The sequence below is a fragment of a genome, unplaced genomic scaffold, assembly GCF_019419815.1.
Source record: "Pyrus x bretschneideri cultivar Hongxiangsu unplaced genomic scaffold, Pyrus_bretschneideri_v1 Contig127, whole genome shotgun sequence".
Classification (NCBI taxonomy): Eukaryota; Viridiplantae; Streptophyta; class Magnoliopsida; order Rosales; family Rosaceae; genus Pyrus; species Pyrus x bretschneideri.
The window spans coordinates 107,734-179,822 of record NW_025999421.1 but is presented as its reverse complement, the minus strand read 5'-3'; the positions used below and the strand labels follow the sequence as shown (position 1 = coordinate 179,822).

The following is a 72,089-nucleotide window of genomic DNA, read 5'->3' as shown; positions in this document are numbered from 1 at the left end:
GATCAAAAGGAGTTCATTCTAAGTCATGCTTCACTATCCTTTAAGAACAAGGGGTTAACAAAGAAAATAAGCTTGAAAAGGCTCAAAAGGGGTAATCCTACAATACATGTGAAAAGGGATAGGCTTTTTGGCTTTGGCTTGACTAACAACTTCATCTTATTGTATGTTATGCAATCAATATCATGCTTTGAATGAAACGGATATAAGTTCTAGCATTTAGTTCTATCATGGTACAATTGCATTCTAAGTAGCAACCAAGCAAGGAATAATGAGATCATGCAACAACTTTAGAAAACAAAGAATCACAGAAAATAACTCTCCAAAGAAGGTAATGGCTCGAGTCTCACAGGGTCGTAGCGTTTGTTTGAGTTCCTTCCTTCAAGCATGTTACAAAAACGAATTTTTCTTTTATGATTGCATGTGAAGTCATATATTATAACCATAACCAAGCATATACCAAGAGTAAATCAAACTTTTCTCTATGTTTATAACTCTTTTTAACAGTCATGCAATTACAAACCAAATCCTTATCATTGTGTTGGAAGGTACCCTAAGACACAAACACACAAAAACGACTCAAAACACTCTTTTTAGGCTTTTCAAAACATATTTTTCAAATTTTTATGTGATTTTCGGAGTTATAAAAACAAAACATACTAAAACACTCTTAAACAACTTAAAAACACCTTAAAACAGTAAGGAACAACATTTGAAGTAATGGGTGATAAAATCCCACGTATTTGTATTAACAACATTAGTTACCCCCCCACACTTAAATCAAACATTGTCCTCAATGTTTTAAGCATAGATTCACACAAAACATAAGTAAACACACAAAAAGCACTTAAACATATTAAACATGGCAGAATGTAATTAACAAAGAGAAGAGTTTAGAGATGCAAATCTGGTTATAGAGTGTAAATTCCATCTTCTCCTTGGTAATTGCATTGAGGCTTTGATCTTTGTGATTCCACAGGCTTACTCTTGAACTGCGCTGCTCCCATCGTTGATTTTCCTTTGTGCTACTCTTGAACTGGGCAGCAGGCTTCTTTTGGTCTCCCCCGAAGGTCTGAGCTTACTCTTTTTGTCTGTTTCTTTGTTCAATCTCTCCAATTCGTATTGAAGAGGGTTAGATGATACTCAGCATATGCAGTTGTTGCTTGTCTCCACATGCTTCAATGTATCATTTTCACTTGCCTTACTCGCTCCCCTTTGCAGAAGTGGTCCCTTCTCTAGAAGTGTGTCAACCGTTGAAGATGACTACTCGAGAGCAACTCTAGGTAAGCAATCAGGAATGGATTCCAGGCAGTCGGTTCCAGAACAGAAGACTGACTCCAAGTGCCTCTGATTGCTTTCGTTTACTTTGCCATGCGAGTAATAACAAGGACAAAGAAAAGGACAGGGAAAGAGCATGATATGAGATACTTTTGCTTTAGACCTTGATGATATGAGATACCTTTGCTTTTGAAGAAACGGCGAATGAAGCATCACATGTATTTGTTGTGGTTGTCTCCACATGCTTCGATCGACCGTTTCCTTCTGCCTCATTTGTACTCCAGGTTTCTGGTATCTTCTTTGGGGGAGAAAAAATTGAGTATTTCAGGAGGCTTTGCTGGGAGTGCGCCCTCAGAGGTGAGAAAGAGTTGGGCATTTTCTTCATGTTTGCCTTGCCATAAGAGATGAAGGTCGACATATATAGAGATAATATCAAGTGGTGGTACTGTTATTTTACCCTTGTCGACAAACGTTTTGATCCCGCAAATCCGGCTTTTTGAAATAGTGACGCCCCTTCGATTTCTGAACGACGCCCCTTCGCTTTCTGAACGACACGTGGTAGTGAAGATGCGGCTCCTTTTGACAAAGCTGCACGCGTTTTCTGAAAAGCGGAGAAAGCGTCGCCGGACTTTGCGCTTGTCGGCTAAAGATGTGTAGTTGCGATGATGGCCTCCACGTGTTTTCTGAAAAGAAGAAATCTTTTGACAAAGTTGAACACGTTTTCTGAAAAGCCGAGAAAGCGTCGCCAAAATTACGCCGAAAATTCCGGCTTTTTGAATCGGTGGACGCGTCGCCTTGGCTTTTTATAGAGCTATCGATCACCACAACAAACACAATCTGAAGATTTCCCATTCTTGAAAATCGACTCCGGCCCTTTGAAATTTAACTTCTTCCACCCCTTCTCTTTGAACACTTTTGAAAAAATGGCAAACTCATCGAACCTTAGCTTAGAATTGAGTCTCAGCAGTGATGCGGGCGCGCCGCGTCAAGGTAACGTATGGCGCCCTTCTTTCTTATCTTCTAACGGTCCTCTTACAGGTGAAGACTCCGTGATGCAGGACGCCACAACAGCTACAATAGTAGCTAGGAACCTCCTTACTCCAAAAGATAGTAGGCTGCTGTCAGGACGGTCCGATGAGTTGGCCGTTCAAGAGTCCCTCGCACTTAGTGTTCAGTGTGCGAGCTCTGTGTCCAACATGGGCCAACGCTTGCTTGCCCGCTCCCGTCAGGTGGAATCATTGATGGCGGAGGTGGAAAGTCTTAAGCAAGAGATCAAACTGCTTAAGTACGAGAATAGAAGTTTGCATGTGCTTGCAAATAACTATTTGTTGGGCATGAAGAGGAAGCTAGATGAGCTGCAAGAATCCAATGGTCGAATGCAAAGTGACCGTCAAAGTGACCGTCAAAGGCTTGCGGCTTTCTTCTAGAGGCACATTTTTCCTGGCTCATCAAGTGTTCCACCAAGTGTTGAGGCCTCGAATGATCCATTTTCAACGTCTCCCGCTCCGATGCCTCCTGCTCAGATGCCTCCCGCCTCTAGAGTGGTGCCACGTAGTGGGGCTTCAAGCAAACGACCTTTGTGAAAGTCACAGCCTATTATTTGTTTAGCAGTGCCTATCAATAAATCAAACATTTTCTCAATGTTCCAATCATATTCTCACACAATTAACAAACAAATAAACAAAATAACAACTAAACAACCTAACATGGTAGAAACGAAAAAGCAACAAAGAGAAGAATTTTAGGAATCTGGAATTGGAGTGCTTTCTAAGTCTTCCTTTGTTGAATGCATGGGTTGCCTCCCAAGTAGCGCTTTCTTTTACGTCTTGCAGCCGGACGGTACCTCCGTTTAAGCTTGACTAGGTTCCACGGCATGGAGGGGTACCTCCTCCACGACATGCTCCTCAAACGTCTCGTAATAGGGCTTCAATCGATGCCCATTCACTTTGAATTCTTGCTGCGTCCTTGAACTTTTGATTTGCACTGCACCATGAGGGAAAACATTAGTGACAATAAAAGGACCAACCCATTTGGAACGCAACTTACCCGGAAACAATCGAAGGCGAGAATTGAACAACAACACTTTCTACCCAATAGAGAACGTCTTGGCACGAATCATCTTGTCATGGAATGCCTTCGTTTTCTCCTTGTAAATCCTGGCATTCTTATATGCTTCATTTCGGATTTCATCAAGCTCACACAATTGAAGCTTCCTATGTAAACCTGCGGCATCAAGGTCCATATTGAACGTTTTGACGGCCCAATGTGCACGATGCTCTAATTCGACGGGGAGATGGCATGGCTTCCCATAGATGAGCCGAAAAGGTGACATCCCAATGGGGGTTTTGTAGGCAGTGCGATACGCCCACAATGCATCGTTTAAGCGCAAACTCCAATCCTTTCTTGTAGGCCCCACGGTCTTCTCAAGAATCTGCTTGATTTCCCTATTTGAAACCTCGGCTTGCCCGCTCGTTTGAGGATGATAAGGTGTGGCCACCTTATGCATGACATTGTATTTCTTGAGCAACACCTCGATGGTTCGATTGCAAAAATGGGAACCTCCATCACTGATTAGCACTCGTGGCATTCCAAACCTTGCAAAAATGTTAGTTTTCACAAAATCTGCAACAACTTGAGAATCATTAGTTCGGGTGGCTTTTGCTTCTACCCATTTCGACACATAGTCCACAGCAAGCAATATATAAAGAAACCCATGTGACGAAGGAAAGGGACCCATAAAATCAATACCCCAAACGTCAAAGATTTCAACACTAAAAATGGGGGTTTGCGGCGTTTGTTGTTTAGGACCAATATTGCCCGTTCTTTGGCATCTATCACAAGACATGCAAAATGTTCTAGCATCCCTAAAGATGGTAGGCCAATAGAAACCACATTCTAACACCTTAAGTGCTGTTCTTTGAGTGCCAAAGTGTCCCCCACAAGCATAAGTGTGACAAAAAGTTAGAATAGCATTAAACTCAGAATCGTGCACACACCTACGTATAACTTGGTCAGGGCAATATTTCCATAAATATGGGTCATCCCACACATAAAACCGTGCATCATGCCTAAGTTTATCACGTTGGTGCCTAGTGAACTCACTTGGAATACGTTTTGACACCAAAAAATTAACAATATCGGCATACCAAGGTGCACTAACCTTAATGGACAGCAATTGTTCATCGGGGAATGTCTCGGCAATGGGTAGGGCCTCTTCATTGTGCACCATTCGGCTTAGGTGATCAGCCACCACATTTTCACTTCCCTTCTTGTCCCGAATCTCTATGTCGAACTCTTGAAGTAGCAACATCCATCGAATTAGCCGTGGCTTGGCCTCCTTTTTAGTGAGCAAGTACTTCAGAGCTGCATGATCAGTGAAAACAATTACTTTAGTACCAATTAGATATGATCGAAATTTATCTAAAGCAAAGACAACGGCAAGAAGTTCTTTTTCCGTAGTGGAGTAGTTCAATTGTGCATCGTTCAATGTCCGTGAAGCGTAGTAGATGACATGCGGCCTCTTGTCCTTTCTTTGTCCTAAAACTGCTCCTAAAGCATAGTCGGACGCATCACACATGAGCTCGAAAGGTAGACTCCAATCCGGTGGAACAATGATGGGTGCCGTGGTCAACAACTCCTTAAGTTGGTTGAATGATGTCGTGCACTCCTTGGTGAATTCAAACGTCACGTCTTTTTGTAGGAGACGGCAAAGAGGTTGTGCAACCTTCGAGAAATCCTTGATAAACCTACGATAGAATCCTGCATGGCCAAGAAAAGAACGAACCTCTCTAACCGAAGTTGGAGAGGGTAAGTGGCGCACAAGATGTATTTTCGATTTATCCACTTCAATTCCTCTTTCAGAAACAATATGCCCTAGAACTATGCCTTGTCTAACCATAAAGTGACATTTTTCCCAATTAAGCACAAGGTTAGTTTCTACACATCGTTTCAAAATTATTGTGAGATTTATAAAGAGTTGTCATTTAGTATTTTTATACCTGGGTTATTGTTTACGAATTCTTCAGGTGATGGTGGTGGTGGTGGTGGAGCTAGTTGTATAGGTGCATCATTTGGAGGAGGTGGTGTGCGATCCCTCACCATTTTCACCCTCTTTCCTCATTGTATTGGAGCTGATAATGCAGATAGTTAAACAAAAAATACATTACTTTGGCAAGATTTGTGACAACTTTACTAAGATGAATATTTATAAAGAGTTGTCATTTAGTATTTTCATACCTGGGTTATTGTTTACTAGTTCTTCAGGTGATTGTGATGGTGATAGGGGTCGTGGTGGTGGTGGTGGAGCTAGTGGTACAGGTGCATCATTTGGAGGAGGTGGTGTGCAATCTATCACCCTCTTCACCCTCTTTCCTCTTTGTGTTAAAGCTGCCATCTAAATAAAGAAAAGATAAGAGTTAGAACATAATAACATCACAATATAATCTTACATTATAAGCATAGCATACAAACCTTTTTATTTTAGAAAATTAAAATTAACGTATCATGCATGAATCTCACCAAAATCATTAATTATAATCCCTATATGTATCAGTTGTTTCACCATCTTCATTGTTTTGAAATAACAAGTCCTCATCCTCCTCTTCCTCTTTCTCCTCTTCTTTCTCCCTTTCCTCCTCCTTATCTGTCTCCGCCTCCGCCTCATCCATTTGTTGCCCCATTACACCAAGCATTCTTTGAATCTTTTCGTCAACATCAACTGATTCTGGATCAATGTCCTCTCTGCATAATGATATAGTACCTTCATCATTGTCATCTTGAACCGGCCATATTGAATTATCACTTTCATGCTCATACTCATCATCATCTTTGTCATTTTCGTCATCATTATCAGCATCATCTTTCTCAAGAACATCCCAAACATGCCTATGTTGAATCTTCAGCACAACTTTCCAAGGATGACCTAACTTTAAATCATCAATATAAAATACGTGTTGTGCTTGTGTAGCTAACACATATGGGTCACTATCATACCACCAATTGTTTACATTCACCGATGTAAGATGAAAATCCTGAATGATCTTTTTTCCTTTGGTATCCGTATTGTACCAATGACATTTGAAAAGAATGACCTTAAAAACTCTTGTAAATTGAACTTTAATGACATTAACTACGTTGCCATAAAAGTTACATGGTTCACCATTATGTGATCCATATGTCATTACCCCACTATTCTGTGTTGTGCGGTTTTGATCAACAAGTGTGACCAAATATCGTATGCCGTTCACAATACACCCTGTGTATTGGATAGTGCGGATGTGAAAATTAACTTGACACACAAATTAAACCCTATTGATGACAACTGTAGTATATATGTAAGTAGGGATCGTTCTTAACCGGAGATTAACTAGGGATGCTAATTAACACAAATAAGACTTAAAAACACTAAACTAGACTCTATAGACTCAAAACTAACTTAAAACACTCAAAACAACAACAAACAATAAAAAAGACTCAATTCTAGACCTAACAAGTGATTTCGACGAAAATAAGACTTAACTTGACTCAAAAGACTAAAAGAAAACAAAATTTGACTCAAATAACAAGACTAAATGAAAGGGGGATTGTTTTTGACGAATTTAAAACTTAAAACAGAAACTTTGCATAAAACACTTTATGAAAATGAATTTGGTGAATTAAAAAGGGTGAAAGGCTAGTTACAGGGTCCTTCTCCACACGTGACATATGCATATAAACCAATTTCCAGTTATTATTCCTTTAGACTATGAATGACAATGCCCCAAACTAACCGTGAAAAGCACAAATTAACTTTCAGATTTTCCTTAACTCATTGAATTGGACGGGATACGCATCACAACCAATTATCCTTATCAAGTTCCCTAACTATGAAAAGCATGATAGAAAAACATATCAAAGGTCATTAAGTTCTTTGAAAACCATAAGCATTGACAAGGCATTCATAACTATGAAAAGCATGATATTCATACCAAGGATTTATTTAACACAATCATGACTAGTGACTTCCACTACTTGTGAATATAAGTTCATAACGATTAGGTGAAATTCCCTTATACTCTAGCATCAAATTCATGCATGCAAATTAAGGGTCGACCCTCAACCAACATACATAAACAAGTTTTGATAACTCAGATAAGCAAATCACATTTAAGACTCAAGAAACAATAACTGGATGTAATCAATTCATATAAAACATATAATCATGGCTTCGAATTCACCTTCAGCTATAAAGAAATTAGTTCCACATGTTCATCATAATTGAAAACCAAATTAACATAAACATTGAACTAAAACTAAGGATAGAAAGAACCCAGAAACGCTCCACACTTCAGTGGCATGCACGACACTCCCTTGGATGATGGTAAGCACGGCACAAGTCCTCATCTCCTTCCTTCCTTGTTGCGGCACTAGGGTGAATTAGGGTGTTTGATGGCTGAATGTATGAATGAATGAATGAGTGAATCGATGGTTGATTTTTGCAGCTTAAGCATGTATGCATGCTAGGGTTCCACTACAAAGCCTTGGAGAACAAGGATATGGCACGGCATAAGCTGAATAGGAATAGAATTATGCAACTAAAACCCAAGTGGAATGGATTAAAACAATCAGAAACTAAGGGGAACTAGGATAGAAGGGTGCGGCAAACATTAAAGCTTCTAGAAGGGATGTTTTAGAACATATTTTTGGACCTAAAGGGACAAGGACACACGGCATAGGTGTAGGACAGGGATGAGGGCTTCTACAAACCAGATATTTATGTATTTAAATGCTTAATTATCCCTTCAAAATAGTTGAAATTAAGGCACAAACTGATTTGGATAAGATAAGATAGGATAAGATAAGGTTTGTTTGGATAATGTTTTGGATAAGATAGGATAAGGTTCCTTCTTTGTAGTTGATTCCTTATCTTCAAAACTTCCATTTTTGCTTCTCCCACTCTTTAGCACATTCCTAGACACCTTTGGTCTTCAAATTCGTCCATCCATCTTGCTCCATATGCAAGCTATCCAATTAATGCCCAAAACTGCTCTAAAAGGCTCAAAATTGCCTTTTCTTGCCAACTTTGTCATTAGGACCTACAAACACACGAAAATAGCTTAAAACACTATAATAAGTAGTAATTAGCTAACTAAATGCAAGGAAACAACATAGCTAAGTAGCATAAATATGCTCCTATCAAGTGCGTCGATCAGGACCTTGGGCTAATGAAAATATTTCTTCACTGACCAATCTAGGTTCTTGAAAATATAATGACCTGACTTGCTGCCTAAACCAGTTTGGAAACAACTGTTTATGTCTCTGTTCTACATTATCATGATTCTCTCTTTCCAAAAGTTGGATATGCTCACTACATGAATATAAAAAATATTAGTTAAAATAATGGAATTACAAATATCATAAGTGAATCTTGAAGTATTAAAATCACATACTTTCTGAAGTCTTCAATTTCATCACAATTGTCTAAGATATACCAATAAGCCATTTCTATATCTTTCCTCGAAAGTTCAACCATTACATGACCTCTAATTAGACGTGCTTTTTGAGCAAAAACAGAAAGGAGTGCATTGGTATCATCACCATCGTTGTTTCTTTATGGTCAGGTGAATTCCGTCTCAACATCACATAGATACATGGAGCAAAATGTTGAAGATTCGTATGTTATGTGGGCTTCCACGATAGAGCCTTCATGTCAAGCTTTGTTACAAACAAATTTCTTGTACGTGCCTAACAATCTAAAAGTTAAAGTATTGTTACTATGTAGAAAAACAAACTAAATTAAACTAAAGCAAACATGATGACACATTACCTTTCTACAAGATATATTCAGCGACATCCAACTGGTCCTGCTAATTTAGCTTCTCGTGGCAAATGCACAGTTAAATGAACCATGGGAACGAAGAAAGCAGGCAGGAAGATTTTTTCTAGTTTGCACAATATGAGCACAATGTCTTCTTCCAACTTATCAAGATCAGCAACAGTAACCGTCTTTGCACATATTTGTTGAAAGAAATTTGACAACTCAACAATTGGTTCATATATCTGCCTTTTCAAATGTTTCTGAATACCCACGGGAAGTACACGTTGCATCAGCACATGACAATCTTGACTCTTTAAACCCAGAACTTTTCCTTCATTTACACGCACATTTCATGAAATACTAGATGCATAACCATCAGGAAATTTAATTGATTGCAACCATTGCAAAAAATCTTTACACTCGGAAGGCTTGAATACATACTGAGTTGGTGGCTTATCCAATTTATTATTTTCATTCAATTCCAATTCCAAACTTTCCCTGATATTCATGTCTTTTAAATCCATCTTCGCCTTGAGTGTGTCCTTTGATTTCTCCGTGTTCAACAATGTCTCAATCAAAATATCAAATATGTTCTTTTCAATGTGCATGACATTAAGATTATGCCTAATCTTGAATTTCGACCAATATTCCAACTCGAAAAAAGTACTCTTCCTTGTCCTATTTAATTTTTTAGCATTCCGCTTCCTCTTCTTGTCTTTATTATCACGATGCTTACCAAATGTGCGAGGAACAATATAATCTAATTGATCAAGTATGTCCTCGCCTGAGAAATCTCTCGGATGATTTCTCATCTCTCGACAACCATTAAAGAGTGCAGTATTCTTCCGCCATGAATGATTCATTGGTAAATAGCGATGGTGTCCAATATGACAATACTTACTTCTCAGCTTGGTGTACAATCCATCCTTATTACATATTGGACATGCCAACTTATCGTGAGTGCTCCAACCTGATAAATTTCTATAAGCAGGAAAATCATTGATGGTCCATATCACAGTTGCATGCAAATTAAAAGTATATGCAGCCATCTTATTATAAGTTTGAACGCTACTTTCCCATAATTCCTTAAGCTCATCTATTAATGGACGTAAATATACATTAATCTCATTTCCAGGTGCATTGGGTCTAGGAATTAACAAGGTGAGAAAAGAGAATGGTTTTTTCATACATTTCCATGGGGGCAAATTATACGGAAACAAAACAACTGGCCACATACTATAAGGCTTGCTCATATCCGAAAAAGGATTAAACCCATCAGTTGCAAGGCCCAATCTAACATTTCGTGGGTCTCGAGCAAAATCAGGGTATATTTTGTCAAACTTTTTCCAAGCAATAGTGTCTGCTGGATGCCTCATTGTGTTCACATCATTGACTCTTTTATCCTTGTGCCACTTCATGTCTTTGCTCGTATGTCTTGACATGAATAACCTTTGCAACCTTGGTTTAAGTGGAAAATACTGCAATACTTTTCTCGGAACTTTCTTTCTTTGCTCACAAGCACTAGCCTTATACCTTGGCTCATTACACACTGGACATCTATCTCAATATTTTTTTTGCACTCATAGAATGATTTAGGAACGTGGTTAGGTTGGGGACACATCTTCTTCATCATTACTAACATCTTATCAACTACCCTGTCAGTCGTATGGTTGTCAATGTTGTTATGAATTAATTCCCCAACGTAAGTCAAAACTGTATATTCATTGCATCCAGGGTATAGCTCCATTTGAGCTTCATGAAGCAACTTTTCATAGTTATTAAAATCTACCTTATGAGCATTAGTCACCTCACTACTCCACAATGTATCTTGATTATCATTATCATCCAATATTTGAAATGCATCCTCAATCATATTGACCATGTTGCTATTAGGATTACTAGTCTGCTCGTCATTCGTAAATCCTGAAGTTTGTCCTTGCACTTGATAGATCCTCTCACCATGATATATCCATGTATCAGAATTCATATCCATACCGGAATTCAACAAATAAAGATGAACATCTTCAACAGAATGAAAAAAATCTGTTATGGCAAACTTTACAAGGACATGATATCTGATTATTCTGGTTCACATGATGACGAGCAACGTTAATGAATGAATTGACCCCTTCTCTATATTCCAAACTAAGGAAATTCCAATTACAAATCCATTGTCTGTCCATGATGTCCAACTGTATTTTAACACAATATTAACTTACTAAGACTTATTTTTCAAACACTATATGTTTTAGATTAAAATAATTTCGAGTAGCTAGATATGGAATTTACATAAACGAGGAAAAGATATATTAATTTCAACAAGATAGGATACATGTCTTTCGTAGGATGTGTGTGTGCATACATAAAAGGCATATGATATTATTAAAGTGACAGAATTAATAAAATTTGTATCCTAAAATTCCAAATATTGTATGCATTGAAAAATAAATAAAAAGTATATAGATTGGTACCTGATTGTTCTATTCTCCAAAGTATTGTAAAATGTATCTTATCATCCGTGCTGATTCCCTGAAAACACACAGCAAAACACACCACATATAGGTCAAGGGTTTGTTTTGTTGCTAATGAGAGAGTGAGAATTAAAATACTCTGATGCTAAAAACAAATATGCAAAACTACACTCCTGCACATTGGAAACTTTAACAAAACTTAGAGTATTTCAATTTAAGTGGATCTGCCAACCCTAAATTTAGTAGAGTTCTAAAATTGTATTATAATTCTTTTGAGCTGGGTTTTCGTTAGTAGGAAATATAGTTGGAGGACGTTGCAATAAAAATTTTGCCTTCTCAGTCATAGTAATTGATGCATACTTCGCCAAAGCCTTCCACAATGGCTGAATGCATACAAGAATTTCTCACATCAAATCGTCGATGCAATTGAGAATCAAGTTCCTTTGTGACAAAGATGTAAGGAAAATGAATGATTTTTTATGCAAGCATTTGTTAAAAAAATACAACACCAGCCTAAAGAACCCAAAGAATAAGGTCCATCTTATTATAGAAGTCTTGGTGTTCTTGGAGAATCATGCATGCATGGGAATTTGCTAGAGAATTCTAGCAAGCAAGGTCGGTGCATCATGCACAGGGGCGAATCTATTAAGGGACCAGGGTGGTCCCAGGACCACCTGAAGCTCGAAAAAATGGCTGTAAGGATCTTCAAGGACCACCCATGTTAGTGATGGTGCACAAGTGATGCTGCGCCAGTAATGTTGTACAAGTGATGCTGCACCAGTGATGCTGTACAAGTGATGCTGCACTAGTGATGCTGCACAATGTGCTTGAAATGATTGTTGATGATAATACCAATGATAGTGTGGCCGAAGCAAATAGGTTATTGAAAGACATACAATCTTTTGAGTTTGTGTTTCTCATATTTTTGATGAAATCTATATTGGGAATCACGTATCATTTATCACAAGCATTACAAAAGGATGATCAAGAGATTGTGAATGCAATGGCTTTAGTTAACAAATGTAAAGAACATGGAAGCTCACATATAATCATTTCCTGCACTAAATACATGCTTTACTTCATGTATCATTGAAATCATATATAGCATAAATGTATGTAGCTTGATAACTAACTTGGAAGCTCACAAATCCATGACAGATAAACTATTATATAAAATTAAAAGCAACACGATGGATAGACAAGAAAATAGCTATAGAAAATGTAGGGAAAATTGGGGATATGTCATAAACTTATCAAGGGTATTATGTCAAAATAGATTTTCTTTTTAAAATGAATCAGTTGGTAGATCAACTGATATCACACAGCCCTTTCAGCTTTCGTATGAAAACGACCAACACAAATATGTAGTGCATAAAACCAAATGGATTAAGATTTCCGTCAATATACATTTTAGCTTCTATAAATTGCCATAGTTCATTCAAACAAAAGTTTATGTGCATAACCTAAAACAAAATTAAGATGAGGTAAGACCTTACCCACTTACAGCCACCAAGTTAGATGCAAGTATCTGGGTGTTGAGGAGAGTGAGGCAAATCAGAGTGCAATGGGGAAAAAAAAGGGTGCGGTCTGTAGGAGATGAAGGGGAGATGGGTGGTCGTCGATGATGGCAACCACTGGAGTACAAAAGAGGGAGATTAAGGGGTGGGGTGAAAAGGGACGAAAGTGAGAGTGGGTACTCTCTGTTTAGAAAACCAAAGGAATATGAAGGTGGACTCTGTGGAAGAACTTCAATTATTTTATTTTAAGTTTTCATATTTGGCTTTTATGAATAATTTTTTATATATAATTAGTGAGGCATCTTTAGCCTAACATTTGAGTATGTCATATTATTTAACATTATGTGATGCATTCTACAATTCGTCACCAATAAACTTTCATTTGGGCGGTAAAATTTCCTGCCCATTTATATGTAGCGAATTTGAAAGTTATATGTGACGCATACAATCTAAAAATTCAAGCTGGTCTCGCGAAAAATTTTATGTGACGCTTTCTAAAATCTCCTTACTTATTCTCATTATATATGACGAATTTCTAGGCACCACCATAAATTCCGTCACATATTCCCTGTTTTCTTGTAGTGTATGTTTCCTGCCGCAAGGACCATTCCTTTTCCTCCCTGAAATTTGAATGAAAAGTGTCCCTTTTTGTGACATCCCACATCGCCCAGGGGCGTGATCCTTAAATATATATTCTCATCCTTACCTAGCACGAGGCCTTTTGGGAGCTCACTGGCTTCGGGTTCCGTAGGAACTCCGAAGTTAAGCGAGAAGAGGGCTAGAGCAATCCCATGATGGGTGACCCACTGGGAAGTTGCTCGTGAGTTCCCAAAAACAAAACCGTGAGGGAATGGTAAGCCCAAAGTGGACAATATCGTGCTACGGTGGTGGAGCGGGCCGGGATGTGGTGGGGGCCTGAGCCGGGATGTGACAATTTGGTATCAGAGCCTAACCCTGGCCGTGATGTGCCGACGAGTACGTCAGGCCCCTAAGGGGGGGTGGATTGTGATGCGAACTAAATAAGCACACAAATTAAAACCCTCTTGTGACAATTGTAGTATATGAATAAGTAGGGATCGTTCTTAACCGGGGATTAGGAGGGATTGCAAAATCACTTGGAAACTGACTCAAAAACGTAAAACAAAGGTTAAAACACTAAACTAGACTCAAAGAATGCAAAACTAAACAATAAAACACTAAAACAAAACAAAAGACTCAAAACAGCCCCAAAACACTCAAAACTGCCTTAAAAACACTTTCTGGGCAGTTTTGAGCACTTTGACTAATTTGGACGAATTTGGGTAATAAATTGAATCAAAACACTTAGAAACACAAACTAAGACACTTTCTAACTAAATTAGACACTAAAGTAAAGGGGGATTGAGTTTTTGACGAAACTAAATAAAATGCACAGATTGTAATTAAGGGCAGATTGTAAAGATGAATTGGATGAAAATATGGATGGAATGCTAGCTAGAAGGTTCTTCTCCACACATGTCACACTTGCATACAAGATGATTTTCAGTTGGTCTTTCGATGAATTATGAAACTCAACACTCCGGGTTAATTAGGTCCGCTTAAATTAACCTTCAGATTTCCCTAGAATCATTGAATTGGATGAATATGCATCGCAAACAAATTATTCCTAACAAGTTCTCTATATGAACAGCATGATAAAGATACAAGTTAGAATCATTACGTTCTTTGGAAATCATAAGTCACGAGGCATTCGTTACTATGATGAGCATGAAACTAGTGCCAAGAATTCATTTAACGCGATTGTTTATAAGCAACCTCCACTACTTGTGAATATAAGTTCATAACTATTAGGTGAAATTCACTTATATTCTAGCGTCATATTCATGCATGAAAATTAAGCGTGCACTCTCAATAAACATACACAAATAAGTTATCAATCAAGCAGTTAAACAAATTGAATCCACAATACATGAAATTCCAACCAAAGGTAATCAAATCATATTGCAAGCATAAACATGGTTTCGAATCACCCCCTAGCTAAATAGGGGTTTAGCCTCTCATGTTCACAGAAAGAGAAATAAAATTGAATTTAAACATAAAGATTAAAAGATCGATTACACCTAGAACGCCCAACGAATCCACTTGAATTTCTGCGCGTCTAAGTCCCTATTTCTTCTTCTCCTTGCTGCGGCAAAGAGGTTGTGGGTGGTTTTTGGATGATTTTCTGATTTGGGAATGGGTCTAGGGAAGTGTGGTGGTGCGGCAAGGTGGTAGGAAAGTGTATGGAGGTGTGGAAGGTGGCTGGAAGGGTTGGTAGTGCTGCGGCAATGGTAGGGAGTGGCTGCAATGGAAGGGGAATGCACGAATTGAATGGAGAGAATCAATGGGTGGCTGCGGCTGTTAGGTTTTGTGGTTGATGGGAGTGACGGCTTAGGGAGAAATTAGGGTGAATAGCTGAATGATATGAATGATCAGTCAATGAATGAGAGAAAGCTAGGGTTTTAGAACTAAAAGGTGCGGCTGAGATGGATTTTGGATGAATGAAGGGCTACGGATTCAAGGGAATTATGGAAGGGTGCGGCTAGGATGTAAAAATGTGTAGGGTTTCAGAAAATAAACCCTAATTTATTTTGGTTAATTAAAATTAAGTTAAAAGCTTCTAGAATTAGGAAATAAAATCAGAAATTAAAAGGGATGGCTGCAAGGTGCGGCTAGGGTTAGGTTAGGAGAGGGAAATAGGGTTTAAGTGAATGACATTGGACCTAAATACCCCCCCTTGCACGGCAAGGGAAGGAAAGACAGGGATTGGGCACGGCAAAGGGTTTTAAGGGCCCTAGGGCCTTCGTTTTGTGTCCTAAAGTGCCTACAAGGCCTTCAAAGTGGCTAGAAAATACGGACGTTTAAGATTAGGAAAGGTTACCAAAACGGGAAAATTAGGGTTAACTTTCCTACTTCAAGTAGGAATCCTTGTTTGAGTAGGAATCCTCGTTTTGGTAGGAATTCATCGTTTCTTCAAGTCTTCAACTCATTCATTCCTCTTTTGCTCCAAAAGGCTCCAATTTGCATCTTCTTGCACACTTTGGCCTTATAATCTGAAAATGCACAAAAGTGACTTTAAACACTAAAATAGCTAAGGAAACACAACATAAATGCACGAGAACAAGCTAATTAAGTCGCATGAATATGCTCCTATCAGATTGTGACATCCCACATCGCCCAAGTTAGTGATCCTCAAATGTATATTCTCATTTCTACCTAGCACGAGGCCTTTTGGGAGCTCAGTGGCTTCGGGTTCCGTAGGAACTTCGAAGTTAAGCGAGAAGGGGGCTAGAGCAATCCCATGATGGGTGACCCACTGGGAAGTTGCTCGTGAGTTCCCAAAAACAAAACCGTCAGGGAATGGTAAGCCCAAAGTGGACAATATCGTGCTACGGTGGTGGAGCGGGCCTGGGAAGTGATCCGGCCTGGGCCGGGATGTGACAAATTTGGTATCAGAGCCTATCCCTAGCAGGAAATGTACCGACGAGGACGTCGGGCCCCTAAGGGGTGTGGATTGTGACATCCCACATCGCCCAGGGGAGTGATCCTTAAATGTATATTCCCATCCCTACCTAGCACGGGGCCTTTTGGGAGCTCACTGGCTTCGGGTTCCGTAGGAACTCCGAAGTTAAGCGAGAAGGGGGCTAAAGCAATCCCATGATGGGTGACCCACTGCGAAGTTGCTCGTGAGTTCCCAAAAACAAAACTGTGAGGGAATGGTAAGCCCAAAGCGGACAATATCGTGCTACGGTGGTGGAGCGAGCCCGGGATGTGACAATTTGGTATCAGAGCCTAACCCTGGTCGTGGTGTGCCGACGAGGACGTCGGGCCCCTAAGGGGGGTGGATTGTGACATCCCACATCACCCAGGGGAGTGATCCTTATATGTATATTCCCATCTCTACTTAGCACGAGGCCTTTTGGGAGCTCACTGGCTTCGGATTCCGTAGGAACTCCGAAGTTAAGCGAAAAGGGGGCTAGAGCAATCCCATGATGGGTGACCCACTGGGAAGTTGTTCGTGAGTTCCCAAAAACAAAACCGTGAGGGAATGGTTAGCCCAAAGCGGACAATATCGTGCTACGGTAGTGGAGTCGGGCCCGGGAAGTAGTTCCGCCCCGGGCCGGGATATGACAATTTGGTATCAGAGCCTAACCCTGGCCGTGGTGTGCCGACGAGGACATCGGGCCCCTAAGGGGGGTGGATTGTAACATCCCACATCGCCCAGGGGAGTGATCCTTAAATATATATTCTCATCCTTACCTAGCACGAGGTCTTTTGGGAGCTCACTGGCTTCGGGTTCCGTAGGAACTCCGAAGTTAAGCGAGAAAAGGGCTAGAGCAATCCCATGATGGGTGACCCACTGGGAAGTTGCTAGTGAGTTCCCAAAAACAAAACCGTGAGGGAATGGTAAGCCCAAAGCGGACAATATTGTGCTACGGTGGTGGAGCGGGCCCGGGAAGTGATCCGCCCCGGGCCAGGATGTGACACTTTTCCTTGTTGATTTGGAGTCCTGATTCCCCTCATTTTCAGCCCTTTTCCATGCCTTCCCTTCTCCTTATAAATACGTTGTGCCGTAGCAATCATAAATTACCCATCTCTCACCACAATTCGCACCACACATCCATCGTACACAGAAATCTCTCTAGTGCAGCAGCCTTGCAAGGAGAAAGGAGAGGAGACCCTTGGAGCCGTGCCCTGCCATTCAAGGTTGGATTGTTGGAACATTCTTAGGTGTATTCTATCTTTTGTTTTCAATGTTTAATTTAAGTTATCTTTGTTTAAGTGTGAACATGAGGAACTAAACTCGTTTTAGCTAGAGGTGGATTCAAAACCATGAACATATATGTGATATGAATTGATTTACTCTGGTTATTGTTTCATAAAACATGAATGCGATTTACTTATCTGTTTGATTGATAACTTATTGTTGTATGCTAATTAAGGATGCATACTTAGTTTGCATGCATGAATTTGATGCTAAAATATAAGGGAATTTTACCTAATCGTTATGAACTTATATTTATAAGTAGTGGAAGTCACTAGTCATGATTGTGTTAAGTAAATCCATGGCAGGAGTATCATGTAGTTCATAGTTACGAATGTCATGTCAATGCTTATGATTTTCATAGAACTTAATGATCTTTGATATGTATCTCTATCATGCAGTTCATATAGGGAACTTTATAAGAATAATTTGATTGCGTCGCTGAGTCCAATTCAATGAAATTAGGAAAATCTGAGAGTTAATATGTGCAGTTCACAATTAATTTGGGGCATTGTCATTCATGGTTTATAGGAATAATAACTGGAAATCGATTTGTACGCATATGTGTCATGTGCAGACATGAACCCTCTAGCTAGCCATTCACCCATTAAAACACCCAATTTTGTCCAAAGTTGTTTAGAGTCTTTAAATCTGTTTGCTTTTACTTTAAATTCATCAAAAACCATTTCCCCCTTTATATTTCGTGTCTTTTAGTTAGAATCTGTTCAAACTAGTTTGTTTTTAGTGTTTTGAGTCAAGTTAAGTTAGATTTTTGTCCAAAGTCACCCTTACACGATGTTTGGGTGATGAAATTTAAGATTACTAAGGAATTTAAAAATGACGGAAATTGAAATGACAAGATTTTATTTTCTAGAATTTATAAATTTTCTTGTTTGGTTAACTAAAAGAACAATGGAATTGAATATGAAATTTGTTATTTTTAAACTCTCAATCATAGAAATTGAGAAATGACACCTATTTACATGGAATTTGAACTTGGGATTTGGAGCTCCCAATTTCCAAGTTTTTTTTCCACGCGGAAGTTCTAAATTTCTATGTTTATGAATCCAAACAAGAGAATTGGTGCCTGTCAATTTATAAATTCTAACTTTTACCAAAACTCCATGTTTATTTTCCTCATCCAAACATAGTGGTTTCTGTTTTGAGTCAATTTGCTTGTTTTTGTGCTATTTTGAGTCATTGTAGTTTGTTTTGAGATATTAGAGTCTAGTTTTCTGTTTTTGAGTTTAGTTTAGTGTAATTGAGTCTAATTTAAGTAGATTAGCAGTCCTTCATAATCCTCGGCCTAGAACGATTCCTACTTTCACATACTACAACTATCAAAAATAGGATTTAATTTGTGTGTTAGTTTATATCACATCATAAATTATGGCCCATGCCCCTCGATTATAACCATTAATAACCGACCCACGTTAACCACTACAGGACAAAAATCACGGAACAAACCATTTTGCATAATCATTTTCAGATTTATAGTTTTTTTTTTTTTTATTTTATTTTTTATTTTGTTTACGAAAAACACTTTAGGATTTTGTGAATAAAAACAAAAACAGTTTCGCATGCATTATTAGTTTCGGGAAAATCAATTTCAGTGTTTCAGATGCTCAGTTTCGCTTTTTTAGTTTATGTGTAAACTGATTCTTCAACTACATCTAGTTATAAAATGATTATGCATCTACATTTATGCATCTATGTTTTTGTGTGTAAAATATTATTCATCTATACTTTGTCTGTAAAGTGATTCTGAATATATTTTTTAGCGTTTCTAAGATCATTTTATGTCAAAGTGATTCTGCACATACCTGTGTGTGTACAATGATTCTACACCTACCTGTTATGTGTATATTGATTCTCCACCTACCTCTTATATGTAAGTTGATTTTGCTACTACATATATGCGTAAATTGATATTGCTACTACCTTTTATGTGTAAACTGAATGATTCTGCTATAACTGATACTGCATACTAATTTTGCTATAACTAATGTTGCATATTGGTGCTGCATACCGATTATGCTATAACTAATGATGCATACTGATTATGCCATAACTGATGTTGCATATTGATTATGCTATAACTGATTATGCATAAGCTCATCATGTGTAAAACTAATTCCTAATTGTCCATTCACCAATTATATGGGAGAACAATAAAACGAACAAATGAGAGTTCAAAACAAAAATCTTCATACCTCTTCTAAATCACGAACACTACACCCTGCTTGTGTTGGACACAGAGAAGATGCATGTTCATTTTCACAACACCACTAGAAAAAATCTTTGAGAAGATGAAATGAACATCCACAACGAAAATGCAAATAAAGTAGCAAGTAAAAATTTACTCATACCATGAACAAATGCAAATAAAAGAAAATAAATTCAATATCACTTATATTTTCAGCGATTCGCTAGTACATTTTTCAACCTACACTTAATGTGTGGGTAAAAATAGCTGAACAATGCATAACAGTAGAGATAGATTTTTCCATTTACCATTGAATGAAAGGGGAAATCAACAAATGACTAGATTCAAAAAAGCCCTGCAAATGCAACTTTTGGGATGGATGAAGATAAACAATGTCCAATATAGCTTGGCTCGTAAGTATAATTGTGTCTTTGGATTGTTTTAATAGGATTAATTGTAGACATCAAAAATTCGGTGAAATAAATGTTGACCAATGCATTAAAATTACAACCTCCATTCATTTCACCAACATCATACACTTACTTCACCTACAACCTCTACTCATTTCACCTACATTGACACACCCCGACCCAGAAAGTCCACTTGGACCCTGAATCGAGCTATGCTGGCCAACACCTGGAAGGTGACGAAGCCATAAAATGTGATAGTGTATAAAAAGTGAATAAATTTGAATCTAAAAGTGTCTAAGTACCAAAGTGCGCTACGAGTGGGAGCGAAACCATTTCACACGCGATGTCAGAGCATAAGTAAAGTACAGTAGTGTGGGTAAGAATCATACCCTCAGAAATATCCATCAATACTAAGATTCGCCACAGATTCTTGTCGATACAAACTCAGCAGCTAAAACCTGGAGGGCACCAAACAGAAGGTGTGAGTAAGCAATAAAACCAAGCTTCCCAAAGTTATTACCTCTCTAAAAGTAATGCCCCTAATTGTAAAACCCGTATCGTTTTCCATAAGACAATACAACATATATACATATATCCAAACCATGCTCAGAAATGACCAAAACCATGGTTTACCATCAACTCCACCATACATTAATAAGTAGGCTAAATGAACTAAATCAATACAAAGTGATATATCAGTCAGAGTCATCTAAAATGACATGTACAACTTATCCATATCTCATCAATCATGGCTAGCATATAAGTCGGAGTCACCTATAGTGACCTGTACGACTTATCCATATCTCATCAATCCTGGCTAGCATATAAGTCGGAGTCACCATATAAGTCGGAGTCACCTATAGTGACCTGTACGACTTATCCATATCTCATCAATCATGGCTAGCATATAAGTCGGAGTCACCTATAGTGACCTGTACGACTTATCCATATCTCATCAATTAAGTCGGAGTCACCTATAGTAACCTGTACAACTTATCCATATCTCATCAATCCTGGCTAGCATATAAGTCGGAGCCACCTATAGTGACCTGTACGACTTATCCATATCTCATCAATCCTGGCTAGCATATAAGTCGGAGTCACCTATAGTGACCTGTACGACTTATCCATATCTCATCAATCCTGGCTAGTCAATAGCTCAATAAGTATACCTGCACACGAGTCGGAACCACCTAAAGTGGTCTGTACGACAGGACTGGGTGTAAATAAATACGCTCAAGTGCTACGATCAGGTAAAGACTGGGCGAATAATCGCGGGTCACCTACGAGTCGGAACCACCTAAAGTGGTATGTACGACAGGACTGTGCACCTACCTTGAATCCAAGGTCAGCGTAAGGTGCGGGAGGTGAACATCAGGTGAAAGATTGTGCCCTGGCCACGGGCGGGAGCACTAACACCGGGGTGCAGGTTTATGAGCTCTCAATGCATCTCAATATAACATGTGGAACTCATGGCAACCAGTACGACAATATCGAAGTTACCTAACACATAACTGTAGTCATGCTATAACTCAATCGATTCAACTAATACCATAAACTCACCTGAACTTACCTGGGTGTCCTGAGTTCATCTTTGCACTTGAAAGCATTCCCAATAATTATATGCAAGTAATATACATATGGATATACCATGATGCAATCTAATACTCAACCATGTCGTAGCATTTTCAATTATAAACAATACAGTGAGAAGTGTACAATCGATAACGCCCTACTCCCAAACTACTTATTTTCAGGGATAATTATCCATGACAATCCAATTAACACTAATTTAACAAACTAATTCATAAAACTAAAACTTGCCTTTACCAATTTCCTTCGCATTACTCAATTTTCCAAGCAAGGCTTTTGTCTCAAATATTTTATGGCTGCATCTAACGTCTCGTTAGACTGCCTACATACCCTAGACAGGGATCAAGCCCTTCGTAGTTCATATAGGTACTTCAAGCATTCACAATAATTATACGAAGGTAATATACCTAATCAATTTAAAAGTGTCGATAGAACTCTCAATAATATGTACGATAAAAAGGAAAAGATCCACTCACCTGGAGTCCACGCTATGATTCTTTAGCGCACGCGTCGAGGCGTCCTGAATGATTGGTCCCTGTGACCAAATCAAATCACATCTCAGAACTCTTATCCGTAGAATACATAATTCACATAAAACACAACCTCAACGACATTCTAAAATAGTTTGAGACCCATTGACCACAAGTCAACAGTCGATCAAAGATCGACGGTAGGGTTTACAACCCTGCATAACTTGACCCGGAAGATCCGCATATCAGATTTCCAATTTGAAACTCCCAACGATCCATAATATGTTTCTAGAATAACATATTAAAATTTCATTGTGATCCAACGGTCAAATCTCCGCCAATTGCCTAAAACAAGTGGCCGTGAATATTTATTTTGCTAACTTACAAATCCAATCCAGGAAGATCCGTAAGTCGGATTCCCGATCCATAAATTCCTATGATCTTTAAATATTACGTATTATAATGTATCCAATTTTGGTGACGATCCAACGGTTGGATCATCGATTCACATTTTTATCAAGTAACGTATCGTAACGAATTTAGGTTCCAACTATCAACCTACGTCATTCAAATGAAAAAAATGAATTCAATACATTTGACATAGCCTAAAAATAGCATTGGCGGCCCACTGGCCACGCGCCGCCGCGGGTGGCGGTCGGCCGCCCCGACTCGCCGGAAAATCCAACTATTTCCAAAAATTCTCAAACTTCACAGAAATGAAGATCTCAGTGAGTGGAGCAACTTTCATACCTGTCAGGTTGGTTGGGTTTTGCTCCTGGGATGATGGGCTAGAAAGCCCAAGTGGTGGCATCGGCCATCGCTTTGCCGATTTGCCGGAAAATCGAAAAGGGTGGCCGGAGCACCATTGATTTTCGTCAACTTTCGTGGCCTCAAACCGCCTCATACCATGGTTAATCAAGGTGGTTCTTGGGTGGGTTTTGTAGAGGGGAATGAGAGCTTCAAGATGGTGGTGGTGGCGTCGAAAAACTCCACCGGAGTTGGCCGGAATCGGCCTTGGAAAATGGGTGGTCGCGGGTTGGAAAAACCCACGGGAAAGCTGAGATTTTTTTTTTCTTTTTTTTTTTTTTTTTTCCTTCTTCTTTCTATTTCTGATTGGGTCTCACCCTCTCCCTATAATTTAATTGGTTCCTTCCTACTTGTGCCTAAAATCAGATTGGCCACTTTCCCACAAGGTGAGAATTCAAATAATTTATAACTAAACTTTAAATAGCCATTTTCAAACGTCCATAACTATACCGTTATAATCCGGACTCGCAAACGGCTTTCGCCTATACGTTCGTACCAATAAGTACTACGAGGATATGCTAAAAGAATAAGTCTCACATCTCTCAAGTCGATGGTCAACGGAAGTCAAAGTCCTTACCTCTAGGGCAATTTCGTAAATTCACGCTTTTAAAATAAAATAAAAACGTAAAATTTGGAACGGGTTGTCACATACATCATCCACTTATATCACCAAAAAAAAAAAAATGATGGTGGTGGTTCATTCTCAAAGTCTATAAATAGGCTTTTCCATCAAGGGATCAAAGAAGGAATTGACATATACATTTTTACTCGCAAATTGGAAGAGAATTCCCCAAATCCTTGAAGCTTTGAAACTCTAAAAGCTTTCAAGCATCCAACCTCCCAAATTCCTAAGAATCCCGAAGGATCAAGAAAGCTTTCTTTGTTCTTCGTCAAATTGATGTGTTAAAAACTAACACACAAATTAAACCCTTTAATTATGCAATCGTAGTACGAGTAAGTAGGGATCATTCTATTCCGGGGATTAGAAGGGATGCTAATCAACACAAATTAAACTAGCATTAAGGAAGCGCTACGATTGCCAAAGAAGATGCGAAGAGCACTAGCAGCGGTCTTGGCAAGTCCCGGAGACCACGAAGTGCAAGAAAGCAAGGATAAAGGCTTGAAGCTTCAACCACATATTGTGCCGTCCATGATGCAATCAACTTCACTGACGAAGACTTACTGCTAGGATCAAAGCCTCACAACCATCCTCTTTTTGTCTCGGGGTACGTAAGGGAGCACAAAGTCAACCGTATGCTTGTAGATGGTGGGTTGGCCATAAACATCATGCCAAAGTCAACAATGACCACAATCGGCACCAACATGGATGAACTGTCCCTAAGCCGTCTGCTGATCCGAGTGGAGATGACCATTGCTGAACTCAAATCAAGCACAATATTCTACGTGATTAATGCAAGAACTTCCTACAACTTGCTCTTAGGAAGACCTTGGATCCATGGGAATGGAGTAGTGCCATCCACCATCCACCAATGCTTAAAATTCTATCGGGAATGAGTAAAGGTGATCTAAGGTGATACCAAGCCATTCACCAAAGCCGAATCACACTTTGCAGACGTTAAGTTCTACATGGATGAAGACATGGTGCCCGAAGCTCTTCCAGAAGAGATCAAATCCACGAGCAAAACAGCACCTAAAAAGCAGGAGTGGCAAACGATGCCCAAGAAGCAAGAAAGGCAAGCCGTGCCATCTTCAAGCAAAAACGATGACGAGCCTGCTAATCTTGTAACAACCAAAGAGAGTAGGACACCTTCAAAAGGACCGAACACACTCATATTCCGATACATCCCGATTTCAAGAAGAAAGAATGGTCAATCCCCATTCGAAACTAGAGCAAGCAAAGCCAATACACAATGCCACAAGGATAATGTGAAATTGCTCAAGATGAATGCAGTTTTGCCTCTGACACAGCTAGGCGACGCTAAGATTGCAAGACTACCACAAGGCTTCATAAAAGCTCTGCCAAAGGGGATGGAACCAAGCTTTCTTCCAACCAAGAGGACCGAGGAAGGTTTTGATCCAAATGCCTACAAATTTATGTCGAAGGCTGCGTACAACTTCGCTTCCTCTTTGAATCTTGGAAAGAAGGTTTCAAACACCGTCAATGACAAAGAACGTAACCTCACCAAGACTCAAAAGAAGTTGAAGGAGCATGGTTACGGAGTTGACAATAACAAAGCTGGACTTGGCTTCACAACAAATACAACCTTCATGATTTCAAGCAAAGCAAAAAACGCTAGTGCTCAATACGTCAGTGTGAACATTGAGCAAGATCAAGAAGAGCCCAAACCCACCCTTCGGACGTCAGTCTTCAATAGGATGAGTCGTTCAAGACCTAGAATTTCAGTGCTTAATCGCATTGGTGGTCAAAACCGAACCTCAGTCATCAAGAGGTTTAACGCCTCAATATCCCAAAGCTCTATTTTCGAAAGGTTGTCAAAACCTAATTATAGGAGCATATTTATGATACTTAGTTATGTTGTTTCCTTGCATTTAGTTAGCTAATTACTACTTATTATAGTCTTTTAAGCTATTTTCGTGTGTTTGTAGGTCCTAATGACAAAATTGGCAAGAAAAGGCAATTTTGAGCCTTTTAGAGCAGTTTTGGGCTTAATATGGATAGATTGCATATGGAGCAAGGTGGATGGACGAATTTTAAGTCAAAAGAGGCTAGGAACATGCTACAAATCTGGAGAAACAAGTTCAAGACAAAGAAGATAAGGAAAGAGCAAGAAACATGGAACATTATCCAAACCTTATCCTATCTTATCCTATCCTAATCTTTTGCTACCTTAATTCCAGCTGCAAAGAGGACTTAATTTCACATTAGAACACCTAGATATATGGTTCTAGAACACCCTATCTGTTCCTAAATAGGTGCCGCACCCTTTATCCCTTCTAGAAGTCCAATTTCTACCACAAAACACATTGTTTCTAAAATCCCTAGAAAGGTGGTGCCTCTCCCTCTTCTAGAAGCTCTAGAACCTGCAATCATTTTCCTTTTTCTCCGTGGTCTTTGTCGTGGAACCCTAGTCCTTTTTCCCCTAGGGTTGTGCAAACCTTTTCCCACCTGATTTCTATCACATCCTAATCTGATTTCCTTACGGTTTCAGCCGTGTACCCTAGCATATATATACATCCTTATGCCGCAGAAATCATCCATCCATTCACTCGTTCATTCATTCATACATTCAGCCATCAAACACCATAATTCACACCACATCACCCTAGTGCTGCAAGCAAGGAATAAAGGAGAAGAAAAGTGCCATGCAATCTGCCATCCAAAGAGGGTTCAAAATCTGCCATTGGAGTGTGGAGTGTTTCTGGGTGCTTTCTATCCTAGTTTAGTTCAATGTTTATTTTAACTTGGTTTTCAATTATGATGAACATGTGGAACTAATTTCTTTATAGTTGGAGGTGAATTTAAAGCCATGATTATATGTTTTATATGAATTGATTACATCCAATTATTATTTCATTAGTCTTGAATGTGATTTGCTTATCTGAGTTATTAAAACTTGTTTATGTATGTTAATTGAGGGTCGACACTTAATTTGCATGCATGAATTTGATGCTAGAGTATAAGGGAGTTTCACGTAATAGTTATTTGCTTATATTCACAAGTAGTGGAGGTTGCTAGTCACAATCGTGTTAAGTGAATCCTTGGCATGAGTCTCATGCGTTTCATAGTGATGAATGCCTTGTCAATGCTTATGATTTTCATAGAACTTAGTGACTTTTGATATGTATCTCTATCATGCGTTTCATATAGGGAACTTGAGAAAGATAATTTGGTTGTAATGCGTAGTCATTCAATTCAATGAAATAAGGAAAATCTGATGGTTGATTGTGCGATGCAATTAACTTGGGGTGTTGTCATTCATAGTCTAAAGGAATAATAACTGGAAATTGGTTTATATGCATATGTCATGTGTGGAGAAGGACCCTCTAACTAGCCTTTCACACTTTTTAATTCACCAAATTTGTTTTTACAAAGTGTTTTATGCAAAGTTTCTGTTTTAAGTTTTAAATTCGTCAAAAACAATCCCCATTTCATTTAATCTTGTTATTTGAGTCAAAATCTGTTTTCTTTTAGTCTTTTGGGTTAAGTTAAGTTTTATTTTCGTCAAAATCACTTGTTAGGTCTAGAATTGAGTCTTTTTGATTGTTTGTTGTTGTTTTGAGTGTTTTAAGTTAGTTTAGAGTCTATAGAGTCTAGTTTAGTGTTTTTAAGTCCTATTTGTGTTGATTAGCATCCCTAGTTAATCCCCTTTCTAGAACGGTCCCTACTTACATATATACTACAATTGTCAACAATAGGGTTTAATTTGTGTGTTAAGTTAATTTTCACATCAAATTTTGGCGCCGTTGCTAGGGATTAGCAAACTTGCTAATCCCTTTTTGTTTGTGTCGTGTCAAGGTGTGTCTTAAGGTCAAGTGTGTTGTGTGTTTCTTTGTGTCTTTTTGTTTGTGTTTGTTGTACCCTTTAAGAGTGGTTGCTGATTTGTTTGTTTCTTTGTTTCAGGTACTAGTTTATGACTCGTAGTTCTCAACCTATTCGTGCAAACATCTTGGAGTTTGACGACGATTTTGAACGAACTTTGAGAAGAAAGAGGAAGCAACCAGAACCTAATCCACCTAGTTCAAGTTCCGAGTCCGAATCTGAATTTGAAGAAGAAGAAAGCATGGCTGCGGACAATCGAACAATCAAAGAACTTTCAGCCTCGGGGTTGGACAATGTCGTGCCTATTTGCATTCAATACCCTAGGGCAGCTCCAAACAAGATCGATGAGTTTGAATTGAAGTCAAGCTTGTTGCATCATATTCCCAAGTACCATGGGCTATCCCTAGAAGATCCAAACAAGCATTTGAAGGAATTTAAAGTAGTATGCTTGAGTATGACACCCATTAATGTAGATGGCAATATTCTGAAGATGAAAGCCTTTCCATTCTCTCTTTTGGAAAAGGCTAAGGATTGGCTCTATGAATTGGCGCCTGGAACCGTTACTTCTTGGGAAAGTATGAAACGAGCTTTTTTAGAGAAATTCTTCCCAACTTTAAAAGTAATTCTTTTGAGGAAGAAGATTATCGGAATTCAACAAAACCAAGAAGAATCCTTTCCAGCATATTATGAGCGCTTCAAAGCCCTTGTTGCATCTTGCCCACAACACCAAATGAAAGAAGAGCTTCTAATTCAATACTTTTATGAAGGACTCCTTCCAATTGAGAGACAAATGCTAGATGCCTCGGCAGGGGGTGCTTTGGTTAACAAAACATCGGTGGCTGCCAAAGTCTTAATTGCAAATCGAGCCTTGAATGCACAACAATACGAAGGTGTTGGACAAAGAGACACCCCACGATAGCAAGTCCATGAGGTAAGTTCAATAGCCGAAATTCAATCTCAATTAGCTAACCTCACTATGCTTGTATCTCAGGTTGCCGAAGGATGCAAAATGCAAGGAATTACACCAAGTGTGTGTGGCGTGTGCTCTATGCAAGGGCACCTCAATGATCAATGTCCTCAATTGATAGAGAATGGAGGATGGGAAAGCGCCAATGCCATAGGTTATGAAGGCCAAAATCAGCAAAGGAATGATCCATACTCAAATACATACAATCCGGGATGAAGAGATCTCCTAAATTTCAAGTAGAGGGAGCCTCAACAACCTCAACCACATGGAGGAATTCGATAGGCACCCCCTGGGATATATCAAAGGCCATTCGCATAATTTCAACCTCAATTACAAATTGCCCAACAAAACTCAGGTTTACTAATTGATATTGATCAAACTATTCAATTACTAACTTCTATATCACAGGGAATACAAAATCAAAATAATAGAATAGCGAACTAAGAAAAGGAGATGAGTGACACGAAGAAGCAAATAGGGTAGATTTCAGAGTTCCTTCGGTAGTTTCGAGAGCAGGGCAAACTTCCTAGTTCAACCGTTGTGAATCTGAAGGGAGGTTTTGAAACCGCTAAGGCTATCACCTTGAGAAGTGGCAAGGAAGTTGGAATCAACCCCAAACCATCCAAAGAAAGTCAAAAAGAGGAGGAAAAGTTGCTGCAAGAAGAAGAATAGGGAGCAAAGGCCATGACAAGGGAAGCCAAAACCTTGCCGCAGCCCCCTAGTGCACCAAAACCATCCCAAACCACCAAGGTAAGTCCAAATTTGAATTTTTCTAGTTCTATTCCACAAAATGTGCCCTTTCCTAGCAAGTTTATGCAATCTAAGAAAGAGCAGGATGAAAAAGACATTCTGGAGACATTTAGGAAGGTGCACGTCAATATCTCGCTCCTTGATGCTATAAAGCAAATCCTGAAGTACGTTAAGTTTTTGAAGAAGCTTTGTACAACAAGGAAACAAATTCGGGAGAAAGAGGTGGTACATGTAAGTGAGAATGTCTCTGCAATGTTGCAAAGAAAGCTGCCACCTAAATGCAAAGATCCAGGTAGTTTCACTATCCCTTGTGGTACATGTAAGTGAGATGTATGATTTATGTGCCAAAGAAAGAATTAGGCACGGGAAAAAAAAAACGTGAAAAAGAAAGAAAAAGAGTTGAAAATAAGTGAGAATGAACTCACAAGTGTTGATTGTTAAAGAAAGGGTCCAAACGTTTGAATCTGGCCCTAAGTGTTGTGTGAAGTTTCCCTTGGTGTTCAAAGTTGATTTCTGCATTCAAAAGTGGATTCTAAGTGTTTATTTCATTACTTTGCTTACTATTGCTTTAAGAACTTTTGTTTATCCTTACCTTTCTTTGTTTGCCAATACTTTAGCCCCGTTACAACCCTTAGACTTCGATCTTGATTGTTATGTGTTTCAATATGTGGAGTTTAAAATTCGTACGAGCATATGGTATCCCTGGTTCTCGCGTCTAAGTAGTGGCATTTCATTCATGAGATCATATACATATTAATAATTCTAGAAATTGCCTTCTTTGATTATAACTTATATGAGTGCGAGTTTACATATTTACATCAATCTTCTCACATATACCTAGTGTAGGGAGTGTAGTCAGAAAATCTGTGTGAAAATAGAGAGTGTATCCGATGAGGAATTGAGGGAATTCTCTAAGGCATGTTACTACATTCAAAATCATGTTTTAATTGATTAAATGCGAGCTAGTGAGTGGTGACTATTGTTAAGTACATGCTCGAGGGTAGGGATAACTAAAATCTATGGGAGTAGTAATCTTTAATATGTCATGTTGCATTGGAAATCCTTGAGGTAAATGTTGGAAAGTCTAGATTGTGTTTTGTTTGTTTTGTTTATTTTGTTTTGCTCGAGGACTAGCAAAAGCAAATTACAGGGGAATTTGATAGGAGTGTATTTATGCTACTTAGTTATGTTGTTTCCTTGCACTGAGTTAGCCAATTACTACTTATTATAGTGTTTTAAGCTATTTTCGTGTGTTTGTAGGTCCTAATGACAAAGTTGGCAAGAAAAGGCAGTTTTGAGCCTTTTAGAGCAATTTTGGGCTTATTATGGATAGATTGCATATGGAGCAACGTGGATGGATGAATTTAAGACAAAGAAGATGCTACAAATCTGGAGAAACAAGTTTAAGACAAAGAAGACAAGGAAAGAGCAAGAAACATGGAACATTATCCAAACCTTATCCTATCTTATCCTATCCTAATCTTTTGCTACCTTAATTCCAGATGCAAAGAGGACTTAATTTCGCATTAGAACACCTAGATATATGGTTCTAGAACACCCTATCTGTTCCTAAATAGGTGCCGCACCCTTTATCCCTTCTAGAAGTCCAATTTCTACCACAAAACACATTGTTTCAAGATTCCCTAGAAAGGTGGCGCATCTCCCTCTTCTCAAAGCTCTAGAACCTGCAATCCTTTTCCCTTTCCTCCGTGGTCTTTGCCGTGGAACCCTAGTCCTTTTTTCCCTAGGGTTGTGCAAACCTTTTCCCACCTTATTTCTATCACACTTAATCTGATTTCCCTATGGTTTCAGCCGTGTACCCTAGCATATATATACATCTTTATGTTGCAGAAATCATCCATCCATTCCCTCATTCATTCATTCATACATTTAGCCATCAAACACCATAGTTCACACCACATCACCCTAGTGCCGGAAGCAAGGAAGGAAGGAGAAGAAGAGTGCTGTGCAATCTGCCATCCAAGGAGGGTTCAAAATCTGCCATTGGAGTGTGGAGTGTTTCTGGGTGCTTTCTATCCTTGTTTTAGTTCACTGTTTATTTTAACTTGGTTTTCAATTATGATGAACATGTGGAACTAATTTCTTTATAGTTGGAGGTGAATTTGAAGCCATGATTATATGTTTTATATGAATTGATTACATCCAGTTATTGTTTCTTTAGTCTTGAATGTGATTTGCTTATCTGAGTTATTAAAACTTGTTTATGTATGTTGATTGAGGGTCGACACTTAATTTGCATGCACGAATTTGATGCTAGAGTATAAGGGAGTTTCACGTAATAGTTATTTGCTTATATTCACAAGTAGTGGAGGTTGCTAGTCACAATCATGTTAAGTGAATCCTTGGCATGAGTCTCATGCGTTTCATAGAACTTAGTGACTTTTGATATGTATCTCTATCATGCGTTTCATATAGGGAACTTGAGAAAGATAATTTGGTTGTAATGCGTGGTCATTCAATTCAACGAAATAAGGAAAATCTGATGGTTGATTGTGCGATGCAATTAACTTGGGGTGTTGTCATTCATAGTCTAAAGGAATAATAACTAGAAATTGGTTTATATGCATCTGTCATGTGTGGAGTAGGACCCTCTAACTAGCCTTTCACCCTTTTTAATTCACCAAATTCGTTTTTACAAAGTGTTTTATGCAAAGTTTCTGTTTTAAGTTTTAAATTCGTCAAAAACAATCCTCCTTTCATTTAGTCTTGTTATTTGAGTCAAAATCTGTTTTCTTTTAGTCTTTTGAGTCAAGTTAAGTTTTATTTTCGTCAAAATCACTTGTTAGGTCTAGAATTAAGTCTTTTTGATTGTTTGTTGCTGTTTTGAGTGTTTTAAGTTAGTTTAGAGTCTATAAAGTCTAGTTTAGTGTTTTTAAGTCCTATTTGTGTTGATTAGCATCCCTAGTTAATCCCCGGTCTAGAACGATCCCTACTTACATATCTACTACAATTGTCAATAATAGGGTTTAATTTGTGTGTCAAGTTATTTTCACATCACCTAAGAAACAAAGCAACACGACTAGCTCTCATCTGCAACGGTTAGCTTTGGAAAGACTTGAAGATAATAAAAAGCCTTCTAGAAAGAAGGAGACAACGCTGAAGGAAGAAAAGCTCGATGAGCTAGCAAAAAAAGGCGGCGTTCGAAGCTTGATTCCTTCAAGGATGAAGTGCCAAGCAATCTTGGAGGTTGACACAAATAGACCACTGAAGGTAAAAAGGCCCACCATCATCCACACCAAACAATCTTCATGCCAACAAGCTTGAAAAGACATCACTGAAGAGGAGGTCCGAGATGTCTTCCACATCACGATCCAATAGGGCAAAGAAGACGAAATCCCCAAAGAAGATGTCACTGCTGCACCACCACAACTAGAAGATAGGGGGCAAGCCACGGTTGATGATCTCAAGGAACTCAACTTAGGCACAAACGAAGAACCAAAGCCTATCTTCGTAAGTGCATTATTAAGTGCGGACGAGATAGATGAGTATTACCAGCTGCTATTAAAGTACAAAGATGTCTTTCCTTGGACCTACAAAGAAATGCCCGGCCTTGACCTTTTCATCGTTGTGCATCATCTTGCAGGCAAGCCTAGAATGCGACCGGTAAAGCAAACTCAAAGACACTATCGATCCGAGCTCATCCCACAAATCGAGGCCGAGATTGACATGTTAATTGAAGTAGGCTTCATTCGAGAGGTGCAGTACCCCAAGTGGATCTCCAACATCATCATTGTCCTTAAGAAATCTGGACAAATATGTGTTTGCGTAGACTTTCGGGACCTCAACGACGCTTGCCCGCAGGAAGACTTCCCCTTGCCAATCATCGAAATCATGGTGGAAGCAACCACTGGCCATGAAGTATTATCATTCATGGACTACTCTTCTGGATACAATCAAATTCACATGGCCCTCGAAGACGAAGAACTAACAGCCTTTCGCACTCCAAAAGGTATTTACTGCTACAAAGTGATGCCTTTTGGTCTGAAGAACTCTGGAGCTACATATCAACACGCAATGCAGAAAATCTTCAATGACATGCTACACAAAAGCGTAGAATGTTACGCAGATGATATGGTGGTCAAGACAAGTAAAAGATCAGATCACCTGAAGGATTTGCGAATAGTGTTCGAAAGGCTGCGAAAATACAACCTAAAGATGAACCCGTTAAAGTGTGCATTTGGCGTCATCTCTAGAAAGTTCCTCGGCTTCATTATCAAGAACCGTGGTATTAAAGTGGACCAATCAAAGATCAAGGCCATTCAAAGCAAACCTGAGCCAAGAAACCTGTAAAAGCTGAAAAGTCTACAAGAATGGCTAACCTTCATCAAACGCTTCATCTTCAACCTCACAGGGCATTGTCAACCATTAAGTCAACTCATGAAGAAGGATGTTCTGTTCGTATGGGACGAAGCATGCCACAATGCTTTTGAAAGCATAAAAAAATATTTATCAAGTCCACCTGTCCTCGGGGTGCCTGTGCTCGGGAAACCGCTTGTATTGTAAATCGCTGCTCATGAAAGTTTAGTTGGAGCACTCTTGGCACAAGAGATTGAATCCCAAAAAGAAGGAGTGTTTTACTACCTCAGTTGAACACTCATCGGTGTCGAGTTGAACTACTCCCCAATAAAAAAGATGTGCCTTGCCTTGGTGTTCACCATTCAGAAGCTCAGACATTACATGCATACTTACACCATCCACCTGGTTGCTAGAGCTGACCCGGTCAAATACGTCATGTTCAAACCAGCCTTGACAGGTCAACTCGCTAAATGGGCTTTGCTTCTTAATCAAGATGAGATCATCTACGTCCCAACTAAAGTCGTCAAGGGACAAGCGCTAACAGACTTCCTTGCTGATCACCCAATCCCAGCTAATTGGAAAATCTGAAACGACTTTCCTGATGAGGAGGTGTTCTACATCAACATCTTCCCGACATGGACGATGTCTTTCGACGGATCCGCAAAAGTAGACGGAGAGAGGGCAGAAGTAGTATTCATGTTGCCACGAAGGCAAATACTACCTTATTCGTTCCAACTAAGCGAATTATGCTCCAACAACGTCGCTGAGTACCAAACACTAATCATTGGGTTCCAAATGACATTCAAGATGGAAATTACAACCCTTTAGGTATATGGCGACTCCAAGCTCATAATTAATCAACTTTTGACTGAATATGAGGTGAGGAAAGATGATCTCGTCCCATACTTCTGGCTAGCAACTCAATTGCTACAAAAGTTTAAGGCCATACCACTAGAACATGTGCCAAGAAAAGAAAATCAAATGGCAGACGCTCTCGCCAACCTAGCCTCGAGTATAACATTAGGAGAAGACGAAGCTGCAGACGTGCCAGTTTGCCAAAGATAGGTGATCCTGCTTGTCACTAAAATGCTACTGGACGATGCAAATGTCATCTTAGTACTTCCAGTCGATGCTAAAGAGTGGAGACAACCGTTGATTGACTATTTGGAGCATGGTAAGCTACTAGATGATCCTAAACAGCGCTCTGAAATATGTTAACGAGCACCTCGATTCCTCTATTACAAAGGAACACTCTACTGGTGTTCTTTTGAAGGAGTACTTTTGAGATGCCTAGGTGAGGAAGAAACTAATCAAGCCACGGAAGAAGCACACTCAAGCGTATGCGGGGCACATTAGTCTGGACCAAAGCTACATTTCCAACTCAAAAGAATGGGTTACTACTGGTCAAGCATGGTGAAGGATTGTCTGGAACATGCCAAAAGGTGCCAAGCCTGCTAATGCCATGGCAACTTTCTACATTAACCGCCTGAACCATTACACCCTACAGTTGCTGCATGGCCGTTCAATGCATGGGGATTGGACGTCGTAGGGCCGATTGCACCAAAGTCATTTGCAAGAGAAGCTTACATCCTTGCTGCAGTAGATTACTTCTCCAAGTGGGCTGAAGTCATACCCCTAAGGGAAGTCAAGAAGACAACTGTCGTCTATTTCATCAAGGAACATATCATTACCCGATATGGTGTGCCTCACTACATCATCACTGACAATGGAAAACAGTTCTCCAACTGACTCGTGGATGAGCTCTGCGACAAATACAAATTCAAACAACACAAGTCTTCCATGTATCATGCTCCGACCAACGGTCTTGCAGAAGCATTCAACAAAACATTGTGCAACCTTTTGAAGAAGGTGATCGGCCGAACAAAGAGAGATTGGCACAAGAGAATAAGTGAAGCACTTTGGGCATATAGGACGCCACATAAGACTCCTACCCCAGCTACGCCTTATTCTCTCGTGTATGGCGTGGAAGTTGTCCTACCTGTCGAAAGTCAAATCCCCTCACTAAGGATGGCTATACAAGAAGGCTTGACTGATGAAAGAATGCAAAGTTGCGTCTTCAAGAGCTGGAAGCGCTGGATGAGAGAAGGCTCGAAGCTCAGCAGCACTTAAAGTGTTATCAAGCACGACTCTCCAAGGCTTTCAACAGGAAAGTTCACCCTCATTCTTTTCAGGTGGGAGATCTTATCCTTGCATTGCGTAGACCTATCATCACAACTCACAAGCCAAAAAGCAAGTTCACATCAAAGTGGGATGGACCTTACGCAATACAAGAAGTCTACACCAACGGTGCCTACTTAATCATGGCAGAAGACGGATTGAAGATCGGCCCCATCAATGGTAGATTCTTGAAGCGCTACTACCCCTAAAACAAACACACCATGCTCGTAGCCTGTAAGAGCATAAACTGCATACAGCACATAAAAAATATATGAATATACCAAAAAGAAAAAAAAATGTATTTAAACTACGTTATGACTTGATCTCTTCTTTGGAAGAGTACGTAGGCAGCTCGAACATTCAACTTCGAGTTCAATCACATCGAAATAAAAAATAAGGTTTTATTAAAGGCTCGATTAATGAAAGTCAATTTCATTACAATATATATATATATATATATATATATATATATATATATATTTGATGACTTGATATCACATCGAAATAAAAAATAAGGTTTTATTAAAGGCTCGATTAATGAAAGTCAATTTCATTACAATATATATATATTTGATGACTTGATCTCTTCATGGGAAGGGTATGTAGGCAGCTTGAACATTTAACTTTAAGTTCAGTTACATCAAAAAAAAAAAAAAAAAAAAAAAAAAGGTGTACATTTTAAAGGGATTCTTTCTACACTTAAGACGACCCGAGCCAAATCAAAGAAAACCAAAGTTGAGATCCACAAAAAGAGCAGCCCAAATGCCGGGCCCATCCCTTCTCAAACATACAATTGTTTTGAGCTTGCTGTGCAAGGAGCTCTATTTCTTTTCCCTCCACGCCTAGGCCCGGCTCTTAAAACCCAATCCGCATTTTCTCCTCCATCTGTGCCTTCGACCTGCAGCTCACCACACGCCATGGGCCGGCTCAGTGCCATCATCAATTCTACTCCGTAGCAGAACCTCGCCAAATTCGTCACCATCTTCATCATCGCTAGCCACCCAACACCAAAAGTTGCAGTTAAGAATGGTCCTACATCACTGGAGATTTCAACAAAAGGCGCTGATCAGATTCAAACCAATCTAAAAAAGAAGAGCGATTGCATGGGTGTCTAAAGAAGTTTGGAAGTTCGATTCGCATGGGGAGCAACGCCTACTCATCGTGCGCAAAAATGGTTCGAGGTTTTTAAACAAGGCAATAGCAGCCATGGATGTACGAATGCGCCACCGAGAATCTCTGCTCCTACTTCGTCCGTTTCCTGAAGGCCATAATAATTTCCTCTTCTTCGTCGAGGCCACCATGCTTGCCTTTGAAAATCAACGTGGCACCCCTTTGCGAGCTTAACATGCTCAAGAACCGTACTAGGTCTACAATGGCTGGGGCTCTCGGTGGCTTCAATACACATGCCAGATACATCATCTCTGCAATCTACATCACTGCCTACCAAGACCCAGCTCAGAATGTGGAGAGATCTCACTACATTACCGTGATGGAACCCATCAACGGTGGACAAGATCTTCACGTGTCTGTCACCATGCCTTCCATTGAGTTTGGTACGGTTGGAGGTGGGACACAACTTGCATCGCTGTCCCAACTTGTCTGAACCTGCTTGGAGTGAAGGGTGCTAACAGAGAACCACCAGGATCTTGGCCATCAGCGCCGTCATCGGCTCTGGCAGCCTTCTCTTCTTTCAGCAACAACCTCTGCAACACGGTTGCGATCGTCCGGAATCCACCATGATCCCTTCACTTCCCACAAATGCGAGCCGCGACGTCTGCTCCCTTGTCTGCAAGCATTGTCTCGCTCTCAAGCGGCCTTGAGCACTTTCAGCTCGCCCAAGCTTCATCATGTTTCTCCGTCATCCTCAACACCATGGCACACTTAGCTGTAAATCCAAATGACGTCGCAGACACCAGCACCGCCACAGGTATTCCGTAACTCCTCCTTGCTGTTGAAGTAGACCAAGTCACCATCTCCTCTGCTTACGTCGTTCGTAGTATCAGCCTGCTGTCAACTCCTTCTCCCCAACCGCATCGGCAACATTAGCACGGGCAACGCGCTTCTTGACTCAAAGCTCAGCAACGGTAGTGCAACAGCCCTCGTACAGCAGCCCTCATGCAGCAGCAAACAGTGGCAAAACACAACAACGTCACCTCCAAGGGAAAATTGTGACAAAAGGCACTACACAGCAAAATATCGTTGCAGTCTTTTGCACAGCATCGCACGGTAGCACACCACCGAGGAAAAATAATGACCAAAAGGCACTACACAACGAAGCCCTGCTGCAGTCTTTTGCACAGCACCACAAGGTAAAAAGTGACGCACTGCAACAAGGTCCAAGCACCAAGACTCATGGCAATGTCACCATTGAGGGAAAACTGGGACCAAAAGGCACTAAACAACGTAACAACGCTGCAGTCTTTTGTACAACACCACACGGTAAAAAGTGACACACTGCAACAAACAACAAACTCCCAGCTCCAAGCTCGACTCCAGCTCTCCGCCCATCTTCGTCCTTCTCTGAAAACTCTCACTCCATCCCCTATATATATATATACACATACATATATTATGTATATGTGTGTGTATATATATATATACATATATTATGTATATATATTAAACTAAAAAAAAAACAAAAATGAGGGTGCGTCGATGGTGCCTCAGGCACCAAGTTAAAAAAAAAATATTTATATATATGTATATGGTGGAATCTTGGTGGACGGCACCATGAAAAAAACAAAAAAGAAGAATTATAAAGGTTATGGTGTGTGCTCCTATTAGCAAGTCAAAAAAAAAAAAAAAGGGTGGTGGCGACAAAATAATTGAAAAGTAGAAAGTAGGGGAAGGATGGTGCATCAGGCACTAAAAAAAAATAAAGGGAAGTAACACATCTTAGTGAGATATATGCTTTATTTGTACTTAACACAATGCATTGAATAAAATAAAGCTCGTCTATTGATATCTCTGGAAAATTACAAATATGTACACAAAAAAAAAAAAAACAAAAAAAGGAAAGAAAGAAAGAAGAAGGAGCCTTCACAAAAGTTGCTCATGTGACGCTTCAGTACTTGGCAGAACTCCAGGAAGAAGAGACACTGAAGGTTGATTATTCGGGGCCCAATACTTGGTTAAACTTCAGATGACGAATGCAAAAAGTGCCTCTGGAATGCAGCCACAAACCTCTGATGGTGACTTTGAATCCAACCTTCGGAGTCCTGCAGCTGATCAAGCTTCCTTTTCATGCTCGTCGAATAATTATTTGCAAGCATGTGCCAATCTCTATTCTCGCGCTTGAGCTATCTAATCTCTTGTTTAAGATTTGCCACCTTGGTAGTCAATGATTCAACTTGGTGAGTTCGAGCAAGTAGACGTTGACCCATATTAGACACAGAGCCCGCACATTGGACATTAAGAGCCAGGGAGTCTTGGACAGCCAACTCATTGGACCGTCTTGAAAGCAGCCTATTATCTCTAGGAGTAAGGAAGTTCCTAGCTACTACCGTAGCCGTTGTTGCATCCCTCATCATGGAGTCTTCAATTGTAAGAGGGCCATTCGAAGATAAGCAGGATGGGCGCCTTATATTACCCTAAGGAGGCGTGCCTGTATCGCTTCTGAGACTTAAATCTAAGCAAATGTTAGAAGGGTAAAATCTCAGAAATACACCAGAGACAATTTTCATGAGCGGGCAATCTTCAAAGTGTGCATGTTGGATGTGATCGATACTTCTATAAAAGGAGAGGCAACACAACCACCAATTCAAAAATCGAAGAGACACCGCTCTATGAATTTCAAAAGCTGGATTGTCCTGCATAAAATCCGTTAACACTTTTTAGATGCGACCTCAGCTTGTCGGATAACACGTGCAACTTTGAAGTTCACTATTCCAACTACCACACTTTTGCCGACAAGCGTGGGTGACAAGGCCGTACCCGCACCCCTACTTGCTATTGGAAAATCCCTATATATGTCAACCTTCATCCTCCATGGCAAGACACAATTCCAAAACACCTGACTCTTCCTCCTTGCCAAGAATGCACCTGCAACTAAACCTCTCAACATACTCAGTTTTCTTCCCCCTTGAAAACACCTCTTCAACCAGGTCACACCAGAGCAAACGTATCTCATATCATTAGGGTCGAAAGTAAGAGTATCTCATAGCATGCCTTCACCATGTCCTTTTCTTTGTTCTTGTTCTTCCCTGCAGGACCAAGAGAAAGAGAGCGATCAGTTGGCACTTGAAATCAAGCTTCCCGTTAGGAACCAACTGCCTGGAACCACTTCTCTGATTGCTTACCTAGCATCACTCTCGATTACTCATCTTTAACTGCTGATGTACTTCCAGATAAGATACCAGATGCCTGGAGAACAGATAAGGCAAGCAAAAATGACACATCGAAGCATGTGGAGACAAGCGCAACACATACATGTGCTGATCATCTACCACTTGTTCAAAAGCAAAAGTATCTCATATCATCAGGGTCGAAAGCAAAGGTATCTCATATCATGCTTTTTCCCTGTCTTTTCCTTTGCCCTTACTCTTGCCTGCAAGACAAGGAGAAAGAAAGCAATCAGTCGGAACCTAAAATCAAACTTCTGATCTGGAACTGATTGCCCGAAACCTTTGCCTTGTTGCTTACCTAGCATTGCTCTCGAGTGCTCGTCTTCAACTGTTGGTGGGTCTCGAATTTCCTCAGCGAATACTCCAAGGACAGTTGATATGATGTTGGCTATTTACATTGAAGCTGCCAAGCATGGATGAGTCGCTGAGAAGTGATGCTCTGAAGGACCATTTAAATGCAAAAGGTTGCGCATCATTTCTACCATGCAAAAGAAACAAGCAAAGAAGAATGCAACATGATGAGCTGTAACAAATCACTATAGCACAATGCCCTTCTCTGCAGAATCGCATAATCTAGACGGAGGAGTCTAAGTCAAATCCAAGCTCCACATCATTGCTCTAATCGAAGAGCTTGAGAAGTCTTGATGGCCCATCAAGAAATCACAAGTCCGATTCAAAATCAAGTGTCCACCACCTTTGAATCAAATTAAGCTCCACATAAAAGGAGTAAATTTAGACATTTGGTGCAAGTCTGGCAGAAGAAACCCCCCAGCTCAGTTTAAGAATAAGCCTGTGGAAAGTCAACAATTGGAGGAAACCTGAAAATCCTCCAACCCAGTTCAAGCTCAAAGCTGTAGAAAGTCAATAAGCACAACAAAATACGTGCTGATTCATCCACTACCAAATCCAAAGATCATATACCACCTTGTAGTCCAATTTCATTCAAGATCAAGTCTCGATGACCCTTGAAGAAATTTCACACAAAATTCAAGAACAAGCCTCAACGGCACTTGAAGAAAACTTTCAGCCCAATTCAAGATCAAGCCTCAATGGCCCTTGAAGAAATTTCCAGTCCATTTCAAGATCAAGCCTTGAAGGCTTTTGGATCAACATCTACAATAAGGGACTTCAAAGTGCATCTCTTACATGTGACAAACACATGTATACGACACGCCTTGAAGTGGGGGCATTTGTAGACATCGAAATTTCAGTGAAATAAATATTGACCAGTGCATTAAAATTACAACCTCCATTCATTTCATCTACATCATCCACCTCCACTCATTTCACCTACATCATCTACTTACTTCACCACAAAAAAAAAAAAAAAAAGGATGGTGGTGGTTCATTCTGAAAGTCTATAAATAGGCTTCTCCATCAAGGGATCAAAGGTGGAATTGACATCTACATTTCTCTACTCCCAAATTGGAAGAGAATTCCCCAAATCCTTGAAGCATTGAAACTCTTAAAGCTTTCAAGCATCCAACCTCCCAAATTCCCAAGAATCCCGAAGGATCAAGAAAGCTCTCTTTGTTCTTCGTCAAATCCTTGAAGAAATCCACACAACTGTTTATCAAAATCAAGCCCAGAAGGCCCTTAAATATCCGTTCATCCTCGTTCATCAAGATCAAGCCCAACGGCCCTTGAAGAAATCCACACAACTGTTCATCAAGACCATGCCCCAAAGGCCCTTGAAGATCCTATTATCGTCGTTCATCCTAAGATCAAGCCTCGACAACCCTTTGGATCAACAACATCAACAAATCTGCACCACTGTTCATCGCTAGACTAAGCCCTGACGGCCCTTTGGATCAACAGCTCATTCACAAATCTACACCTTACGAAGATAGAATCAGAGGATCAAATTGTAAAAGAGATTGTAACCCTAAAATTAATACAAAATATATTTTAAAGATGTGTTCTTGTTTCATTCATCGTAGGAATATTCGTGTTTACATTAATTTTCTTGGTTAAATATTCATGGTTTAACTGATATGTGCTAAATTATAGGCCAAATGGCAATTAAGCTTGACTTAGAAAATGCTTATGACCTTTTATGTTGGAAATTCATCAAAGCTACTTTAGGGCAATTTAGTTTCTATCGTACTTGGATTGAGAGAGTTATGGAATGTATTTCTTCTAGCTCTTCCTCAATTCTTTTGAATGAACTCCTAATGGATTTATCCTTTTTAGATGTTATTGTTGAGAAACAATTAGAAATTGAGAAAAGGGTCGAGTGAGCTCTGCTATTCGACATCTATTCACGAGATTCTATTCTTGAGAAGAGGCTACCAAACAAAATGGTTCAACTTATACCCAATGGATACAGCTTTGTCGGAATTCAGCCATCCAGAATATCTTTACTTTATAAAGAATTATGGGACGCACCACAGCTTGCCTATCAGGGACTAATGGAAGCAATCTATCATAAATTCTCGGGATTATGGTTAATTGACTAAGAGTGTATGAGGTAGGCAAGGAGAGTAGCATTGCTATAGGTTCAATTCAAGCTCTTTGATAACCCAAGAACTAAGTAAGCAAGCTACCTTTAAGTAGAAGCCTATTTTATTTTCAGACTACTCACTAAGCCTTAACAAAGCCCTTGTGCAAGGTTACTGGAAGTGGTTTAAAAGGATGGTGTAGGCAAGAACTACTACCTCTTTTCGTGGTTAAACTATAACGGATTACACTTTGATCGTCTTATTCATCTGGTGCTGGTAGGTAAGGGCTTACCTAGGTCATCTGCTATGCTTATTTGCGCATATCGACAAACTCTATCTTCCTCATTCCTCTCTAAACAAGTTTAAACGACAACCCTAACTAGAAAAAATCATAATGGAGGAATTGTTAACGTTGGGCACTTTTAGGCCCACAAAATGGTGGAAGCCAGAAAAGGAGCTACTAAAAGCCCAAAGTAAAGTCAAAGCCCAAGGAAGATCAAGAAACCCAAGGTCCAAAGGGTTTAAAGGAAGATGGTCCCGAGCGTTAAAGCCAACCACCTACAAGCTTTGTAGACTAGGTTGTATAAAGTACTTTCTAACCGCCAGAAGCTTGTGGGCAACCTAACAACTTTATAGCACAAGGTTTTAGGAGTAGGTCTACTCAAACTTCAATCAGGTCACATGGCTACTTGCGACCAAAAGTAGAGGCCTGTGACGAGATATAAAGGTGGTCGGGTTGCTACTTAGAGATGCAGGGATGGATAACCAAGGTCGAGCAAGTCTCTCGGCATGCATCACTCTAAAAAGGCATGCCAACTTGACCGAGGACCTGTCATTTCATCGCCGAATACCTAGTCAATGGGTGAAAAAGTGTCAGCACATTAGTTTACATAAGTGGCGCATTAAATGCCATATTAGGGGAATCCAAGGCTTTCAGTTCATTGAGGGCCTATATAAATGGGTGGGAACCTTTTTTAAGGAGGTCAGACGATTGAGAAAATGGATAGTTCATGTAATTAGCGAAGCGCTATTTGTAGTTTTGAAACCAATACAACTCGAACAACGCAGAGGATGTAGCCCAGCTTTGAGGGGTGAACCATTTAAATTGAGTCAATTTCATTTTAGTTCATATCCTAAGCCCACCAGGGCTTAATTATTTTAATTTGTTAACCTGCAAGTTTTGAGTGTTAACAAGAACTAACCTCTTAAAATGTACGGAAGGGCAATGCGAAGAATGAGAATTTTGAGGTGTTCATTTAGTAGAATATTTCCTGGTGCTTCTTTCAATTATCTAGAAACATACAAATTTTAGCTAGATATTGCCAACCACTTCAGCCTAGAACATGCTATGGGCCAAGTATGTTTCTTATTGTGGTTCATCTACAGATTTTTCGTGGTCTATATCCTCTAAGTTATAGCAGTTTTTAGGAATTTGTTCGTTGTCCTCGGAGTTATACTATTAATGACTGTGACAACTTTTATGGGACACGTACTTGACATGAAAAATAGATTTAGCAAAGTAATAAACATATTAGATAAGAAAAAAGGATAAACAAGCGAAAATTTGTGCTATTCCAGAGGAAGTTAGAGCATATGGGTTCCCAGTTCATCCGATGTTTTCAAGACATCCGTTGGTGGTTTCAATCATAAAAATAGGTGAAGGCCGCATCTCTGGGTAAAATTCTATTTCAATTAAAAAATGATATTTCTTTTGTTTTTGTAATTAAATTAACATGTGGGTGTTTTCTTTTTGTTTTCCCATATTTCTTTACCTATAATGCATATAAAATTTTGTGCATAACTATATATTAAATAAAAGGTTATCTAGGAAAAGGTCAATAGAATCTTTACTAGTTAGTCATATATCAATGGTCAACTTTTGTTTTGGACATTAATTAATAAAATATTTATAATAATATACATAGATCAATGAAGCCTGTTATATGGGTTTAAGCTAGTTGGAAAATAAATATTCTACCTTTCTCTTTAATTTATTACTTTCCTTCTCTCTTCCCCTCTATCTTGTCCTTATCTACTCCCTTCTCTTCACTTCTCTCTTTTTGTGACATCCCGTCCCGGAAATATCGAAACGCACGTGTGAAATTACAATTTTACCCCTAGTTCGTTTCTTTAACACTATTGGTTGTTTGGTGTGGTGTGGCATGTGCTGGGTCACACACACACACACACACACTGTCCCTATCTCTCTCCTTCTGTCTTCTCTCTGTCTCTCCCGTGCTCCCTTCCTCCCTTCTCCATTGAAACTGTACGGACACACACATAACCCCTCAAACCATCACAGATCGAGGAAGCTAAGGACACCTTCGAACTCGTGAAGCTCGTGCGAGTGCAACCATACCATTTTCAGGTGAGAAATACATCGTTTTCACGTCGATTCGACAATGGCAGTTTCAAGCACTATTCATGCAAACTTAATCTAGCTTGTTTTTGGGCTTTTTAAGGTCGTAGGTAGCTTGGTGGTGTGACAAGGAGTCTCGGAGTACTTAGTTGGACGAAATTGGACGTCGGGGAGGCCTGGTTCGAAGTTGGCCGGTTTTGGTTTGTGTGGACAGGTATGATCCCATGAATTTTAGCCCTTAAAACTTGTATGGATGTCTTCTACTAGTCTAGGGCTTCATTTTGGTTCAAAAATCACGAAAAACGGTTGAGAAACGAGTGAGAAAACTCGAGTTGCAGGTTTCCCAGTTTTCCGGCGCCGGCGACGGCGCCGGAGATTGAACGGAGAAGGTGACGGAATATTCCGTCAGAGTTGACGGAATATTCCTGACGCTGTTGACGGAATCCGTTAGAAATAACGGAATATTCCTCACGGCGTCAGTTGACGGCGTCAGTGTGCGCCGCACGTGCCTGCGCGTGGCCGGCGCGTGTGGCCGTGCCTTGGCCGGCGCGTGGGGGTGCGTGCGGCGGAGGAAATTTTTTCTAAAAATATGGTTGTGATCCTGAGGTTGTGTAGAGCACGTTGGTATATTCATTTGTCCATTTTGAGCAATGTATGAGAAGTTATTACGAGAAGTTGGTTATGTGCTTTAAAGTTAACGTTTTTATAGCTATTTTGCATATAGGTGACACGTACCCCGAGGACGAGCGTGCACACGCGAGGCAGGGGGGCTACGACCCTTCTACATACGAGTGAGTGGGCTTTTGGTTTTCCGTATATACCTATATACTATATTTTCCCAGAAATTGAATAAATGTTTATTAGTTATGCCATGCATTCCATTATTGTTTTTCGTGCATCGTTGGGAATGTTAGTGGTTGCATATATACATACATATGCATATTGGGTGCTGTGGACGCACAGGTAAGTGGTATTCATATTTATATTCAGCAGTAGTTTGAGATGCTTAGAGAGCTCATAACCTGCACCCCCGGTGTTAGTGCTCCCGCCCGTGGCCAGGGCACAGTCCTTCACGTGATGTTCACCTCCCGCACCTTATGCTCACCTTGGATTCAAGGTAGGTGCACAGTCCTGTCGTACAGACCACTTTAGGTGGTTCCGACTCGTAGATGACCCGCGATTATTCGCCCAGTCTTCACGTGATCGTAGCACTTATTTACACCCAGGCCTGTCGTACATACCACTTTAGGTTGTTCCGACTCGTGGGCAGGTTCAGATATTGAGATTGAGATTTGAGCTCTATATGCAGCCGTACAGGTCACGTTAGGTGACTCCGGCTGCCAGATTACATGATATTGATATGTTTATACCTGGGCACTTGCATATCATTATGAGACTTCGGCATGGCATATTATTGAGCACATAGCATATATTTGAGCATGCTGAGCACATGTATTATGTGTATATATATTTTCTGGGAAGTATACAGGTTTTACGGCGAGGGGTTAGAAAGTATTTTGTAAATGATTTTCGAAAGATTTGTTTTTGCCCACTCACGCTTTTGTTTTGCGCCCCTCCAGGTTCTAGTTGAGTAGCAGTTCCGGTGGTTCCCAGAGGGTTTTCTCGGCACTTATGACAGACACCTATCATTGTAGGGTCACCTTCGGGTGCACTTTTATTGTATCTTTTCTTTTGGACTGCTGTAGACTTGCTCTGAAATTGTGACTCACACGCTAGCACTGTATTAGTACCTTGTATGCTAGTTAGTTTTAATTATTCGTACTTTATATTACTACTTTATTAGCTTCCGCACGTACACATGGCTACGTCACCTTCGTGTGACGGCCAGCACTCCCTGATCTCGGTCGGGGTGTGTCACTTTTTACTCGCTCTCGTCCCTTTCTGTCTTTTTACTCTCTCTCTCGTCCTTCTTTCTTTTCACTCTCCTCCTCTCTATTGGTGACAATGAGGAGCACCATATCCCAATGACTCAGTCAATCAGCAACTACGCATCGTGATTGACACAATTCCTTCCAGAACCATCAACGACCTCCACAAGATCGTGAAGCGGATCGTCGCAGCAAGGTTCGGGAAAAAGGGGTCGCACATCAGCTGCCGTGGAGAGTTTCTAGAAGAAAACTTGTCGAGGCTAGGGCCACAAAAGTTGAACTTGAGTCTCGATGAGGTTTGGAGGATACCATGGAAGGAGCTTGAGGATGAAATTGAGCGGTGTATCAAATATGCGAAATTTGTGCTTCGACTTTTAGACTCTTTTTGCTATTTAATCTTTTAATTGCATTTGTGTTTGGAATGGTCACACTATTTGCATCTCTTGGAAGTTTGAAGACAATCCATAGGAAAATAAAAATATAAAAATGAACATTACATTAAAGAGTCTGAATCCAAATGTAAAAGTAGAACCAGAAACAAACTTCAAATGTAAAAGCAGAACTACAACGTATTGTATAGTCTAAATCCAAATGTAAAAGTAGAAGTAAAAATCAAGATTGCAACGCAGAGTCTAAATTCAATTGTAGAAGATAAACCAAAAACAAATACTGGAACGCAACATCTAAATTCAAATATAAAAAACAAAACCAGGAAACATAATGTTTGAATCCACAGAGTTGTGCGAGATGTAAAGTGTAAAAGACGTGTGAGTGATGCATGGGACTAGCCTATTAAAACATTACACTGTCAGCTGTAGTGGCATGGATTAGTAAATTTTATTTGATTGAAGTGTTATAGTGTGCTTGAAAGTCTCATTGCCTTGTTTATAATTAAAATAAATTTAATTGATATATTCCCATTGGCATAACATCTTATCGTTTTTATAGAAAGTCATCCTTAAATAAATGTACCTAATAAAATGACTAAAACCAAAATTAATATTTGGAATATGATCGGTCATTCCAGTCAGTAAGTTCATCATTCCCCCTCGACAATGCAGTCGTGCAACTCATATGGTGGTGACATACTTTCTTAAGCTTGGCGGGAGATTTAATTGGGTTGAATGAGGACTTGAATTTTTGTTTAATGTCATAGCAGAAAATGCAAATGTTTCCATTCGCATTTGATCATTAATACAATTTTATCTTTCGTCAAAAAAAAAAGAAAAAAAAAGAAAAAATAAAAAAATAAAAAAAAGACAAAGACTAAAATCATAATTCCATGCAAGACTTAAAATAAGCATCTTTATGTGGACAACTCAAAAAATCTTAAGTTATCATGCTGCAAATGCTACAAGCAGCTTGTAAAGGCTGCTGTACAGCAACCTGTGAATTTGGAATTCTTTGTAACTGTATGTCAAATACATTATATATCTTAGTTATCATTAAATCAATTCAGCTCACTTTTCGGAGCATTCTAACTGAAGCTAGAACAACTTTTGACATCACCGCAGACATAAAAAGAGTAAACTGCGTTAGAAATATATCGTTTTCGTTTGAATAGATGCGCTTGGAATCTATAATATACGTCAAACTCGAAATCATCAGTTCATAGACCTAAAACCCTAAGATTATGACATAGCTTTAAAGCACATGTTATTGTGTTCAAACATTATTGGATTTAGCCATAAACATGTTGAATGGTCGTGGGGTCCTTAAGCTTTCATTACGTGTGAAATTGCCTAATGTTTGTGTCATTAAGCATCAAATCCGGGGAAAAATACGATTGTGATTAAGAATGAAGTGAAACTTATCTAAAAAGAATTATCACAATTGGATTGAATGAATCGAAAAGAATCAAATAATAGAAATTAATGAGATATATAGGATAGTGGGAGGTAGAAAAAGTGTGTATATAGCATCACCTATATTTTTTCCAAATCCCATCGTATTTTTACTAAGACATAAATATAATGCCGTCAGTATATATCAAAACGAACCATATGTAAGAAACAAAATATTTTGTATGTCTTTGTAAGAGAAATGGATAACTTTCTAAGCATCTTGAAGGTGGAAAGTGAATGATTCGATTTTTGGAGGTGATTAGATAAGGATTAGACATGAATAAAACTTACTAAAAAAAAATAACTCCTTCCTTCTAATCTTTACTATTTTGGATAATATTGGAATGGTCTTATGAATAATTCATCTTTTACCCTTTAGGTGGAGAGATTTTTCCAAGTACCGAGTACGCAAACAGTTCCCCACATGTCATAATACAACTCTATATATATATATTTTTTTTTGTGTTCTTCTACTTGTATTATGACACGTAAAGTGTACTCGTTTGAATACCGAGCAGTTTGGATAATTTCTCCTCTAGTTGGTCATATTTGTTTAAATTTTTAGCTCAATATAGAGTTCTCTACTCCAATACAAATTCTACATAACCAACGCGCCCTATGGTTACGGGAAAACAGGAGGGGCGGTTATTCTTGCCTACGACCAAATATATACGCACCCAGATTATCCCTTTTTCCTCCCCTGAAACATACTAGTACGCGACGAATACAGAGGATTATTTGTAGTCCCATGCATGCTATAATAGAACTGTACTGAAAACCGGTCATTTTTAGCAATTAAAATTTAAACAATTATTATTTGGGTCAATTGTCCATGAATGCGTCTCTCATAGACAAAATATTTTGGAACGTATAATTTTAGAACTATAAAACACGCTTATATATAAGGAGATAACAAGGGAAATTGTGATAGCAGACAATATGACTAATTTTTACGTATTCTTCTTAATCTTTATTTAAATGAGTGCAGAATGATTAATTTGGAGTGCAAAAACAACTCTCACAGCAAAAACTATTTGTTTCTTTTCTACTCCAAAATTAATATTTAGTACTATAATATTTAGTGGTATTCCTCTTCACTTGCAAGCGACATGTCTGATATTCGATTCTTGTCCAAGATGAATTTAAACCATGTTATTGCTAGCCCATTGTGAGGCTAAGCGCATAACCTAAAATTTTTAGCCCTTAAAATTTAATTTTTAGCTCAGAAACAGATTTTCTACTCCAACCCTTCTAGCCTAAATTTTTTAGCTTGAGATTATTAAAAAATAAATTTAGGCTAATTTTTTCTTTTAAAGTAATTTAAAAAATATATATTATGTACACTATTTTAACCTAAAAATATTTAAATTATGATAAATATTAAAAAATCACTAACTTTGGGTGAATTTTGAGTTAAATAATTTATTTAAATTTGGGCCGTTAGATCTTTTTTTTTTTTACTGTTAGATTTGATTATATTCGATATGAGCCGTTAGATTCAATAAATCCTGAGAGACATGCCTATGTGCGTGGGGTCCCCCTGGTGGTGCCCACACCATTTTCTGAGCCAAATCTTGAGGGGAATTTGGTTTTTGTTTAGCTTTTAGCTTTTTGCCCACACATTTAGCCTGGGTGGGAATAAAACCTAAAAAATAACATTTAGCCCAGGGTTGAGTTTGGTCTTAGGGTATGATAATATCGTTTGTTCAAAAAAAAAAAAAAAATTACCATCTTATTTTTCAGATTGTTGTATCCGAAATGAACAATTTGCATTCAGCTCTACACTCACTGAATTTTGGGAATCGAATTATATGATTGGACACTATACATGAAAGTCGATGAGATCATAACACACGCTATTTTAAAATTTTAATGTGTGCAATTGACGAAACAACTCAAAGCCTCAGAGATAAGTCGAGGTGGCAAATACCCTCCTCAGCATTCTCAGGTCTGTATGCACAGTTCATTTGACCAACAAACCTACCGGCATGTCCTTGATGTACTTTCAACCCACCAAGATGTGCCTGCGGAAACTCCCTTGCATGACTAGCACCTGAATCGCTGCTGCAGCTGTAGTTAGGTACGGGTCGTTGGTTCATGCTACCATGAGCTTGGGCCGCGGAACTTAGCCGCTCTCTGCTTTTCTTGGCTAAAGTGCGCTCGAGTTTGTGAGCATTTTGGTGGCCTCCAAGTGCTTGGGAGCTGTAAAACTTTCTTTGGCAGTAGTTGCATGAAAACATGCGCTTGGGTTCCGATGACGGACTAAAAGAAGAAGATGAGGAAGGAGTAAATGATGGCTCCAGGACAAGCTCCAAGTTCGGTTCGTTGTTGGGTAGGCTTAGATGAAGAGAAGTATTTGGCTGAAAATCCATGAGAGAGAGAGAGAGAGAGAGAGCGAGAGAGAACTAATTCGGGTTAGGGCAGGGGAGTTTGAAGAGAAATGATGAATGTAAAGTATATCACGAGGCTCAAAGCATCACCGATCGATCATGTAACCATAAATAGTAAATGAAGTGAAATAGAATGGCCCTTATAATGTCAGCAATGTCTCAATGAGTGAGTCTGAGAGAGAGAGACAGTTAGCTGCAAAGATCAGTTGAGAATCGAAGTGTTGTCGCCTCCATCAATGGCACCATTTCAATCCTTGTCGATCCATGCGCAAATTAAATATTTCCACCGTATTCCTCTATAAATAATTAATTTTAAGTAAAAAATTAGAAGATAATGTCGCAAATGCTTATATTTACATATTGAATCTAAATTACACATTCAAATTAACTAACATTTTATATTTTTCTCTTTATGTCAAAAATAATTCTCTTTGTTTAATATAATACAGTAGTTTCTGTAATTGATGTTAATAATTCGTTTACCCATCTAATCATGGGTCCAATTCCTCTTGATCATTCACCATCTCCTCTTATCTCTAAGCGTTAGAGATCATGCAATATCTTGTCAGGTTTCTATTATAAGTAGTTAATTGGAAACAAGATAAACCATCTTAACTAGACTAAACAAGGAACATGATAATTGATAATCACCATGCAGATTTGATAAAGTTCATACGCATGCCATGGTGCAGTGAACCACCTTCTCGATTATTTATAAAGAGTACTAATTAAGTCCCCTTACACTGAACCCGTTCAATACAAATTATACATGCAACTACGGATATGTTATTGGTCAAACTTCTCTGTGTCTTGAAGTTTTTCAAGTATTTTCATGGCTGTTTCCATTTTATGATAAATCACTTTCAAAGTTCAATAGCGTCAATACAAAGCATATCTGTTGACTTGTATAGTTTTCTATAATTTAGGATTTCCTAGTTTAGTATAGGTTCTGTGTAATTTGGGAGAAATCTCTTTGTAATCTCTTGTAATTATTCTTCCCTATTTGGTTAGGCTTAGGATTGTATATTATATCTCTTCCTGAGAAGAATAAACATATCATTCAAAGCGTTCTCTTCTTGGCACCAGAGCCTAGGTTAGAGAAAAGAAAAAAACAGTGCGCTGTGCGCAGAACTATAACCATCAGCCACGCCGCCAGTTGTGCAGCACCGTCCGACCAGCAAGCGACTTCGTCATTATTGACCTCAAGTCCACTACGCCGACCTGTGCATCCACCTACCACGACCCGTTGCTACATAATGGAGCCATATCCAATTGCCTCAGATCGAGCTTGACCCATAACCCACGAACCCGTACATTGCTGTAACCACCCCTCGGACCTAAAATCACAAAACTCTCTTCATCGTACCACCATCTAAGGAGTTTCTAGACCTCTGCAACCTGCTTTGTACACCACCTCGATTTAAAACCCCAACCATCTGCAATCTGCACCTACACAGGCCTATTGTTGCTCTAGATTGCAGTGAGTTTGGCTGTCAATTTTTTTGTTTGTATGAAGAAGACATTGGACAAAGGGCAAAGAGACAAAAGAGAAAGGAAAAATTGGCTTTTTTGCTTTAGGCCCACACAGGCTAGAAAAAGTGATTGGTTTTAGTTAAATTATAATTTCTTAATTGGCTATTTATGGTTGGTGGGCTATCTTGCTTATTGGCCCGTGCTAATTGAAACTGCTTAGGCTCTTTGGATATTTGGGCAGTGTTAATCACCTACTGACGTATTGGTTAAAGTTGCTTGGGAATGGCAGTCTGATGCGATATAAAATAGCACACAAATTAAACCCTCTTTTTGATAGTTGTAGTATGTGAAAGTAGGGATCGTTCTAGGCCGTGGAGTATGAGGGATTGCTAATCTACTCAATTTTAAACTCTAAAACACTAAACTAGACTCAAAAATAGAAAACTAGACTCTAATGACTCAAAACAGCGCAAAACAAGCAAATTGACTCAAAACAGAAACTAAGGGTGACTTTGGATGAATTTTGATTTAACTTGACGCAAAACACTAAAAGAAACAAATTTAAATAAGTTCTAACTAAGTAAAACACGAAATATTAAAGGGGGATTAGTTTTGACGAATTTAAAGTAAAAGCAAACAGATTTAAAGACTCTAAACAACTTTGGACGAAATTAGGTGTTTTAATGGGTGAATGGCTAGCTAGAGGGTTCTTCTCTACACATGGCACATATGCATACAAATCGATTTCCAATTATTATTCCAATAAACCATGAATGACAATGCCCCAAGTTAACCGTGAATGATGTGATAAAAGATAGCACTCAAATTAAACCCTCTTTTTGACAATTGTAGTATAGATATAAGTAGGGATCGTTCTAGGCCGGGGATTAGGAGGGATTGCTAATCTAATGAAAATTGACTCAAAGATGTAAAAATATGTTTTAAAACACTTTAAATAGACTCACAAGACTCTTACTAACTTATATGACTCAAAACAAACTTTAAAGACTCAAAACAACCAAAAACAACCAAAAAGACTTAATTTAGACTCTAGGACTTAATTTGGACGAAAATACACTTGGTTTTGACTCTAAAGACTCAAAAAGACTCTTTTGGACAGATTTGGAACAAGTAAGAAAAGGGGTTTTGATTTTGGACGAATTTAAAAGAAAACAAGTAACTTAAAACTTTAAAATAGATTTTTGACGAAAATAAGAAAAACTAATGGATGATGGGATAGCCAAGGGATACTTCTCCACACATGATACTTTCTAACATAAATTGATTTCCAGTTGCTTTTCCGATAAACCATGAACCTCAACACCCCAGATTAACCGTGAATTGCACTAATTAACCCTCAGATTTTCCTCACGTTATTGAATTGGATGATTGCATACGACAACCCAAAGCATTCCCCACAAGTTCCCTACATGAATTGCATAATAGAGATACAAGCAAGAATCATTAAGTTCTTTGAAAACCATAAGCATTGACAAAGCACTCGTTACTATGAATTGCATGAAACTTATGCCAAGAATTTACTTAACATGATTGTGAAAACAACCTTAACTACTTGTGAATATTAGTTTGTGACGATTATGTGAAACACCCTAATATTCTAGCCCCAAATTCAAGCATGCAAATTAAGTAGGCCTCCCTAATAAACATACAAGAATAAGTTATCCGTCAAACGGTTAAGTAAATTGCGTTCACAATTTATGAAATCACAACTGGACTTAATCAACTCATATTATAAATGTAATCATGGTTTCAAAGCATCCCTAGGCTAAAACGAGTTTAGCCTCTCATGTTCATGACAAAACAAAGCAACATAGATTTAAACATTAACAATAAAGGATAGATTACACCTAGAAACGTCCAACACTCCAACTCGAATGCACAAACGCCCAAGGCTTGGTCTTCCTTCTCCTCCTCCTTGCTAAGTCACGGCAAAGGGTCTATGGTGGGTTTGTGGATGATTTTCTGGGTTTTTGGATGGATTTAGGTATGTATGGAGGTTGGGATGGAGGTGTGGAAGTAGGGGAATGATGGATGGGTGGTTGTAAGGTCACGGCAAAGGATGGTTGTGTTTTTGAATGAATGATTGTTGTGTGAAGGGTGGTGGTGATTAAATGGCATGGCAAGGAGTTTATATAGGCTAGTTTGGCACACTTAGTGAAGGAAAAGGATTGCCTAATCCCATTGGAAAAAGGTTAACTCAAGGCAGAAATCAAGTGGGATTTGGAATAGGAATTTCGGCTAGGATTTAGGGATTCTAGAAGGGAAGGTGCGGCACACATGTAGGGATGAGATAAGGTTTCTAGAATAGAAGGTTTAGGGCAGATTCCTAAACCTAAGGGGCCTAGGACATGTGATATAAGAGTAGGAAAAGGTTTTCAATTCCTAAACCTACTAGGAGGGGTGTCTTGCGGCATTGGTATGGATAAGTGTTCTAGAAACTGAATTAGGTGTTTAAATGTGTAATTGATTCCCCCTAATTAGCTAGGTTTAAGCCCCCACCTGATTTGGATAGGATAGAATAGGATAATGTTAGAGATAGGATAGGATAAGGTTTCTAGGATAGGATAAGATAAGGTTGGATAAGGTTCCTTGTTTCTTGCTTCTTCCTTATCTTCATTGTATTAGGACTTCTTCCACCAGATTTGTAGCCTTTCCTAACTCTTCTAGTCTTCAATTTCGTCCATCCTCTTTGCTCCATGGTTAAGCTATCCAATCCATGCCCAAAAATGCTCCAAATAGCCTCAAAATGCACTTTATTGCTCCCTTTGCCATTAGAACCTAAAAACACACGAAAATACTTTAAAAGACTAAAACAACTATGAATTAATAACATAAATGCATGAAAACAAGCTAAGTAAGTCGCCTAAATATGCTCCTATCAAGGTCCTTGATCTTTGATCATGTCAAAGGCATTCCATCAAGAGTGTCCACGACATTGTTGGAGTTAAGCTATCTAGTCATGTAGGCATATGAATGCACAACAAGGGATCTCTAACCTTCCATGGTGGAGGGCGAATACTTTGAGATATGATTTGGGAGTCTTTGGCCAAAGCATACGAATATGACTTAGGAAGCTTGTTCCCAATTATATTCAATTGAATTATATAGAGAAGTATCACATTGGATAGTAGACATGAAACAAACTATCACTCAAACAATGTGATTAAGTGTATTGTATTAGAGAATGACCGTATTGCATTATAATTGTAACTGGATAGGTTCTCCAACCACTTCTACTTAGCTAGCTTGGGTAGCCATGATATACTGCTGGGTGTCACTCATGGTTTGTGGAAGCCTTGAAGATTAGCAACACTAATCTTCATCAAAGGAAGAATTGAAATGTAGTTTCAATTTAAAATCGATCGTTAAGAGTAACAATCGCCCATTGCCTCGCTAATTGGAACCTAATGGATCGTACACCGAGTAAGGATGAAAGTGAAGAATATAAATGAGATGGATAAGCAATTAAATGGTTTAATTGAGAATGGTCAAGATTAATTAATTAGTTAATTAATTATACAAAAGGTTTGTATTGGGCTTTCAAGTTAGTGAATTAGGTGTTTAAATGTGTAATTGATTCCCCCTAATTAGCTAGGTTTAAGCCCCCACCTGATTTGGATAGGATAGAATAGGATAATGTTAGAGATAGGATAGGATAAGGTTTCTAGGATAGGATAAGATAAGGTTGGATAAGGTTCCTTGTTTCTTGCTTCTTCCTTATCTTCATTGTATTAGGACTTCTTCCACCAGATTTATAGCCTTTCCTAACTCTTCTAGTCTTCAATTTCGTCCATCCTCTTTGCTCCATGGTTAAGCTATCCAATCCATGCCCAAAAATGCTCCAAATAGCCTCAAAATGCACTTTATTGCTCCCTTTGCCATTAAATCCTGAAAACACACGAAAATACTTTAAAAGACTAAAACAACTATGAATTAATAACATAAATGCATGAAAACAAGCTAAGTAAGTCGCCTAAATATGCTCCTATCAGTGAACAACACTAATTAACTCTTAGATTTTTCTAATTTCATTGAATTGGACTCAGCGACGCAACCAAATTATTCTTATCAAGTTCCCTATATGAACAGCATGCTAGAGATCCATATCAAAGATCATTAAGTTCTATGAAAATCATAAGCATTGGCAAAGCATTCGTAACTATGAAAAGCATGATACTCTTGCCAGGAATTTACTTAACGCGATCGTTACTAGTGACCTCCGCTACTTGCAAATATAAGTTTATAACGATTAGGTGAAAATCCCTTATATTTTAGCATCAAATTCATACATGCAAACTAAGTGTGCACCCTCAATCAACATACAAGAATAAGTTATCAATCAAGCAGTTAAGCAAATCACATTCATGTTTTGCGAAACAATAATTGGATGAAATCAATTCATATCACATATATGTTCATGGCTTTGAATTCTCCTCTAGCCAAAATGAGTTTAGCTCCTCATGTTCGCACTTAAACAAAGATAATTAAATTTAAATATTGAAAACAAAAGATTGAATACACCTAGAAACGCTCCAACAATCCAAAAGTCTTGAATGGTAGGTACGACTCCAAGGGTCTTTTCTCCTTTCTCCTTGTAAGGCTACAACACAAGGGATTTTTGTGTATATGATGGATGTGTGGTGTGTTGTGGATGAGTGGTTCGAATTGTGGTGATGGGTGGCTGAATGGTTGTTTGATCAATGGGTCCTCATTTTGTGCGGCAGAAACATAAAAATAAAGGGAAAAGGCAAGGCATTAATTAATTAATTTTGGGAAAGATTTGCTTTCCAAATCCAAGAGGGAAAAGGGAAAGGGATATGCGGCAGGATCCTAGAGAGAAAAGGAAAGGGATTTGCACGGCAAGGGAAGGGGTTTCTAGAAGGAAAGGTGCAACTCCCTTTAGGAATGGGATTTGGCCTTCTAGAATCATTTATTTAAATGTCTTAATATAATTAGGGATCCTGATTGCAACTGGAACAAAAGTAGTGTAGGATTAGGATTTGGCTAAGACAAAATAAGGAAGTTTGGCTCATGTTTCGTTCTTTCTTGCTAAGCTCCAAATCTTCTTTGTCTTGAATTAATTCTTCCATCTCTTTAGCATATTCTTAGCCCTTCTTGAACTTCAAATTCGTCCATCCACCTTGCTCCATGCATGTGCTATCCATTCCAAGCTCAAAACTGCTCTAAAATGCTCCAAATTACCTTTTCTTGCCACTTTAGCCAATTGAACCTACAACATACGAAAATAGCTTAAATCACTATAATAAATAGAAACTAACTCACTAAATGCAAGGAAATAAGCTAACAAAGTCGCATAAATATGCTCTTATCATAGTCTGGACTTGTACCTCTCCAAATCGATCCAACCGACTCGGACATGAGAATAAGACCATGAGTACCTCATTTCTTGATGCGAAGGTAGATTTTGAAAATATAGTTGCGAAAGTGTCTGCCTCTACTAATACAGATAACAATGATAAGGCTTTAAAGGTTTCTGCCTTTGTTACGAATAATACATGGATAATTGATTCTAATACTACTGAACATATGACTTGTGATTCTAAACAGGTAAAAACCCTAAAACCATCCACCAAAACTATCGTGAGTGTCACCAACGGTAATCCTGCCCCTATTATCGGGAAGGAACTGTCTCCCTTTCAGATACCCTTAGTCTTGATACCGTGCTTGTTGTTTTTTCTGTTGACTATAATTTATTATCTATTGCTCAAATAATTGTCTCCCTGCATTGTCTTGTGATTTTTTGGCCTTTTTTTTTGTGTTTTTAAAGACATTCGGACTTGCAAGACGATTGGTTATAGTATTAGGAAGGGGAAGCTCTACTACTCGGAGCTGACATCGAACAATTCCCAAATGTTGACTCAAGCTCTTGTAGTGGAAGGAAATTAGGGGGATAGGAATAAAGATTCGGAGATTTGGTTGTGGCATTGTCGACTTGGACATGCTTCGTTCGACTATCTGTGAAGGTTGTTTTGTAGCCCATTTGTTAAGCATGATATTTCTAACTTTAAATGTGGTGTTTGTGAAATGGCTAAAAGTCATCATACTTCGTTTCCGCCTGGTTTGAATAAAAGTTCAATCCCCTTTATGATAATTTATTCTGATGTTTGGGGACTATCTAAAACTGCTGCATTTGGCGGTGCTCATTGGTTTGTTACTTTTATTGATGACTGCACATGTATGACTTGGGTTTGTTTGATGAAGTCCAAAAGTGAAATTACTTCTTTGTTTCAGCAGTTTTACAAAATGGTACAAGTACAATATAAGTCACAAATACAGGTTCTTGGGAGTGACAATGGTGGCAAATATGTAAACTTTGAACTTCGTGCTTTTCTTGATCATCATGGTATTGTTCATCAGACTACATGTCTATATACTCCACAACAAAATGGTGTTGCAGAACGCAAGAATTGTTAGCTTCTAGAGGTTGTTCATGCTTTTTTGCTTGAGGCGCATCTTTGTTATCTTTTTAGGGAGAAGCTCTTACCTCAGTTGCGTATCTCATGAATCGTGTTCCATCTCAATTAGTCAACTTTCAGTCACCACTTCAGACTCTCTCTTTATATGTTGATGCTCCTACAGTTCCTAATCTTCCACCTCACGTGTTTGGCTGTGTGGCCTTCATTCATATTCATAAACAACAAAAAAGTAAGCTTGCATCTCGGGCCTTACTGTGTGTGTTTGTGGGGTATGCCTCAAATCAAAAGGGGTATCATTGTTATCACCCTTCATCGAAAAAATTGTTTGTCATTGTGGATGTTGCGTTTCATGAGAATGATATGTACTTCATCAATCCTGAGTCTTCACTTTAGGGGGAGAATCAGACAGAAGTTCAAACTCTTGATTATACTATTCCAGATATAGATAGTGTGAATGCTTTGGATTTAAGTGGTGATGTCTTGGAAATAAGTGGTCATCATTCACACAACAATAATGATGTGAATGAATTAGAACTAAGTGGTAATGTCTTGGAGAAAAGTGGTGATCATTCACATGGAAACAATGTTGAAAACCTTGAAGGGGATGAGTTTACATTGCCAGATAACTCACTGCTTGATAGCTCATTACCAGTTCCCTCACCATCGAACAGTCCTATGTCGCCAGCTACCTCACAGTCGATCTTGAGTCCTAATAACCATAATCAATTGTCTTCGACCCCGGATTCAACCACCACCACGTTGTGTCCCTAATCATGTTAACCGAGGTATTCCTAAACTTTTTTATGAAGCTGACCCTAAATGCAAAGCTAGGTATTCGATGAGTAAGCCTAACCTTGAGTATAATATGTTATACCCGTTAAGTAATTATGTGTGTACCAGTTGCCTGTCAAAATCAAATAAGTCATTTGTGCATCAATTATCTATTGTATATATTCCTAACATTGTGCATGAGGCTTTAGCTGATCCACGTTGGCAAGCAGCAATGAATGAAGAGTTGAAGCCGTTGAAGAAGAATGCTACCTGGGAGATTACAAACTTGCCACCTGGCAAGAAACTTGTGGATGAAAATGGGTCTATACTGTGAAGTACAAAGCTGATGGGACGGTGGATTGCTTCAAGGCAAGACTAGTAGCAAAAGGATACATTAAAAAAATATGGAATTGACTATACAGATACATTTGCCCTTTTGGCCAAGATCAATACAGTCCATGTTTTATTGTCCTTGGCTACAAATCTTAATTGGCCATTACAGCAATTCGATGTGAAGAATGCCTTCTTGCATGGGGATTTGACAGAAGAGATTTACATGGAAGGGAGTAACGTTCTAAATATGCATAGACAAAAGGTGCGCAGGCTTTGAAAATCATTGTATGGGTTGAAGCAGTTTCTAAGAGTGCGGTTTGGTAGATTTACCAAGTCTACGAGAGCATTTGGATATAAGCAAAGTAACTATGATCACACGCTATTCTTGAAACGTTAGAATGGAAAGCTTACAACACTTATTGTATATGTGGATGACATGGTAGTTACCGGTGATGATCCAGATGAGCGTGCAACCTTGCAAAAATATTTAAGTACAGAATTCAAGATGAAGGATCTTGGGTCTTTGAAATTGGTATCAAGAAGCAAGTCAAGGGGCAAGTCAGGCATCTTCCTGTCACAGAAAAAGTATATTCTTGACCTGTTAAAAGAAACTGGCATGTTAGCAAGTGATAGGAGCATATTTACGTGACTTAGTTAGCTTGTTTTCTTACATTTATGTTGTTAGTTCATAGTTATTTTAGTATTTTGAGCTATTTTCGTGTGTTTGTAGGTCAATATGGCTAAAGTAGCAAGAAAGTGCATTTTGGAGCAGTTTTGGGCTTGGAATGGATATCATATACTTGGAGTAAGGTGGATGGATGAAATTGAAGACCAAAGGAAGCTAGGAATCTGCTAAAGAGATGGAAGAAATTAATTCAAGCTTTGGAAGTAAAGAAATCAGCCGCAAAGAAGAAAACATGAGTCAAACTTCCTTATTTTGACTTTGTTTCCCTAAATCTTTCCTAAATAAGTTCCAGCTGCCAAAAAGGGTCCCTAATTAATTTAGAACACTTAAATACAAGCTCTAGAAGTCCTAATCCCAGCCAAAGGGGGATGTCGCACCGAACTTAGCCTTTCTCCTTCCTTGCCATGCAAGGGAAACAACATTCCCATTCCTATTCTCCTTGCCGCAAGTTTCCTATCCTTTTTCCCTTGGGATTTTGACTTTAATTCTCTTTTTCCTTGTGGATTTGGGGTCCAATTTTTTCCTAAAACATTGAATTAAAGTTTAGATCCTTTCCCTAAAATATATACCTTGTGCCGCACCCATACACACATCGATTCATTCACATACACAACCAGCCATCAATCATCCTTCTAGACATTCATCTGCAACCTTCATCACCTTCCATACACCATTCTGCACCTCTTCTTCCACCATATCTCCTTGCCATTCATCCATCCTTCACCATAACACATCACAACCCAGTTTTCACACCCTTAAACTTTTGTGCCGCAACATAGCAAGGAAGAAGGAGAGGAGAAGCAGCCTTGGACGTTTTTTCATTCAAGTTGGATTGTTGGAATGTTTTTAACATCTATCTTTTATTTTCAATGTTTAATTTAAGTTTTTTTTGTTTTGCTGTGAACATGAGAGGCTAAACTTGTTTTAGCTAGGGGAGACTTTGAAACCATGATTATATTTGTGATATGAATTGATTAATTCCAGTTGTGATTTCATAAATTGCGAATGCAATTTAGTTAACAGTTTGATTAAGAACTTATTCTTGTATGTTGATTAAGGAGGCCTACTTAGTTTGCATGCTTGACTTTGATGCTAGAATATAAGGGAGTTTCATGTAATCATTACAAACTTATATTCACAAGTAGTAAAGGTTGCTTGTCACAATCATGTTAAGTTAAATTCCTAGCATGAGTATCATGATGTCATAGTTACAAATGCCTTGTTAATGCTTATGATTTTCACGAAACTTAATGATCTTTGCTTGTGTCTCTATTATGCAGTTCATGTAGGGAACTTAGGAAGAATAATTTGGCTCCAATGCATTGTCCATCCAATTCAATGACTTAAGGAAAATTTGAGGGTTAATTAGTGATGTCACGGTTAATCTGGGGTGTTGAGGTTCATGGTTTATTGAAAAAGCAACTGGAAATCAATTTGTATTCAAGTGTGTCATGTGTGGAAAAGGACCCTCTAGCTAGCTAATCATCCATCCATTTACCCAATTTTGTATCAAACTTTGTTTAAGTCTTTAAGTTACTTGTTTTTACTTTAAATTCGTCAAAAACCCAATCCCCTTTACTTTGTTGTGTCAAAATAGTTAGAATCTGTCCTATTGTGTGTTTTTAAGTGTTTTGAGTCAAAACGAATTCAATTTTCGTCCAAAGTAAGTCATAGAGTCTAGTTTGAGTTTATTTGATTGTTTTGTGCTGTTTTGAGTCTTTTTAGTTGTTTTGAGTCATATAAGTTTAGTTAAGAGTCTTTGAGTTTATTTAAGTATTTTTAAGGCTAGTTTTGTATCTTTGAGTCAGTTTTTATTAGATTAGCAATCCCTCCTAATCCCCGGCCTAGAACAATCCCTACTTACATCTTTACTACAATTGTCAATAAGAGGGTTTAATTTGAGTGCTATTATATATCACATCAAATTTTTGGCGCCGTTGTCGGGGATTAGCAACTTTACTAATATGTTAGCATGCAAACCCATGACTACTCCGTTGGCAGAAGGAATGAAGCTAAGCATTGATTTAAACCAAGTACTGGTAGATAAAGGGACGTATCAATGGTTAGTGGGAAGATTAATGTATTTGGTGCATACTAGACTAGACCTTGCTCATGCCTTGAGTGTCGTTAGTCAATACATGCATGATCCAAGAGGACAACACATGAATGCATTTATGAGGATATTGAGTTATTTGAAAGGAAGTTCATGGAAAGAGATTTTATTTAAGAAGAATTATCATATTAGTATTAAAGGTTATACGGATGCTAACTGGCCAGTTCGAGTGATGATAGGTCCTTAACATCAGGTTACTTCACCCTTGTTGGTGGAAATTTGGTTACTTGGAGAAGCAAGAAGCAGGGAGTAGTAGCAAAGTTGAGTGTAGAAGCAGAATAAAGAAGTATGGCCCTTGGAATTTGTGAGATTTTATGGCTTAAACTACAACTACAAGATTTGGGTGTCAAACATAGTTAACTGATGAAGTTGTTTTGTGATAATAAGGCTACTCGTGATATTGCTCATAATCCGGTGCAACATGATTGAACTAAACATGTAGAGGTTGACAAGTTCTTTATTAAAGTGCCTCCAATCAGAACGGAAGATCAAATAGCTGACATTCTCTCCAAAGCAGTGTCTAGTGAAAAGTTCTCTAAGTTTCTAGACAAGTTGGGCATGTGTAACATATATGCATCAACTTGAGGGGGAGTGTTGACTTGTATAGTTTCTTATAATTTAGGATTTCCTAGTTTAGGATGGATTTCGTGTAGTCTAGGAGAAATCTCTTTGTAATCTTCTGTAATTATTCTTTCCTTTTTGGTTAGATTTAGGATTATATATTATACCTCTTTCTGAGAAGAATAAACATATCATTCAAAGCATTCTCTTCTGAATCCATAAGATAATTACTACACTTTCTTAAGTTCATAAGATAATTAAATGCATGCATTATGTCTGCTGGCAGCCATTTACAATTTTGGGATTTTTATACTTGCGTCTAGTATGCAGTAAGGTGTAATGGTTTTTCCCACATGACATGGTTGGAGGAGGAATATTATAAAATTGTTTCGAGGACTCGAGCAGGATATCGTGTCTGATCTTGGACTTCCAAGATAATGACAAAGATAATATGAAACTAATAAAATTAAATAACTAACATTGCCTCGATGCAGTGTAACTGTAGTACTTATTTACGATTACGTTCGGCACCAGAGGTTTTCTTTTCAACTATTTCATCTTGTGACATGTTTTTATTCGACATGTAATTTATTCTTTTTAATGTATGAGAATTATTTATTGACCGATTGATTACACTGACCCTATAAAATTATCGCAATTGAAAATCTCTCTTCTAATGCAACATACGCAATAAATTACAATTAGAATTTTATTAAAAATTTAGGTACTCTTAAAAAAGTATTTGGAAGGTAAGAATTTTGATATTCATGTGTTAAATGTAGTTAGAAATAGTTTTAGTTGTCAAAAATTATTTTTAGCAACCATTTTAAAACACTTACAAATGGATACTAGACTATAAAATTTATAATATATTATAGATAGTTTTTAAGTTTCAAAAATTGTGGACATTGCTCTCTTATTTTGAGAGCACTACTATGTATACTCTTGTTATTATATTTACTTAGATTGGTTTCATTATTACCATGTAATGGTTGAGTTTACAATTTTCCGCATGGATGTATAGCAAGTTCAACAAACATATTAATATGATGTTATTAATTCACTCCTACAGTAAACATTGTGAGTCTACAACTATATATTTTAGGATATACTAAATTAGTATATCGGTGTCATGCAGATTGGAAACATTAGTCATGCAAGCCGTTTACCTTACAATTATTGCCTCTCTCTCTCTCTCTCTCTCTCTCTCTCAAAGTCTGTTAACTATAAATTCGAAATGGCAACAAGTGAGCGGAGCACATGGGTAAAGTGATATAGTTGTGAAGGATGGCAGAAAAGTTAACTCCACTATGTATATGCTCCCAAAGAGTGCTAATTAAAATAAGTTAATAATCTCCATAGTCATAATCAAAGATAATATAAAATTTGTTTTCCACCAGAATTGTGGTATATAATCTTGCAAGTCGGCAATGATTGCGGTGAACGTTGTCTTTGAATCCCAGACACAACACAGAGCAAGAAACTACACTCCTTTTGGGTCATGTTATATATTCAAATAACCATAATATTCCAAGGGAAAGAACATTAATTCCTTCCTCGAACTACCTACTTAGCTAATCAATCGACGAGATTGGTGTCTCCCTCTCTAGTATTTTATTTAAACGTTGATTATCGTGCTTATTTTTTATTGATGACACAGCACATATTTTACAAAACTCATTTTGAATTTGTTTGACAATTTATTATAATGTTTAATGTGTTGTAAAATCGACAGTGTGTGTACAGTGGAATAAATAAAACAAGACACAAAATTTACGAGGTTCCTCTACAGTCAGTGTGACTGGAGTACGTCATCGGGCAGCAGTGGTGCTTTCATTATAATTTGGAATAATAGGAGTACAAAGATAACTCTATGTATTCTCTCCTCTCCTCTTCCTCTCTTTCTTTCTCTGCTCAATATTGAAAGCATACGGAGTGCTCTATTTATAGAGCAACTCCAAGCACACATCTTTGACAATATAATCTTTCTTCATCTCCCAAGTCAAGATTAATTTTATGGGCATTGAAAATCTACCCAATGTCTTCAGTTTCTATGTGGGCATTCATTACCCACTAGACTTTTCAACACTCCCCCTTAGATGCCCACATATCAACATGAGTTGCCTCGTTAAGATCTTGATCTATTTTTGGATGCTCCCCCTTGATGAGTATCTCCCCCTGATTTCAAATTATTTAGGCTGATCATTGATCCTGCTGCTTTAGTCTTTTAGCGGTGATAGTTGCCGAATGAGGTGTTTCACTTGTTGTTAACTTTCCACAGACTTGCTCTTGAACTGGGTTGGAGGGCTTTCTGCTAGACTTCCTTCAAAGGTCTGAATATACCTATTTTATCTGGAGCTGAATTTGATTCAAGGGTGGTGGACACTTGATCTTGAATCAGACTTGTGATTTCTTCAAAGGCCGTCTAGGCTTGATCTTGAATGAAATTGGACCATGAGGAGCTTCATGTGACAAGTGATCTTAGACTTTGTTGGGGGTGAACTGACATGTGTTTGTTGTGCTTGTCTCCACATGCTTCAATGTATCATTTTCACTTGCCTTACTTGCTCCCCTTGCATAAGTGATATTTTCCTTATGCAGGTTTGGCATCTTCTCTTGTAGTATTTGTCCTCTGATACAGGAGTGAAATGCAAACCTTGCATTTGAATGGACCATCACTTCTAGGTGGCAGCGAAAGTTTGAGTGGAGGTTCCGACATATTGCTTTCTTTGTCCTTGTCTTGGCAGGTCAGAACAAGGGCAAAGGAAAGGACAGGGAGATTGCATGATATGAGATACTCTTGCTCTCGTCCCTGATGATATGAGATACTCTTACTCTGGTGTGACTTGTTTGTAGAGGTATTCTCGAAGAGGAAGAAAACTGAGTATTTCGAGATACTTTGTGAAAGATGCATTCTCGGAGATGAGGAAGAGTTAGATATTTTTCAGTTCTGCCTTGCCATGGAGGACAGAGGTTGACATATATATGGATTTCCCAATAGCAGGTAGTAGTGCTATGCCTTTACTCTTGTCAGCAATTGTGGTGTAATTAGAACAATAAGATTCACGCGTTTTCAACTTTATCAGAGATCTTTGACAAAGTTGCATGTGATATCCAAGAGCTGAGATTGCGTTTGAGAAATGTTGACAGATGTCATGCAGGGAAATCCAGCTTTTGAATTTCGAAAATCGGCGTCTCTTCGATTTTTAAATAAGTGGTCATGTTGCCCCTCCTTTTATAGAGATATCAATTTTGTTCAGAAACACTCAGAAAATTGTTGCCTACAGAAATTTCCTTTTCTTGCACTTCTGAGATTTTATCTGACTTCCTTCATCATTTCTGAAAATGGCTTGCCCATCTGATAGGAGCATATTCATGCGACTTAAATGGCTTGTTCTCGTGCATTTACGTTATGTTTCTCTCGTTATTTTAGTCCTTTATGCTTCTTTTGTGTGTTTTCAGGTTCTAAGGGCCTAGGGAGCAAGAAAGTGCATTTTGAGGCCATTTGGAGCATTTTTGGGCATGGATTGGATAGCTTATCCATGGAGCCAAGAGGATGGACGAATTTGAAGGCCTTGTATTCACTTTGGACATAAAACAAAGGGCCTAGCCCATTCTCTCTTATTCTCTCCCTTATAGCCATGCAAAGAACCATCCATTCCATCAAAAACAATCCATCAATTCACATGCAAAACCACCATTAACACACATGCACCCAAACAAAGCCAACCTAGCTAACCCTACATGCATTCTTTATTCACTCTTCATCATTGCATTCATTCTCCAAACACATTCATTAATTAAAAACACATTTGCACATCCACTCATTCTTTCCCCAAAGCCGTGCATTCCCAAATCCCTTTCCAACATTTCACATGCATTTCCACCTTGGTCATGCTTTCCCATTTCATTATTCATTCACTTTGCATTCATTCAAATCACTCACATGCACTCTTAATCATTCATCCATTTCACCACAAATCCCTCTTTGCCGTGCAAATGATATTCCCTTCACATTCACCCACATGCATCACCATTTATTCCACCCTAGAGCCTAATTATTCAATCTATGCATTCACATGCATTTCAAAACTTTCAACACCCTTTAATCATTCCCCTTTAAGTTATGATTTTATTTCCTAACCCTACATGCATTATTTATTAGCATCTTCACATGCATTCACACACACTTTACACATTCAAACACTAGCCAAAACCGTGAGCTTCCATTCCCTTATGCCATTTTCAGATTTCCACCCACTAACCTAGTCATCAACACATGCATTCCCTTCACATTCAACCACTCCACATCCCTCACCAAGAAATCATTCAACACATGCAATTTCAGCACCAAAACACATCATTGCCGTGGCCTACATTCCATTTCCAGCTTTCACATGTTGTCCTAGCTGTTTTTCCATCATTCCTCCACACAAACACCTTAAACAAACAGCCATATATACCTCCACTCCTCCTATAAATACCCTTGCATTCATTCATTCAAGCATCATCTCATTTTCCATTCACAACACTTCACACAACACAAACACAACCCTTGTGCCGCAAATCCCCTTCCAATCTGTGCAGTTTTTATCCTCCATTTCAGCCACTATCCAACCACTTCCCATCCCTCCAAAACACTTCACATAATCCCCAAAGCTCACCTTAGACCTTGTGCCACAACAACGAGGAAGAGAAGAGTGCCTAAACGTTCATACAATTCAAGTTAGAGTTGTTGGAATGTTTAGGTGTTTCTTTGATTTCAAAGTTATGAGGAACTAAACCCTTTTTGGCTAGGGGTGATTTCAATACCATGATTATTTATGTGATATGAATTGATGAATTCCGGTTATGAACTCTTGATTCGTGAATGCAATTGGCTTAACTATTTGATGATTAACTTATTTGTGTTTGTTGATTGAGGGTCGACACTTAATTAGCATGCATGAATATGTGGCTAAAGTTTAAGAAGGTTTCACATAATCGTTACTAACTTATACTTGAAAGTAGTGAAGGTCGCTTGTCACGATCGCGTTAAGTTTAATTCTTAGCATGAGTAACATGATGTCATAGTTGCAAATGCTTTGTCAATGCTTATGGTTTTCATTATTCTTAATGATCTTCGATTGTATCTCTATTATGATGACATGTAGGGAACTTTTGAGAATGTTTTGGGTTGTCGAATGATGCCATCCAATCCAATAATATAAGGAAAATTTGAGGGTTAACTAGTGATGTCACGGTTAATTTGGGGCATTGTCGTTCATAATTCAATGAAGGAATAACTGGAAATTGATTCATATGCATAAATATCATGTGTGGAGAAAGAACCTCTAGCTAATTCACCAACCATCTTGTTTCATAACACTTGTTTACAATCTGTCCATTTTTGCATTTTGTTTGTTTATTTCAACTTCGTCAAAAACTAAAACCCCCTTTTTTTTATTTCCTTGTTCCCAAGTGTCTCAAATCTGTTTTAATTTAGTTTTTATGTTTTTAAGTCAATTTAGAAGGTTTTAGCAAGCCCTCCTAATCCCCGGTCTAGAACGATCCCTACTTATACTTATACTACAATTGTCAAACGAGGGTTTAATTTGTGCGCGTATAAATCTCGCATCAAATTTTTGGCGCCGTTGCCGGGGATTAGGAGGGCTTGCTAATCCCTTGTCTTTATTTTTATATTTTGTTTTTCGTGCATTCTTATTTCAGATTCTTAGTTTGTTTGTTTCCTTGTTTTTTTTTAGGTACTGTGTATGACTCGTAGCTCTCGGCCTATTATAGAAAACATCTCCGACTTTGACGGTGATTTTGAACGCACTTTGAGGAGAACGAGGAGTCAACAAGAGCCACCACAACCTCCACCACAACCTGGGCTTGAAGAAGACGAAGTAGGTGTAGAAGAAAAGCCCACGGATCAGATTTTTGAAGAAGAACAAGCCATGGCAGCAGATAATAGAACCATCAAGGAGGTTTCGGCCTCGGGTTTGGATAATGCATTGCCTCTTTGTATCCAATACCCCACGGCTGCAGAGGGGAAGACTGAGGTGTTTGAACTCAAATCCAGTTTGTTACACCATATTCCGAAGTTCCATGGCTTGTCTATGGAAGACCCCAACAAACACTTGAAGGAGTTCGAGGTGGTTTGTTCGAGCATGACCCCCGTCACTGTGGATGGGAGTATATTGAAGATGAAGGCCTTTCCATTTTCACTTATGGACAAGGCCAAAGATTGGCTCTACGAACTAGCCCCGGGAACTGTGACTTCGTGGGAGAGTATGAAGCGTGCTTTCTTGGAAAAATTCTTCCCTACTTCGAGAGTGATTCTCCTACGGAAGAAAATTAGTGGTATTCAACAGAATCATGGTGAGACATTCCCGGCTTATTATGAGCGCTTCAAAAGCCTTGTAGCTTCATGTCCTCAACATCAAATGAAGGAGGAACTTCTCCTTCAATATTTCTATGAGGGCCTCCTTCCTATCGAACGTCAAATGCTTGATGCATCAGCGGGAGGAGCATTGGTGGACAAAACACCAAGGGATGCCAAGATGCTCATAGCCAACCGAGCGCTCAACGCTCAACAATATGAAGGAGTGGGCCAAAGGGAAGCCCCACGGCAACAAAGTGTAAATGAGGTGAGTGCTATTTCTGAAATTCAATCACAACTTGCTAATCTTACTTCTCTTGTTTCTCAGGTTGTGATTGGTCCAAAAGCACAAGAACACCAAGTTTGTGGCGTGTGCTCAATTCAAGGGCATCCATCCGACAAGTGCCCTCAACTAATCGAGAATGGTGGGTGGGAATCTGCCAATGCAATTGGTTTCCAAGGACAAAATCAAAACAACCCATACTCGAACACTTACAATGCCGGATGGAGGGACCATCCAAACTTCAAATGGAGGGAGCCACAACAAGCTGCCCAACAAGGAGGATTTAGGCCAAACCCCCCTGGTTTTTATTCCAAGCCGTATGCACCCCAACAACCCCAACAACCTTCGGCATCATCTCATTTAGGTACGTCCTTGGAAAGTGATCAAGCTATGCAATTACTAACCTCTATTTCGCAGGGGTTGCAAAATCAAAACAACCGGATAGCAAATAATGAGAATGAGATGATGGATATGAAGAAACAAATAGGGCAGATTTCTGAGTTCCTTGGACAGATTAGAGAGCAAGGAAAGCTTCCTAGCTCAACCACAGTCAATCCAAAGGGAGGATTCGAATCCGCCAAGGCCATCACCCTAAGGGGTGGAAAAGAAGTTGGGACCGAGCCAAACAATCCCGAATCTGCCCAGAAAGTAGATGAAGAGACGACACAACCTGAGGAAGTGTCTAGCTCACCCACGGCAAGGGTGAAAAACCCAATGCCGCAGGCCCCCAATCACCCTAACTCGGCCAAATCAGGTAATTTAAGTTCAAATTCATGTACTTCACGTCCTAATCTGCCCAATGTACCTTTCCCTCGCAGGTTCATGCAAGAAAAAAAGGAAGAAAGCGAGAAGGACATTCTTGAAACGTTCCGGAAGGTGCAAGTGAACATACCGCTTCTCAATGCAATCAAACAGGTTCCAAAGTATGCTAAATTCCTCAAGGACCTATGCAATACAAAGAGAAGAAGGGCAAACAAAGAGGTAGTGAAGGTAAGCGAGAATGTGTCCGCTGTTTTGCAACGTAAACTGCCTACCAAGTGCAAAGACCCCGGTAGTTTCACGATTCCTTGTGTGATTGGACATAATCGTTTTGAACATGTCATGCTTGATTTAGGTGCATCCATAAATGTCATGCCTTATTCTATTTATGCATCTATGAATTTGGGTGAATTAAAACAAGATGGTGTAATTATACAATTGGCCGATCGTTCTAACGCGTATCCAAAAGGAGTTTTGGAAGATGTGCTTGTGCAGGTGAACCATTTAATTTTTCCGGCTGATTTCTACGTCCTAGACATGGAGGATTCAGCCCATTCTACATCTTTGCCGATTCTCCTTGGTAGGCCATTCATGAAGACGGCCCGAACGAAGATTGATGTATACAAAGGCACCTTGACAATGGAATTCGATGGGGAAGTGATTGATTTTAATATTTCTGAAACTATGAGATATCCCGTTGATGACCATTCTTGTTTTTCCATTGATGTTATCGATTCTTTGGCGCAGGTATACCTTGAAGAATTGAACGAGGACGCCCTGGAAACAACCATCACTAAGGCCATAGAGCGCAAAAATGAAGGATTTGGGCCAATGCAAGGCAAGGAGGAGGAATTCTTTGCCATGGGTTCTAGTGAAGAAATAATTGAGGTTGTGGCAGCCCTTGAGTCATTGCCACAACAATATGGTAAGGTTCCACTCTCACTTTCAAATTCAGTTTCCACTAAGATGCTACCTTCTGTTGTTCAGGCACCATCGCTTGAACTTAAGCCGTTGCCGGACCA

General features: G+C 38.9%; 2 protein-coding genes across 2 annotated transcripts; one reads left to right on the top strand and one right to left on the bottom strand.

Moving 5' to 3' along the window:
- Positions 1 to 37,373: 37,373 nt before the first annotated feature.
- Positions 37,374 to 37,821, top strand: LOC125474657 (3-hydroxy-3-methylglutaryl-coenzyme A reductase 2-like). Its single transcript, XM_048578612.1, has 2 exons — positions 37,374 to 37,559; positions 37,633 to 37,821. Exons 1-2 carry the CDS (start codon positions 37,374 to 37,376, stop codon positions 37,819 to 37,821), a joined length of 375 nt encoding a protein of 124 aa, XP_048434569.1.
- A 12,841-nt stretch (positions 37,822 to 50,662) lies between these two features.
- On the bottom strand, positions 50,663 to 51,581 carry LOC125474654 (zinc finger protein 2-like). Its single transcript, XM_048578606.1, has one exon. The coding sequence runs from the start codon at positions 51,247 to 51,249 to the stop codon at positions 50,773 to 50,775; it is 477 nt and encodes a 158-aa protein (XP_048434563.1). The 5' UTR covers positions 51,250 to 51,581; the 3' UTR covers positions 50,663 to 50,772.
- Positions 51,582 to 72,089: the final 20,508 nt, after the last annotated feature.

Excerpts from the sequence above, each read along its gene's own strand:
- LOC125474654 (XM_048578606.1), bottom strand. The coding sequence starts at position 51,249 with ATGGATTTTCAGCCAAATACTTCTCTTCATCTAAGCCTACCCAACAAC.
- LOC125474657 (XM_048578612.1), top strand. The coding sequence starts at position 37,374 with ATGGCTGGGGCTCTCGGTGGCTTCAATACACATGCCAGATACATCATC. Across the intron at positions 37,560-37,632 it reads CTTCCATTGAGTTTGGTACG|AGAACCACCAGGATCTTGGC; the intron begins GTTGGAGGTGGG and ends GGGTGCTAACAG.